This window comes from Protopterus annectens, chromosome 13.part0 (genome assembly GCF_019279795.1).
Source record: "Protopterus annectens isolate FY-2018-M chromosome 13.part0, PAN1.0, whole genome shotgun sequence".
Taxonomy (NCBI): Eukaryota; Metazoa; Chordata; order Ceratodontiformes; family Protopteridae; genus Protopterus; species Protopterus annectens.
The window spans coordinates 1,022,427,456-1,022,499,544 of record NC_056747.1 but is presented as its reverse complement, the minus strand read 5'-3'; the positions used below and the strand labels follow the sequence as shown (position 1 = coordinate 1,022,499,544).

The 72,089-nt window shown below is 41.2% G+C and overlaps 1 protein-coding gene across 1 annotated transcript; it reads right to left on the bottom strand.

Moving 5' to 3' along the window:
* Positions 1-35,268: 35,268 nt before the first annotated feature.
* NR1D1 (nuclear receptor subfamily 1 group D member 1) lies at positions 35,269-64,160 on the bottom strand. The gene is made up of 8 exons (XM_044055028.1): positions 63,778-64,160; positions 53,717-54,013; positions 52,619-52,707; positions 50,261-50,405; positions 49,261-49,931; positions 48,483-48,668; positions 43,631-43,841; positions 35,269-35,702 (listed from the first exon to the last, which is right to left on the bottom strand). Exons 1-8 carry the CDS (start codon positions 63,806-63,808, stop codon positions 35,506-35,508), a joined length of 1,827 nt encoding a protein of 608 aa, XP_043910963.1. The 5' UTR covers positions 63,809-64,160; the 3' UTR covers positions 35,269-35,505.
* Positions 64,161-72,089: the final 7,929 nt, after the last annotated feature.

The following is a 72,089-nucleotide window of genomic DNA, read 5'->3' as shown; positions in this document are numbered from 1 at the left end:
CTAGAAAATAGAAATAAAAGTCTAAACTGACTCTGCTATGAATAGTGAATAAAGTAACAGAGATAAAACACCTGGAAATGGGATTTTTAGAAAAAGGTAGGAGCAAACTACATAGAGAAATAGAACTTGTGAGAACAACACATGCAGAATAATGTTTTGTAGGAAGCAGGATTTAAATTGAGTTATGTAATGTTTGACTGACAATGACTGGATAGATTATAAATGATGTATAATGTTTGCAACTAAAAATATGCCAATATGGTTTGTTTTCATTTATATAAATGCATGATTGCCTATATCATAACTGATAATTTAATAAAGACGTTTCTTTCTTAAAAAAATTAAGGACAGCTGAGAGGTATGAATACATATCACGTGGATTCCTCCACCCAAATATCACCTACCTGACAGAATGATGAAACAATGTAAGCAGACTATGGATAAACTCATGGAGAAGGCCATACATATTTGGAAGCTAGACTCTTAAGATAAAATGCGACGGTAAACAAGCATGCAGATTTTTGGAGTTTCAGTCTATCCTTCCTTTAAATATACTCATTTTGATACCTAACTTAGTTTGTTCTACTGAATGGGAAAACTATTTTGAACAGTTGTATGTAATGTTAAAGCTAAACAGATGAAAACAGTATGTTTAAATAGACCAAGAAAGGCTTTCTTGACATAAGGTTCTACTTCCGCAGCATGGAGAATCTGTTATGGATATTAAGGAGGACAGGAGGAGATATTCACTAGGATAATGGATACGTTTAGTAGAATAAATAAAACAGCCTTCACATCTTGTGTGGTTAATATAAAAGGGAAAAACAAAAGCACAGAGCAAACTTTAACTGCTCATTTCATTGACTGAAGTGGATGCAAAAGCTAAGGTCAACAAGGGGCAGACTGGCTACAGCAATGAGAAGACTGGATATATTTGGAAAAAAAAAACTAACACACAGGAAGGGTGGGGTACACAAGAGGTTCTCCCGTTCGATTCCCGACTGGAGCACCTTCTGTGTGGAGTCTGCATGTCCACCCCGTGGTCAAGTGACATTAAAGACATGAAGGTAGGTCCGTGGGTGAATGGGCGTGCCTTCTTTGAAGGTTGGATGTCAGGCTGGCAACTCGGCACCGTAAAAATCCACTGCCAATCATTAGCGGACAACTGGGGAAAGCCGAAAGACTTTTTTAGTTCTTTGTGATCAAGACTGTGATCAAGACTCTTCTGCACATGATGTGTAAGTGAACAGCTTTCCAACTAGCATTTATACTGTATTGATTTGAAAACTGGAGATAAAAGCTTTTCTATCCTGCCAGCTAAAAGTTTTCCTGCCAAAGATAGGCCCTGACTTTTCTACCTCCAGATGACACCTTTTAATGATCATGTCAGTTAACAGTGGAATTGTGGCCTTCTTCAGTGACAGAGGGTGGCCAACATCAGAATACCCAATTACCAGATCAGAGGAAGCAGACATAGGCAAGACGACTGAAAATAGAGCCACATCTACTGTTTACAAAAAGGCAAACAGAAAGGATTATGAAAATGGCGCAAGGACAATTAAAAATGCGACTGTAAAAAACACATTAACTGACATTCAGACAGACCTGAAATTAAAGCCTTAATTATTAATTCATATAAGCAGCAGTAATATAAGTTGACAATGACAAGTTGACAATTTGAGTGACAATAATGCAAGCTTAAGAAAGGATTTCTACACAAAAGTTTGATTTGTTTTTTTTTTCATTTAAATACTAGATGTGGTTTGAATCTTTAAAATGTTGACAAACATTTGGAGGAAGGGGGGAAGTGTATGAAATGAAGTATAGCTCTGTGCTTACCTAAGGGATGTCCAGTTTACTGAAGAGAATAGGAAAACATGCAACATAATGTGGGTGAGGTAAGGCCCTAGACTGTCTAGATAGCCTGGATTATCTGGATCCTTTTAAAAGGGCAAAGAGCACCAGATCAAGACCCTTTAGGAGGAAATGTAACAAATGTAATGCTGACTACTTCAGAACTGTTTGTAAACTGTATAAAAAAGAAGTTCAAAATTCTATAATAGTTTGAAAGGGCTAATAACTGATAAGGGATGGCTACTAAAAGGAAATATCTATGAATAATATTGTAAAGAGCTGCACTGGTCTTCGTTCTGCAAAGAAAAGTATCAATATTATAAGAAAATAAGACGTGAATGTTAACATTACAGACTGTGAAACAGACTTTTTTAATGAAAAGGGTGAGATGAAAAGGAAATCTGAATAGTGTAAAATATCTAATTACTGGTAATCCATCCAGCCATAACTTCCCATTTTTACACATGGGGATGGGGTGTCACATCAACAGTGACCATCACGTAGAGCTAATGTTCACACCACTGGGTGGCTAGGCCTGCCATGCATCCTACCTACATATTTGCAATATTAAAGCAGTATGATGTGGGAGAGAGCTGAAAGGAAGAAGCGAACATTGTTTCACAGCTAAGTATTTGTAATATTAAAGTAATAGGATGGAGGGGGAATGCAGTAGAATTTGATTTCACACAAACTTTCTGAACATAGAAATGTTCACACAAGGAGGAAAAAGGTCACCCCTTTGCCCAGCTGCTGAATACGTCTTCTAAATGAAAGTTATGTATTCACTATAATGATGGATCCGTGTTGTATGTCTCCATTTGGTTCATCTTGTGGGACTTCGGATCCAACTAGGATCTGACACTGCCCAATTCCAAAGTTTTTAGCCCATCTTTTTTTTTTTTTAAGATTTTAGCCCATCTTGGCTCTGCCTCCCTTACCCATCACTCCCAACTCCTTCATCAACACTCCAGATCAAGTTTGCTCCATGATAGAACAACATGAAGCTAAAACATATTCAACTGAATACATCTCCCGCCATTGGAAAGAGCCCCCCACGGAAATGCGAGACTAAAAAGTTAAATGAACAACCTCTAGTGTCCAGTCATCACGGGGGGGACTCGCCATGTCAGGAAAAAGGTCGGGGGCAGGACGGTGGAGAGGTTGTACCAGATGTAGACAGACAACAAAGATCTGTTTTATGGTGAGTACATAACTTTCATATCTGATGTTGTCTGCTCTGTCTGCATTCAACCTGTGGGACAGAGTCCCCACGCACAATTCCTTGGATGGAACTAAGGAAGGATATTCTGCACCATATTGAAGCCAAAGGAAGCCCTGGACCTAGAATGAATGTCCAGCTTATAATGCTACACAAAGGAGCGGTGGCCCAGCCAAGTAGCAACAGCACAAATATTGTTCATAGGTACTTTAGAAAGAAAAGCTGTAGAGGAAGCTACAACCCTAGTTGAATGATCTTTGGGTTTCTGTTACAAGAAATTTACTCTTCAAGGAATATACAAACAAAATGCAATTTGACAACCGCCTGGACAAAGTTACTTTAGACACAGGACAGCCCAGTCTTGATTTTGAAAAGAAGGCAAACAGCTGGCTAGATTTCCTGAAAGACTTGGTACAGACAAGGTAAAATCTTAATTGCCTATGCACATCCAAACAATTCAAAAGATATTTGATTTTGTTGGAAAAATTGGGGAAAAAACACAGGAATATGACTGGAACTATTATGATTATTCTTGGAAGCTACCTTAGGCAGAAAAGAAGGGTTCCTACAAAGATAAATCCTGTCTTTATGGAACACCAAATAAAGGGGCAAAGAATCAAGTACTTGCAACTCTAAAACCTTTTTGGCAGATGTAATCGCCACCAAAAAAAAAAAAGTTTTCCAAGACAATAGTTTCAAATCTGAGGAGGCCGAAGGTTCAAAAGGAGGACCAGCTAGAACCTGGAGAACAAAATGGAAATCCCATTGAGGGACCATTGGAGAATGAAGCAGAAAAGCCTTGGATAGCCTGGTAGAGGCCAAGGGCATACGATCGCTACCGATATGAAAGTCAGAAATGGCCACTAACTGTACTCTGATAGTAGAAAAGCTGAAACCCGAGCAAAACAACTCAGGCAAAAAAATCCAATTCTAATTCAAAGGAAGCAGAGAAGGAGTCAAGTCCCTGAGCATCAGCCCAAAAAGCAAATCTCTTCCATTTACTAGTATATACTTTTCTAGTGGATTCCTTCTGAGAAAAGAGCAATATTTGAATGACTGCATGTGAAAGCTTTCGACTCCTGGCCATCAAGGGAACTGGACGAACCATGCGGTCACCTTGACAGACTGATGACTGGGTGAACTCAGACCTGGTGGGTGAGAAGTTCTGGAATGGGATCCAATACCCAAGAGGGGTATTGCAAAAAAAAGCCAAAGAAAGGCAATCCACTACCTGCTGAAGCCAAAAAGGGGTGATGAGGATCACTGTAGTGTGCTGCTTTCTGTAGAAACTTTACCTTCAGAGGAACTGGGGGATAAATATAAAGAAATCCTGGGGGCCAAGGAAGCATCAAAGCATCCCTAGGAAACTGCCCCATAGGGGGAACAATGGTGCAAATACCTGTCACACTTGCTGCTGGATGGGGAAGCAAACAGATTGCAACACAGAGTGCCCCAGCACCAAAGAATTCAAGCTGCCACAGTCAGGTTAGGCAATAAACTGCTCCTGCTGAGGCTGTCAGCTACAATATTGGACCTATCCAGAAAATGCATTACCACCAGAAACTACTGAGACCACCTACTGCCAAACTTTCATAGCCTCCCGAGAAAGAGAGTAAGAATGTGTTCCCACTGATTGTTGAGATACCAGACAAAAAACATACTGTCCATCTGTATCTCAATCACACCCCTAGGAAGGGGATCCTAAAAAAACCTCCAATGCAAGGACCTTTAAACCGTCCTCCCTTCAAAATTCCTCTCCACCCAGGAAGGAGGCTTCCATGGTGACCATGGCCGAGAGAGAAGAAATTTCAAATGGTCTCCTTGGATTACCAAGGGTGACTGTAACCACTGTCGAATTTGCTTGTGACACACTTTCATTAACCATACAGGGAAATCCAAAGGATGAGTCAGGAAGGACCACTGACTGGCCAGAGTCCATTGTAGGGACCTCATGGGATATCTGGCTAAAAGAACCAACCCTATTGACTCTGCCATATGACCCAGAAGCTTCATAACTGCATGTGCCAGTGGTTTCAGAGTTGCAAGCACAGAGACAGCCTGAAGACAAAAGCAGAAAACTCTGGAGCTTGGGAGTCTGGCAGGTGGATCCTGTCTAAATGGCACCCTATAAACTCTAGATCTTCTACAGGCTGAAGGCTTGATTTTGGATAGTTGACTGTAATGCCTAAGTTGTCACATAGTTGAATGAGTCCCTGGTCAAGATCAACAATGCCTTTGTGGGGGAGTGGTGAGGAGCCAATTGTCCAGGTATGGAAAGACTTCAAATCCCTGCAGCAGGAGCCAGGCTGTGACCACTGTCATGTACTTGGTAAACACCTGGGGGTATGGTGAGACCAAAAAGCAGGACCCTGAACTGATAATGATGGCCTCCCAGCCAGAAGCAAAGGAACCTCTGGGAACACCGATCTATTTTGATGTGATGGCAAGTGATCTTGAGGTCTATCGAGCACATCAAATCATCCTTCCTCATCCATCTGGAACATAATCATTTTGACAAACTGATTTAGTTTGCTTAAATCCAAAACTGGTCTGATGTCCTTTGATTTACTGCCTCCAGAGAACAGCAGTCAGACAACCCTCCAGGATCGCTGAAAGGGGCCACCAGAAAAAGTCCAGTGGAGGCCCTGATTCTGCAGACCACATCTGCCCTGCAGGCAACATCCATTATGACTCCCCCCCACCCTCAGGAGGAATGTCTTCAGAAGAGAACTCTAATTTTCCTGAAAAGGAGATGCATACCCCCCCCTTTCTGATTTCTAGAAAAGGATCACTGGGGGGTAGAAAAGCGAACTCCGACTGTGGACACTCTTCCCTTCTTGCTAGCTCCTTGTCAAAGTGTCCTTAATCTTGGGTCCATACAAGGAGGGCCCGTCAAAAGGGGAATTAATGAAGGACACTTTGAAGCAGTTTGCAAAATTGCACAATCGCATCCAGGTGTGGCATTACATTGTAATTCAGGAAACTGCCACTTTAGATGCTCCATCAGCTGCGATAAAAATGAGGCTACCAAGGAACAGAAAGGAGCCGAAGATGGCCAAGCCACCATCTCTGATTTGAAAGGTGGAAACTCAACCAGTCCCAAGGACCTCAGATCCAAAGGAGACAAGGAAGGAAACCAGAGTGAAGGAGCAGAAGGTCCTGGTTTTGGACCCAGACCCGAGGGTAAAGGCCTAACTGCATCTGTGTCTGCAAAATAGCCTGATCAGCTGTTCCCGATCAGAAGCTTTGATGCTAGTCACCAACCTTGATTACAAGATTGATAAAGCCACTGAGGATGGCTAGGAGGGTCTATGGGAAGAAGAGACTGCATGCTGTATTTGAGCCAAGGAGGCTCTGAGTTGGGGTGGAAACGAAGAAGACTCTAGTGATTGAAAAGTAGTAGGAGGAGAAAAGGGGAAAGCCATCCTACGTGAAGAAGAACCTTTGATCAGGAAGGGGCTTGGGACACTCAGTTCCCAAGAAGCTGGCTTGCCTGATTTAGGCACTGAAGGCAATCGATGCTGCAAGGGAGGCTGAAAACTGCGACCTTTTGAGCTAGGCAGCCCAAGGGTGCTGGACCAGAGGTAGAGGCCAAAGATGATCTCTTGCGCTCTTGTTTGGTGTGCTTAACAGTCTCACAGCCGGGACGTCTTGGACCCAGTCTTGGGATCCTGGGGAAAAGGTCTAAAAGAAGAAGCAGAAACAGAAACAGATGAGCTGGAGGCTAAAATCCCTTTCACCTTATACTCTGTCATTTAAGATGTGCATCCTGGGAGGGCAACTTGTGCCCACAGGAAATACCATTTATCCATCAGTAGTCCTACCAAAGCAAACACACTAAAGAAAAACAATGGCAAATGACCTACTGACTACAAGGAAAGGGCAGAAAGGAGGAAAAAAGAGTCAAATTACCTAAACTATCTTACACTACAAACTACTTAAACTTACTAGAAAAAATACAGATGTGCTTTAAGGGTAAGGGAAGAAAGGATCTCACCAGCCACTATGTCAAATCATAGAAAAAATGAACTAGTCAAGTGGAGCCAAAGACATAAGCTGTTGACATGTATGACGACAAACTAGATCTGGAGAGTTGATGGAGAAGCAGGGAGCTATGAGTAAGGAAGGCTGAGCCAAGACAGGCTAAAGACGTTTGAATTGGCCGATGTTGAATCCAATTTGGATATGAAGACCCACAGGTTGAATCTAGACGAAGCAGACAACACCCGATGCTGGGTTAACAAGTGCATGCTCCCTTCACTAATAGACATTTAGCCTTCCAATATTCTGAAGTTACACATGTTGGTTGAAAATGGTTAAGACGGCAATTATACTGAAACCTACACAAAGTTAAATGACCATAACAGAGTTAGTGGGGGGTAAAAAGAAGTTATGTACTCACCATAACATTCCATCATTTGTCTACAACCTGTGGGTCTTGGATCCACATCAGATGCAACACAGCCACATTTTCCCAGCTATGGATCGGAGCTCCAGACTCCTCCCCTTACCTATAATGCCCCCTTGTCTCCCTTCTCCCTTCAGATCGAGTTTGCTGCCTAAGAGGTATCAGACACCCGACCCAATATCACCTTATCATAACAAAGAATCTCCATGACACTCCTAGGCCTAGCCTGAGCCAAGGGCCACACAATTTATGCAAAGCTAAATGCAGACTGCACCAATGATAAGGTCAGGGGGAAGGAGGGGGAAAGGTTGAAGACAAATGAAGTACAACTGCTCAGATGGAACTTTATGGTGAGTACATAATGTCTTTATCTGAAGTAGTTTACTTTATCTGGTCTTTAACCCGTGGGACAGAGTCCCCAGCTACCAAAAACTCCTGGGTGGACCTCATGGAAGGATGTTCTGGAGCACCACAGAGCCAAAGGATGCTCTGTTCCTAGACACAACGTCCAGCTTGTAATGTGAAATAAAGGTATGAGATGAGGACCACGTGGGTGCCAATCAAATATCGTCTAGAGACATCCTACACCAGAAGGCAGTTGATGTAGCCATAGATCGGGTGGAATGTGCCTTCACTTGTCCTGGCAGAGACCTACCTTTCACAGCATAGGCTTGAGCAATGCATAGAGAAATCCAGCAAGAGATTGTTACCTTGGAAACTGGCTTGCCTAAGAAGGGTTTAGTATAAGACACAAAAAGCTGATCAGATTTACGAAAAGGTTTCGTCCTGTGTAAATAAAATCTCAATTGTCTATGGACATCAAGCAGATGCAGCTTGTATTCCCCTTTGTTCTGGAAGTTAGGGAAACAACTTGTAAACTGATTAATATTGGCTTCCAAGGAAACCTTAGGAAGGAAAGCTGGATTAGTGCGCAGCGACACTCTGTCTTTGTGAAAGATCATGTAAGGCACCTTAATAGAAAGAGCCTGAAGCTCTGACACTCTTCTGGCTGAGGTAATGGCCACCAAGAAAGCAGTTTTCCAGGTTAAAAATTGCAAATCAACTGAGGCTGCAGGTTCAGAGGGTGTAGAAACCAATGCCTGTAACACAAAGGTAAGATCCCACGGAGGCGTAGGGTCCTTAACCGGAGGTCTAAGAAGAAAAGCACCTTTAAGAAAGGTCTTACAAAGTCTGGAAGAAGCCAAGGAAGACAAAGACATATTCACCCCCACATGGAAATTAGACATAGCTGCCAGTTGCACTTTAACTGTAGAGGAACTAGCACCCTGCTGAAAGATGCTTGCCAGAAAATCTAAGGCTGCTGAAACAGGTGCCGTGAAAGGGTCCAAAGCCCGCTAAGTGGCTCATATGGAGAAATATCTCCATTTATGATACACCTTTCTGGTAGAGGATTTGTGAGCCGCTACCAAAATGAACTTTACAGGGGATGCAATCCAGGAGTCCTGATAATCATGGGAACCAGAGCAGCCAAGCAGTGAGATTCAGACTGTCCAGATCTGGGTGAGGGATCCCTGAGGGATGAGAAAGAAGATTTGGAACCGGATCCAACCTCCATGGAGGAACAACTAGATGAGACCACTGTGACGGGAACCAAACCGGGTGAGGCCAGAATGAGGCGATGAGGATCACAGTGCTCCCCAGCCTTTGAGCTTTCTGAAGAAACTTTGACATAAGAGGAAGTGGTGGATAAGTATAGAGGAGACCGGGAGGCCAAGCATGAACCAGTGTGTCTCTGGGGGCTTCAGAGTGAAAAACTCACTGCATTTCACATTGGAAGGAGATGCGAAGAGATCGCAGCAAGGCCGACCCCACTTTAGAAAGATCTGTTCCGCTACTGAAGAATTCAGAGACCACTCATAAGGCATCAGGATAGATCTGCTGAACCTGTCCGCTAGAATATTGGACTGCCCCAGAATGTGCATTGCTACTAGAAAGCGGCTGGTGGAGATCGCCCATTCCCACACTCATGGCTTCTCGACAGAGGGGAGAAGATATGGTTCCCCCTTGTTTGTTGATGTACCAGACCACTGACATATTGTCTGTCTGAATAGCAATCGTCCCTAGAGGAAGATGAGCATGAAGTGCCTGCAACACAAGAAGGACCACCCTCATCTCTAGAACGTTGATATGCAAATTGGTCTCGGAGGGGGGACCACGTCCTTGGACCGTCCTTTCTGAGCAGTGCCCCCACCACCCTAGCTGGGAGGCATCCTTGGTCCCCATGGTTTTGGGAAAGGCAGGGTGAAAGGAGCGTCCCCTGAGGAGGTCAGGGAATTGAATCCACCACTGAAGGGAGTCCTTGCATACTCTTGAAATTCTCACTGGAAAGGATAGAGAAAGGTCTAACAGGAACCACTGGACTGCAAGTGTCCACTGAAGAACTCTCATATGAAGGTGAGCCATCGGCAGGAGATTGATTGTGGTCGCCATGGAGCCCAATGCCCTTAGAACTGCTTTGGCTGTAGATACTTGAGCGCAAAGAATTTGTGACACATGTAATCTTAGACTGCGTATCCTGTCTGGGGTGAGGAAAACCCTCATTTGAAGAGTGTCCAAATGCACCCCAATAAAATCCAGAATCTGGAACAGAGCTAGAGAAGATTTGTTCAGATTGATGGTAATACCCAGTTTGCTTGCTAATCGAATGAAGTAATCCCTGCCTTGGCACAGTAGATGCTCTGAAGGGGCAGCAAAGAGCCAATCATCTAGGTACGGAAAGACCTGAATACCCTGAAGCCTCAGGTCAGCTGCTACAACCGCCATCACCTTGGTAAACACCCTGGGAGCTGTGGTGAGACCAAAGGGAAGGGCTCTGAATTGGTAGTGATTGGCTCCCATCCGGAAGCAAAGAAACCCCTGGGAGCACCTGCCCATTTTGATGTGGTAGTACACATCCTGGAGATCGATTGAGCACATCCATTCTTTGGCCTGCAAAAAGGGCAGGATAGATTGAAGAGTGACCATCCAGTATTTCGCCTTGGTTACTGACAGGTTCAATGTGGACAGATCCAAGATTGGTCTGAGGTCCCCCGTTTTCTTTGGTACTAAAAAGAACCTGGAATTGATGCTGGATCTGGACTGGTCTGGGGGGACTGGTTGGATGACTCATTTCTTCAGCAGCTTTCTAGCACTGCCTCCTCCCATTGCGTGGGTGGGACATCTGGGAGGAGCTTGTTCGGATAGGGATGCTCCTTGAACGGAATTACATATTGTCTGGATATGATTCGCAACACCCAGAGATCTGTTGTAATGGATTCCCATGCTTTCAGGTGTAGCGACAGGCGACCCCCAACTGCCTCCAGATATGAGCAGTTGGACAACCCCTCATGGCATCTGTCGTGACCCCCTCTGTCTCTGGGGGGGTGGAGAATCCTAAGCGTCCTGGGAAACCACCTGAGACTTCTGGAACCACATCTTCTTCATTCCACACTGATTCCTGGAAAAGGATCTTTGAGGAGTCGAGAAGAGTATCCCAAAAGAAGTGTCTTCCTGTCCTTCTCGCTCTGGACCAGTGTCTCTGTCACCAATTTCCCAAAGACGGAAGAACCATCATAAGGGGCATTGGAGAAAGAAGGGCTCTGAAAATTGACACAACCGGTGCCAGGCATGATGCCTGATGGCAACACCTGTTCTGGCCACCCTTGTGGCTCCCTCTGTGGCATGAGAGAGCAGTTGCATGAATGTGTTGGCAACTGCTTTGAGAGTAGCCATTCGGGTGGAGAATGTCTTTTTGTCCTCCGCCGACATGGACTCTGGAGTCGACTCCATGATTTCCTTCACTAGATCTCTCTGGAGTCGAATGATGTGTGCCGTATAGTTGAGCTCCCTCACCGTGAAGGTCACTGAAGTATATACTCACTTCCCAAAATGGTCCTTCGCTCTTGATTCTTGATCAGAAAGATGGACCGTGGAGCTCTCCTGCGTGAGCTCCTTCTTGGTGGTGGCCACCACCATCATCGCATCTACCGGGGACCCCTTGTTCCAATGTGTCCTGTCTGATGGAGGGGCTCAATACTTTGGGCACTTGGGAATGGGCTCAATGGTGTCCAGCTCCTTCCATGCCCTAGATGTTATCAGATCCATAAGTGGATCAGTAGGTGGGGACACCCAAGAGGTAGATGGGCCCAAGCCGAGTGCCTCCAGGAACACAGATTCATCTGAGGTTGGTTTTGGGGCCAACCACCCCCCCCCCTGCCAGAGGAGCTCCATGATGTTTCCAAAGGAGACATCCTTGGGGTGACCTTGGGAAACCTTCCCTTTCATCCAAGTCCATGTCTTCTGTGAGGGACTCTGGAGGAGAGTACAAGTGCCTCCTCTTATACATATGTTTGCAAAGTATCCCCTCAGGGGGACTCTCTGAGGAGGACTCACAAACCTCTCGTTGTTCCAGCACCAGAACTTCCTGGGGCACAGTGACTATGGGCTGTCCCTGAGATTGTAAGACGGTCAGAACCACACTCACAGCCCAGGGGGTCTGGACAGAGTCCGAGGTTAAGATGGTCACAGGCCTCAACACCACGAGAACCCTCTCCACCATGTTGAATGCTGACGGGGAATAACAGGGGAGTCGGAGCTGAGCCTCCAGGAGCCGAGATGCTGAATGGAATGCTCCGCTCTGAAGCACTTGCAGCAGAGAGATCCCACTCAGATCCAATCCCATCGGATCCGACAAGCTCTAGGCAACAGCCGGCATCAAGGTACATGGTACCATCGGCACCGACCCCTCGACTTCGAGGGTCCTCAGTACCAAAAACTCCGAAACCGCCGGTCCAATCTGAGAAGGAGTTATTGGTTGGAAAAAAGGTTGCAATGAGCCTCATCCGGAGGGAGAGGGCACCGGCAAGACCCCCATCTGTATCTAAGTGCGGATAAATGTCAGCATCATCTTGTCCATCTTCGTTTCACTAAGACTCTGGGTAGAGAGAGAGGATACCAGCGAAACTGGTCGGGACTGCCAGTAGGGAGAAGACCTAGCTGGGGACCAGCTACAAGTCTCCTCAGGCTCGTGGGAGAACCTGGGTGAGCGCAATCGAGGAGACCCAAGGTAGCAGACCCACCTGCAATGAGTGGTCAGGGGACCGCTTCCAAGACCTGTCTTTCTTACACTTATCCCCTTTCCTGGGCCTCTTGGTGGGAGTTTGAGTCCCTGAGGCCAGGGAAGAGGAAGTAGATGCAGCAGCCGCTGCTACCCCCGTGGGGAAGAAGGGACGGTAGTCCCTGAAGAGGGGAGCAAACCCTTTAGGATAAGTTTGTCCCTGCCCTAAGTGCCCTGGGGTTGAAGGCAGCACAAATAGGACAGGAGGACTTAAGGTTGTCTGTACCTAGGCAAACCATGCACAGAGTGTCGCCATCCATCGGAGATAGCTTACACTCTGTGAATTTTCTAAAGCCTGCCTTAGGGGCTTCTGCCATCCCCATATCAGGCCCAAACACACACGTGTGTGCTCTCTAGATAGGGAAAGAGAAAGAGAGGTGAAAGCTTTTTTTTTTTTTTTTGTCCGACAGAGAAGCAGGGAGGAAAGAAAAGATATAAAGAAGAAATAAGATAGAAACTCTAAAGTTTTGTTCACTTACATGACCTACTAGCTGGAGCTCGGAAACCACACTTGTAACCAAGAAAGCAGCAAATGAGATCTGAAGGGAGAAGGGAGGCAAGGGGGCATTATGGGTAAGGGGAGGAGTCTAGAGCTCAGATCCATAGCTGGAAAATGCGGCCGTGTCAGATTCGATGTGGATCTGAGACCCACAGATTGAAGACTAGATGAAGTAAACTACTTCAAATCAGATGTTAGATGGTAGTAAACTGAACAAAGGGAAATGAATCTGGGGGTAGGCTTAAATCTATACCTAGGATGAAGTGAAGGGGTGTGATGTACAGTAAAAGCACTGATTTAAGAAATCATGTGTAATGTGCCTTCGTACTTGATTGCTGATACTGCATTCCTAGTTGCAGTTAGAATCTCAGTATGTTAGCAACTGCTCACAAGACAACAAAAGAAACAAACTGGATAAAATAAGGCTCTGTAGCCCAAAATGGAACCTGTTCACGTAACTAGTCAGCATACAAAAGTCAGAAATGTTAGGCCAGTTAAAAAAGTTAATTATAAAACAAGCAAAACTCTGGAAAATTAATACACAGATAAGCACTTTCATCCCTTCGTAGGAACATCAGATTATAGTTCAGAAATTATGACATACAACTAGATTTTAAACACACAATCCAGACTCTACAATGATTTGTGATTCAGCTGTATGTATCTGCTGGTCTTCTCAGTTTTGATTTGCTTACACATTACTTTTTGAGTTACAGAACATGGCCTCAATTCTTTTGTGCAGAGGGCAGAAACTGCAGATTGCATGGAAAGTGTTGGCAATACCAATGAATTTGGGAGGTTCAGGTTAGCAGATTTTGAAAAACAGAGAACAACTCATTTAAAATATCTTGTATAATCTGATTTCAGGCTCATTCCAAGCTAAATGGAAGACTATACTATTTTGAGAGATTTGCGGAATTACAGGGTTTTACAAATAATTAAAGAGGAGAAATAGGAAGTTCAGTGCAGAAAGACAGTGACAAAGGTAATGAATTAGGGATTTAATGTTGTCAAGGTTTGGTGGCGCACATAATCCCTCTGAAGATGCATGAGAAGTGAAAGAAGCACAAATGTAAGGTAATGCAGAAAGCAAGATTATCCTAGAATACTAGAAGCAACTTCAAGATGGACAGAAAGTCAAGACTCAGCAGTTCCTATAAGAACTGTATTCAGATAACAGATGACATTAAAGCCAGGATTTGCTAAGGTTAAGTGGCTAGAAAGGTAAAGTTCTGTCAAAAAGGATTTGTTGGGTAAAACAAATCAAAGATAATAATGAGAGGAAAAAATGACTAGTGAGAAAGATAAAGAGTGTTTTTGTGAGAAGAGGTTGAAAGAAAGTTGGGGAGGGAATGGGGCAAATAATTTAAAAAATAAAATTACAGGCCAAAAATAGATGAAGGGTACTACAGACTCCTGGATAAGCCAGACTTTGATTTTTTGGTGTGAATGCTTTGTCAAACACTTCCATACCTCTTCAAGATAGGCAAGGATTTATGGGGGAGGGGATACAAGTTATTGGAGGTGTGAGGCATGTGGGATGTAGGAGAATGGATGCACATGTTTTGACCTGTCCCAAGTTAAATGGCTTTAAAGAAAAAAATAAATTCAGTAAAGAGGTGTGGGGATTGGGAAGAACGGTATGTTACAAGAATATCTGGGTTTTATTACACAGACTGCTTCCCCTTATTCCACTTGTCACTAGCTATATAAAAGAAAAAAAATGGCAGCTTATTAAATATATAAACTTTCACAGGACTAGTTCTGTTCAGTTCTGTGCCAGTGTTCCCAATTTTTTGAATATTTATGCACTTCCCATTACTTTATGTGGTCATATAAACTTCTGGAATCTTACACAAACTGGTGAGCAAAACATAGTGTGGGCTCCCTTAATTTCACCCTTAACACAAACAGCTTTCAATCTGTAGCGGAAAACTGTGACATTTTTCAGCATGAGCAGTGAAAAGCAATTTTTCTTATATTACATTTTTCTATATGTATTGTAATACCACATACTTCTATTTCTGCAGACAGGAAATTCTAGATATCAGCCCTAAATAAAACTTTCAAACACAAACCAAAGAAATTATGACTCGAGTGTTCCAGCAGGAAAACATACTTGCTCTGGAAGCAGACCTTTAAAGCTTTCACTCAGGTTGTTTTATGGCATGTTTGATCAGTATTATATACTGGTTCAAGAATTAAAAAAAAGGGGGGTGTTACTCCAGTCATCCCTTTTGACACATCACACAAACTTTGTCATGCTACATGCTGGTGGTAACCAACCCCTTTCATACCTTCCCTCCTGCCTGGTCAGCCTTTTAAGCACTTTCTTGCAAAGCTGCATAACTATTGATGTATTACTAAAATTAACTCTTCTTACAAGAAACCACACAATTCGCTGTCTCCCACATCTTTCATATGAATAACATATATACCACCTAGTACCCCATGGCATGTACAACAATCCACGATCCTGGCTCTGCCTATTGGTATCTCCAAACAAATATTTTTCCAATCCCAATCTCGTCATTATGGAGATCTGAAAGGCTTTCTGGCAAATATATTCAGCTTCTGATCCATTCATGTTACCATAATGCAGCATTAAATGTTTGGGATTCTGAACTTAAATCTATCTGCGAACCTCTGAAACAGAGGTTATAAATTATCCCTATAGCCACAGTCTTCCCTGAACTTCCGGTGCTTTCAGACCCAGCTGGCGTCCTCTCCCACAGTGGTATGTTATTTGTCTTGCTTTGTAATATACTAAAACTGTAAAAACAGCTTATTTTTTTTTTAGTGAAGGAACTCAGTATGCTTACTGTGATGTCTTTCACTATCTGATTGCATTATACTGCCTAAATACCTGTGCTGTTAGTTATATTACCTAACGAGCGTCTCCGTGTTTTCCAACACGTGCATCTGCTCAAGTGGAGCTTGTAAATGGCTACCACGCTAGTTCCACAACATCAGTGTGCATGTATCTGCTTGTAAAATACAAAGCTTATTATTATAACTGTGTACTAGACCTTAAATAGTTATCTGTTATTACGAGACAACTATTTTTACTCTGGCCTGGTTAATTTAATGTAGGAATAGCTCTTTCGCTGTAGCTGCTTGCTGAATTAAAACGCTGGGCTTGCTCGTAGCTCAGTGGTATTTCATTTCTTGTAGATTGTGTACTTGATGTATTTAGTGGATAATCCCATTTTACAGACTATTGTAGTTTTTTGAAGGAACTTGATTATTGTGACTATACTGGTTTCTAAAGTCTTAAACTAATGTCTAACGCTGACCTTGTTTGTTGGTTTTGTACGGTGATTTTTACATGTAACTAATGATAGTACTGAACGTTCCTAGCACCCTATTCTAACTTGCTTATGGTACCTACTGAACTAAAAGTGCTTGTTAGGCTTGTTTGTTTTGAGGCTATTTCCCTTTTAACCTGTATATCTTTCACCTCTTTCATCTTAATTACAGGAGCTTCCCCCAACACAAAGTTAAACTGATCCACACCAGCAAGGAGTATACTGGCAAAAGTTTCTCACAAGTGACTCCTCTGGTTTTAAATCACATTGAACGTCTCCCTGAAGGGAGTATTCCTATCAAAGGGCTATCCACCAAGATTGAACACCTATTACAAGGTTAATACCAGCAAATTTGATGTTAAATCCTATTACAATTGCTGTATGCCCTGGGTCTGAAACCATCTCTGGTTCTCTTTACTGAGTTTAAAAATTCCTGAAGTTAACCCAAAAATATAGCATTAATAGTAGCCTTAAGTGCATAAGCTTTACGTATAAATTGAAATTGGAAATTGGAAACTTACTTAAAAATTGGAACCTTCAAAAATAACAGAATAAGGCTATATATTCAGCCAAGAATACATGTTATGGTAACAGTAGGGGACTGCTTTAGCCTCGCTACGCTCGGGCTCACTTCGCTCCCCTCCCTGCCCCCATATCCCACCCGCCCCCACTACTTCTACATTTATAGCCATACAACCACTCCCACTAGCACTAGGTCCAATCACCTCTGCTTACTAAGTAATCCCTCACCCAATCTCTGGCAACTCCTCCAATCTTGCACCCACCCACCCCCGCCTTCTCCTCCACTTTCTCATTCCATAGCCTCCCATTTCTCTCTGTATCACCTGTAAGTGTATTTTTTAGGGCCCATTTCCATAAGTACATAGAGATGTGGCACTTTATTCTAGTACCATTTCTATTAACCTCTTATTATACAACCTTGTATGAAACCCAAAATCTTTTAGGGCTCTCAACTTCTACGGCTGAGACCAATACTATTGGAATTAAACTTACTAACTTTTATCATGTTAATGGTACTTGGGTGGACGCAACTTCTTGCTCGCTGCTACTATACCCAGTTACCTCAAAAAATATTAGCCCCAATCTGAAGTATACTTACAAAATTGTAGATAAATTCCTGAAACTTATCTCCAAATTTAGACTTAATCTGCTACCACATGGGGACATACACCCCAACCCTGGCCCTCCCAACACTGACCAGCATTCCTCCCTTTTCATGGACCTTAGTTCTAATCCTATTACTGCCCGCCCTACTAATTCTCTTCTTACCTGTCATCTGAACATCAGAAGCATCAACAACAAGGTACATGAACTTCATGCAGTCATGGCTGACCTTTTCCCAGAGATCTTGTGTCTAACTGAAACATGGTTAAAACCCACAACTACTGACAATGAAATACTAATCCCTGGATATAATATACATAGGAGAGACCGAATCTCTAGAAAAGGAGGTGGGGTAGCCATACTCTATAAATCCGATCTAATTGTATCTATCGATGTCATACAACCGCCTCAGATTAACAATGCAGAAATCCTTATTTCCAAGCTTCAAATTAACATTAAAAAATTTATCTATATAATTTGTGTGTATATTCTCCCAGGTAATAATATAGATACTCTCGAAGCCACCCTTCACTGGATATCAACTCACTTCCCTCAAGAGACCTTATTTCTCGGAGACTTTAATATATATTGGACTACCTGTTCCCCTTTAGCTCCCTCCACACACATTAATCTACACTCTTTCATGCAAATTATTAATACTCCCACCAGGATAGGCAAATCTAACCATAAAGAGAGTATACTTGACTGGGTGCTTATTAATAGTCATCCTGACCTTTATACATCTGGTTCCCTCCCTGACAGCCTAAGTGACCACCATCTCACCTACATAATTATGCACAAAATAGCCATTCCAAAGCAACCTATGCTAAGATCTGTCAGAAATAAAAAGAAATTTGACCCAACCAGACTTCAACTAAAATTAAATTCTTGTAACTGGGCAATACTAAAATATTTACCCATAGATGAAGCAGTGCAGTACTTCAACAAAAAATTCCTAGAAATTCTTAATTTTCATGCTCCCATTCGTTCAAAGAAAACTAAAACTGGAGATGTTCCTTGGCTTTCTAAAGAGACCAGGCAGAAAATTAATCTCAGAAATAAAGCTTGGTCTGTTTGGCGAACTACTAAACTCCCTCCTGACCAAATTAACTATAGACAACTTAGGAATGAAACCAAAAGACTAATCTTACTTGACAAAAGACAATACTATTGTAAACTGCAAACAGAACATCAAAACTGTCCACAAAAATTCTGGGCTGGACTAAATAATCTTCTTCACCCTGGTCGCTCTACTACCCCTGTCTCTGCTACACTCATCGATAAACCCTCTGACAAAGTCTCCAATAGCTTTAACCGCTTCTTCACCGAGACAATCCAAACCCTTTCTAATCAACTGCCACTCAGCTCCCATAGCCTAGACACTCCCACCTACAAAAATCTTCCCCTATTTACCTTTCAACCTGTAGCAACTTCGTTCATCTGCAAATTAATCAAAAAACTAAAACCCTCCACACTCTCAGCTGATCAACTCCCAGCTGAATACTTGCAAAAAACAGCAGATGCCATTGCCTACCCTGTGTCAATACTCATCAATCGCTCCTTAGCAGAGGCCAAAATCCCTGATATCTGGAAGATATCCTATGTAATCCCTCTCCACAAAGGTGGCACTTCCACAGAGCTCTCTAACTACAGGCCCATATCTATACTTTCCCCTCTAGCAAAGATAATGGAAAAATGTGTTCATAAACAGTTTATGCAACATCTTCTCGTCAACCATCTATTGGCTGATACCCAACATGGTTTCAGACCTCTCCATAGTACTACCTCAGCCCTTCTTGTCTTCTCTAATACCATAAACACCTATCGAAATAATAATAATATATCCTCTGCACTACTCTTGGATCTGTCCAAAGCCTTCGATATGGTGGATCATAAACTTCTAATTAACACACTGCATTCACTCTGTCTGGATACTATTGCCATACAATGGTTTAGTTCCTATCTAAATGGCAGAAAACAGGCAGTTTTATGGCAGACTAAACTCTCTACTTTACTACCCAATGCTCTGGGAGTCCCTCAAGGATCCATTTTAGGGCCACTGTTATTTTCTCACCAACTCTGCAGGGAGAACTTGGAACAAACTTCCCCGATATTACCTCTCTCTCCAATTTAAGTCAATTTAAAACTAAACTAAAACTACACCTGGGGTCAATACGTACTTGCCATTGTCTAAACCCAGGCTAGCTAACTCTCTATTTAACATAGTTCCCAAGCACCTGGCTATTTTCCTATGCTAATTTTTCTAACATTCTGTATAAATATGATGGAATAACTCATTTGGTTCTGGTTTGAATTGTATTTGATTATGTGTCTTTTAAAAGTTTTTGTCATGGCTGGAGCTTTTCTCCCTGGGCCTCCGCTGAAAATGGATATGTATCCAGTCGGATCTTCCCGGTTAACAAATGTAAAATAAAATAAAATAAATAAAAATAAGTGGTTCATTGGCCATCTTGTGGTGGAGAAATGGAACAAGATCAAAAGGTTCCATTTTCTACAACACTGATATTTTTGACTTGATCACCTGAAAGCCGCTGAAAGGTTCACAGGGTTACATGCCCCTAGACTACTTGGCCATAAACTACATGCCCTTAAACTACTTGGCAGAATGATCATAATCTCATAGAATCCTGGCATGGTTGGATACTTGGTTAAATTCTCAAAAAGGAAAAAATATTCTCTCAGAGGTAATTTTGCAGTTGCCTGTACATCTGCTTGAAGAGGTGGTATCACGATTAGCAAGTGGATATGACCCTTGGGTTATCCCTAGCCTCAAAGATCATTGCAAAGCTCCCCACAAGGTGTACACCTGGGGGGTGCTGGGAATCCTCTACAACTAAATCCTTTGTATCCGATTGAAAAACACCACATGGAGTTAATGTGCTTCCTCTTGCAATTATGCTTCTCCCTTTCGCTCTGCACAAACAGGCATTGGGAAGCTAAAGCACAGGAAAAAAACAAACTGCCTGTAAAGACTTCACTACTGTCTCAACTCTCCGCAGGGGCGAGAGTGGGGGTAGTTGTGTTTTGGGTGTGAAGCAACTACCAAAGAAGGCTCATTTGGAGATGCCTGCAACACCAACATTACACCCAACATGGAGAAATCCAGTAGAACAAAGCACATACTGCAGAAGGATCTGAGTGGGTGCAAACTACAGCTGTCAATGACTACTCAGTTTTCATTCTCACCATCTAGCCAACACAGAACCTGCCACCAAGACTCAGGAGCAAGCTTAGCCCCTCAGCCTTTGACACCAAGGAGGCCAATGCTCTAAACGGGATTGGAAACATCTATGTTAAAGCTGACTTTGACCCCCCCCCCCCCAACACAGGAGCTGTAGACTGAAAGGAAGTTCGGCTTCAAGAAATTCTGTAACCATGCCTCTCTGCTGAAGTGAAAGTAGATGAATCAATGGACTGATGCCATTAATCAAAACCCATAGTTGATTCTGAAGCATCTACCTGTCTCAACCCTGATACCTGCATGATGCTCATGTCTTACTGTTCAGACAGGAACAAAGGAGGAGACTCCAGAAAAATAGGGTATGGTGAGAGGGTCCCTTTCTCCACCATCAAAACAGAAGAGAAGGGGACCAATATCATTTCCACCTGCTCCTGTAAAAAGACCATCCTTTTTTTTAGCAACTCAAATCCACAATCACTTAATGGGAATATGCAACAGACTGATCTGACTTGATAGACATGGGGGACAAAGAGCTGTAGGAAGAAGACCTTCCTAATTCTGCCTCAGAGAAGGAATAAACTCTGTCCTCTACCTAATTCTCCAAGGTGGCTGACCTTTCACACTGATTTATAAACATCAGAATCCCCAGAATGAACACCAGACTCCTCCTGCACTTCGGGTTTCTTAGAGGGAACAGGGTTGGTTTTCGTGGAGGACCTATGCTCAAATTCCTTCCTGTTACTCTTTTCCATAGACTAAGGTTTAGAAAACTCAGGGATATGAACTTGGGACAACTGAGACAGGGAGGCTCTTTAGTAGTATAGGCATTCCTGGAGAGCAAACCAACAGCCAGTGTTTTTTTTTTTTTAAATCAAAAGCTTTACAGATCTTGCATTCAGAATCTAAATGATGTCCTTACATTCACTGCTACAGTATTCATTATTATATGGGATTCCCTGCCATGAAGCCCATTGTCTGGTCAGTTTACCAAAGTCCACCATTGCTTTAAGGTACACTGAACCTACACACTCCTCACGTAGCATAGGGCATAAAGGTGACGTTCAGGCGTACCATCCTCTGAACTTCTTTGCCACCAGTCTGAACACTGTTTTTAACCATCAGTCTGCCTCCATCTGTTTTTTTTTTTTTTTTTTTAGTGGAACTCTGGTGATTTCTCCTGTTTGCTGAAATCTTCACCGTTGCAGATAAGTACCCAGTTGGGGTTTTGTACTTTTACTCATTTTTTGTGCTATTTGGGGGGTTAATGTCATCTAAGAAGGGTAAATGCCAGCGTGGAAGACAGATTCCCCATAAAACCTGCCATGATATATGCCATTTCTGCCTAGAAGCCTCTCACGGCTATACGTCTTGTTCTATTTGTCAGGGATTTGTCCCAAAAACCCTTCGTAGTAGCCTTTCTTCCCTTTCACTGTATCTTGAGAACCAGCGTCTTAAGCTGCTTGCTAAGAATACTATGGATGGAACTTCCTGTCCCAAGAGTCAGCCATCAGGTAAGGTGAAAAAAGGTAAGACCGGAATCTTCTGCTGTCCAGCCTCTGCCAGGGGTTTCTCCCAAGGTTATTACAAACCTGGAGACTCGCCTGGTTGTGTTGTCGGATTCCTCTGCTGCTTCTGGGTTGGAGGCCGGTGAGGATCTGGCAGACAGCATGTCCAACGATGCAGGTGTCCATTTCGGGCATTCAGGGGGAACCACGGTTGTTTCCGAGTGGTCTAGGGGGTCCCGCAGTTTCCTCTTAGGGAAGAAGTTCCTACTACAGTTGTGGACTACTATCCTGACTCAGGGCCCTCTCAATTTTCTAGGATGGATGTCCCCTTAAAAAAGAAACAGAAAACTAGACATGTTTCTTCTGCTCCTAGGGACCCACAAATTGAGCGGCAGGTCTTTAATCAGGGTTATTTTATGGTCATTAAGGCATCCTCAAGGGGTTTCAGTTTGTGCTCCTCCTCGGTCTTCTTCTTCACCTAAAAGGCCCAGGGAATTAAATTCTTCTGAGGAAGAGTTGGATTCTGAAGAAGAATCCCTTACTTATTTTACACAGATTCCTTCTCCTTTAGACTATGGGTTTGAGGAGGTGGCAATTCTTATGAGTTCTCCAACTACTGTCCAATAGCCATACTTTTTCCCTTGTCAAAACTTCTTGAGAAATGTATTCACTCTCAAGTTATGCATTTCATGAGTACACAATCTTCTCTTCTCCACTCAACACGGCTTCCACCAACTCAACTACTGCTCTTCTCTCTTTTACAAATCAGGTTAGTCACAGAAATAATAATTATGTATCTGCTATCTTCTTAGGCCTCTCCAAAGCATTCAACATGGTCTCACACCCAAAACTAACAGATGCTCTAATCTCCCTATCCTTTGCCCCCTCTACTATCTCCTGGTTCAAAAGCTATCAGACAGACAGCAATCTGTCCAATGGCAAGAGGAAATATCCCCTCTACTTCCAACTTCCATAGGTGTACCTCAAGGCGCAATACTGGGCCCACTTATTTTCTCCATCTTCACAAATAACCTACATACCACCACCCAACAAGCCACACTTGTACAGTATGCAGACGACTTGACACATCTGCTCAGCCCCCATCTCTTACTACCCTACAGCAGCTGACCCAAGAATCCTTTTCCTCTGTTGAAGGTTGGATCACTGACATTCAACTCATTCTTAACCCCAACAAAACTAAATTACTCCTGTTTTCCCCTAATACATCGAGATCTACTCCCCTAACTTTCTCTATCACCTCTAGTAATGGCACTTATCTCTCCTTCAGCCCATACTAAACTCCTTGGGGTTGAAATAGATAAAAATCTTCTCTATGATGTACATATAGCCCAAACCATCCAAAAGGTTTACAAAAAATGGGAACCCTTTATAGACACAAGTATTTTCTCACAAAGCAAGTATCACCTTAGCCCAAACTCACCTACTGTCCACACTTATGTATGCAGCAACAATCTTAACCCATATTAGAAAAAACTATCTTGACAAAATTGAGTCATGTTACAACAAAACTGCCAAATTTGCTAACTTTGCCTTTAGAACCCATCACTGCCAGGCACTAAGAGATATTCAATGGCTTGAATTTCCCCAATTTCTCACCTACCAACAACTAACCAGTTCCCTTCAACATCCTGAAGTATCCTGACAAAACTCCAACACTAAAACTACTACTTCCCCACTACTCGTCCCCTCCATTCTTCTAATAAATCTCTCCTCTGTATCACTAGTGCCAACAACACTGCTGGGAAAGCTCTATATTCTCATACTATAGCTAAAACCTGGAATACCCCCCCCCCCCATACCTTCTGCCTCAACTATTACGCAATTTAAAAAATCACTTAAATCACATCTCAGGAACACTGGGATCTGCCCATATATAATATAACGACTTAATGTCTTAATCCACATTGCCTCAGTCCTAATCAACCTATTATTAACATAATACAAAATTATATTGCCTTAGACTTTGAGCTTATTAAGACTGTTAAACTCATCATTGCTATTGCGCATGTCTCTGTTTTGAACATTGTCTGTTTTTTTGTTATTATTGTGTCTAATTGTGGAGCTTTTTCCCCGGCCCTCCACTGAAAATAGGCCCAGTCCAGTTGGATTATCCCGGTTAACAAATGTAAAATAAATAAAATAAATCGCCCAGATACTCTTTCTGAGGAAATTTCCTTTGGGGGGGGGGGGGGCAATCTCTGGGATGATGGAATTTTTTAAGTGGGAGTGTGCTGAGGTTTCTGATATCCATAAGAGGTACTATGAGTTACTGCAGATGGAATCTCTTAAACCTGCAGCTATTCCGCCTGTCTTGCCTGCTTTACTAGATGCATTTTCTGTCTCTAAAGCACCCAATAATGTGCCCCCTGCTCCCAAAAAGTCTGACAGGTTTAATAGGGTGCCTGAGAACTGCTCCTTTTTGTTCAAATGTCCTGCTGCTGACCCCTCTGTGGTGTCTGTAGCCTCTCATAAGCCATCTCAATTACTTCCTTCATCCAAGTTACTGCCTTCAGACAAGGACAGCAGAACCATGGACAGGCTGGGTAAGAGGGTTTATACTTTTGCTACCCTAAGCTTTTGGGGCTATTAATTATCAGACACATATATCTAGGTATGTGTTGGCTCTTCTTTCTCAAGCTTGTCAGATTTTTTCTGATCCTCCAGACTCCAGTAAATCTTTCCTTGCTGCGAACTTCCTCTCAGCTAGTTTGTCATTCTGTCAGATGTAGTTATGACTCATTCTAGGGCTGCTGCATTTGGTTCAGTACTGAGGACGTATGCATGGATTAAGCCTTAACCTTTACCCGATATTAAGGCTAAGCTGCTGGATGCTCCTCTGGATACTAAAGTTTTGTTTGGGGAAGCAGCTGCGTTTAAATCTCTTCAGGACAAGGGGAAGGCCTTACAGGAGCTTAAACATGTCTGTTTCTCCTGTGCCTAAATTTCACAGAAACTACCTTTTTGAGCCAGCATTTGTTCGTAGGCAATCTTGCCCTCCTGTTAAAGGTAAAAAGGGTGGTAAACAGGCTCCTCCTGCCAAGGCCACTCTGTTGGGATTCTCAAACATTCCTTTCTTGACAAACCAGGTGCTTCCTTTTGGATGTTATCCCTTTAGACTTTTTCCTCTCTTGCTACCTCAGGCCTTTCTGGTGTATCTGGATCTCAAGGAGGCCTGTTTCCATATTCCGACATCCTCTTTTCATGAGGTTTTTGCTTTTCTCTGTTGTTTCCTGGCATTTTCAGTTCTGTGCTTTACCCTTTCTACTGCCCCAAGGGTGCTCACCAAACTTCTCACTCCTGTGACTGCTTTTGCAGGCTTCAAGGGATCCAAATTTTTCATTACTTAGACATCTTGCTGATTCAGGCAACCTCTCCAGAGGTCCTTTTGCTAAATCTTTGTTTTACCATTTTTCTTCTTCAAAGTCTGGGGTTCGCGATAAACTTCAGAAAGTCCTCCCTGACTCCTTCTCAGGATCATGTCTTTCTGGGTTGCAGGATTCAGATGATGCCAATGCTGGCATTCCTGCTGCCTCCAAAGACCATAACTCTCATTTCTTACTTTTAAACTCTTCTTCCCCTGGCCTCCATTACAGTCAGGGAGTTTCTGGGGTTCATGGCTTCCACCATTCTGATACCTCCTCTAGCCAGACTTCACATGACAAAGTTCCCGTGGTTTCTGAAGTTAATGTGGCTGAAACATGCACATTCTCTGGACTTTACAGCTCTTCTCCCCTATCTAAAGAGGGAACTTCTTTGGTGGATTCAGCAGTTGCCTCTGAATCCAGGTCTCCCTTTTCATCCTTCTCTTCCTCTCAGGATCGTTTCATAGATGCTTCAGATGTGGGAAAGGGAGCAACATTTCACTTCCTGAAGGTTCAGGGAGTGTGGTTACCTTGCCAGCAGAAGGAGCATGTCAATGTCAAAGAAATGAGAGCTGTTATGCAAGTTCTTCAGGCCTTTCATCCTCTTCTCTCCAGGGCCTCTCAAGGCATTTATGGACAATGTGGTGGTGCTACGGTAGCGTTGTTGCCTCACAGTAAGACGATGTCCAGTTCGATTCTCAGCTAGAGCATCTTCTGCGTGGAGACATGCGTGAATGGGCATACCTTCGTTGAAGGTTGTGCGTCAGGGCTGGTAACTCGGCACATAAAAATCAACTACCAATCATTAGCGGACCGGAGTTCCGCTGTGGCGACCCCTAACCGGGAAAAGCCAAAAGACACAACAACCACAGTTATGTGGTATATCAACAAACGGGGGAAACCAGATATCTTCTTTGCTGGCTGGCACTTCTGGTATGGGATCTGGCTGTCAAGTATCAAGTGAATCTTCAGGCAGTTTATATTCCTTCAGATCGGAACATTGTGGCAGACACAGAGCAGATCCTTCACTCAATCCCACGTATTGATGCTTCACAGGGATGTGTTGACATTGTTCACCAGTGGGGTACTCAAGTAGGTCTCTTTGCCTCCCCTGTGAACAACTTCCTCTTGTTTGTTCCAGAGTCCCAGGTCGTCTGGTATGGAAGGTGGACACCCTCTCATTTTCTTGGAAGAGGATGTTTCTTTATGCATTCCCTCCCCTTCCTATCATTCTGAGTCCTGTTCAAGATTCAACAGGATGCTCCCAAAATCTTGTACTTCTGAATCTAGCCAGGGCAATCCTCACAAGTTACCTCACAGGGTGGATCTCCTCACACAAGACGAGGAGTCTATCATCCACCCCCATCTGTCCATGCTTCAACTAACACTGTGGGTGATGGGGTTTTGATTCCTCGGAGACATCTTTTTTTTTGAGGTCAGGAAACCTACTACTAGAAAATCCTACTTATCTAATGGAATAGGTTTTCTATTTGATGTGTTTCTCGTGACCTGTGTGAAGATAGGTAAAGGTTGCCAGCCTAGCCAGATATATTTACAAATGACAGAATTTTGTAGATAATTCTTAATGTAAGCCACAGGCTTGTTCTCTTAAATGTGAAAAGACTGCATTTGATATTGAAATGCAAAAATGTAACCGTGCACTCTGCTGTAACAAAGCTGATAATTCAATTCTTTGATGTCAAAATTCTGAGCAGAGCTGTCTAGAGGGAGGCATCCTGCCTGTTTTGAGGCCAGAGTTAATGGCTAGAATTTGCATGTACAATTTATTTTATTGCCCTGGCTTCCTGACCAGCTGCAAGATCAATAGGGCTATTAACCTCCAAGTTTCGTTAGCCTGGGAACCAGAAAAATGATGTAATCTGAAATGAATCCGTGGTACTGTTTTATCAATTTAAGGAGAGAAAGAATGAGAGCATTAGTCTTGAGAACACCCAACTCGCCACTCTGCCTGTGTCTGTATGTAAGTAGGATTTTTAGAACTGTGTTTTCTCTTGGATATAGCTAAGAAATAGGAAGATTGGATATAGCTAAGAAATAGGAAGATTAGACTAAGTGTTTTTCTGTGTTGATGTTAGAACTTTTCTACTGTATTTCAAATATTGCTCTGTGATCGCTGAACTCTTGACATTAGCATTTTCTTGGAAGGGGATGTTTCTTTATGCATTCCCTCCGCTTACTCTCATTCCAAGAGTCCTGTTCAACATTCAACAGGATGCTCCCAATTTCATGTTGGGGACTCCCTTTTGGCCATGACAGCACTGGTTCCCTCTATTCCTGCATCTAGCCAAGAGCAATCATCACAAGTTGCCTCACAGGGTGGAACTACTCACACAAGACGCATTTCTCCTCCATCCCCACCTGTCCACACTTCAACGGACACTGTGGGTGATGAGTTTTGATCCCTCATAGACACCTTTTATTTCAGAGGACATGCTGCAGGAGGGTAGGAAATCCTACTTATCTAAATGGAAGAGGTTTTCTACTTGGTGTCTTTCTCATGACCTGGACCCTACTTACTGTGGATGTTCCTTTGGTCTCTCTATTTGTGTGTGTTATACTGGTTTGGCTTATTTTTCTATTAAGACCCACTTATCAGCTTCTTCTGCTTGTCTGCCTTTAACTCCCCCATTAGCTTCTAGATTTGAGACCAAGCAATTTCTTAAAGGCCTCCTTAATATTAGACCTCTCTGGAAGCCTATTCCTCCTCCCTGGGATCTTAAATTCATTCTGAAGAAACTGACTTGGGCTCCTTTTGAGCCTGCTGTTTCAGCTTCCTTGCAATATTGTTCTTTGAAGACTGTTCTTTTGTTAGCTTACTTCTGCCAGATGGATGTCGGAGTTGCAAGTAAGGCTTGTCCACCTTTTTTGATATTTCATGAGGACAGAGTGTCCTTGTGTACTAATCCTTTTATGCCGAAGGTGATTAAGGAAACGTCAGTCTATTAATTTGCCTACTTTTTCCCCCCTCTGCAATCTGACAGTGAGAGTGTGCTGCATACCTTAGACGTGCATAGGCACCTCAGATTGTATTTGGATAAGACTAAAGCCATCAGAAAATCTGATCAGTTTGTTTTTCATCCTAGGTCTTTAGGATTGGCTGCTTCCAATCAAACTATTTCTACTTGGATTTCAAAGGCTGTTCTTTGTTACACTTTTCATGGCAAGAGCCTTCTTCCTCATTCTACTACAGCTGTGGCTTCTTCTGGTGCTTTTTTCAAGGGTTAAGGCACAAATTCTATTCTTAAAGCACAAATTCTATTCTTGAAGCAGCTACCTGGACTTCTATGCATACATTTACCAAACATTACAAGTTGGATAGTACCTCCAGAGCTTGAGCTGGTTTTGCCAATTCCATTCTTCATGCCTTCTTAGAAGGCTCTACTACTGCTTCCTCCTCCCAAGTTTCTTCTTGAGCTTTGGCACTCTCCCATATAGTAATGAATACTGCAGAGGTGAATGTAATGACATAGTACAGTTGTGTAAAATCTTACCATAACGGTAGATGTCCCTGCCTTCACCACTGTAGTATTCACTCCCTCCCACTATCCCCCTAGTCTTTTCTTTTCCCCTTCCTGGATGTACAGGTGCTCTTTGGTTTTCCTTGGACTGCTGTTCCTACTGGGGCAATCAGTTCTGAGGATGGTATGCCTGAACGTCACCTTTATGCCCTACACTACCGTGAGGAGTGTGTAGGCGACATTCAACACACCTTAAAGCAACGGCAGACATTAGTAGACTAGCCGGACAGGCTTCATGGCACGGAATCCCATATAGTAATGAATACTGCAGCAGTGAAGGCAAGAACATCTACGGTTAGTGAGACTTTACACAACTGTACTTGCTACATCCAAACATAACACTCACGCAGGCCATTCAAACCAGTCTCTATAGTGCAGAGGAATAAAGCCTTGACTGCACCCCACATGAAGCAGGACTGACCAGTGAAGCGTCATGAAGGGACAATGGGCAGTCCTGCACATCCTAAGAGGAAAGCAGCTAGACCCGCTGCATTTGTGACACCCACAGAAATGCAGGTGTACTCCTGGCAGCATTAAAAGCCTTCTGTGTCAATAAAACAAGCTGTGAGCTACTTGGTCAGAAGGCTGCACACATATGGAAGCCTATATGCATACCCTGACAGCAGCGATAGGACAGCTTGCAGGCCGACAAGGGAGGGGTGGGAAAAGGACAGCCTGCAAGACCTGCAGACTGACCAAATCCCTTACACACAATTCTCATCTTTACTGGGGAAATAAACAGGCTTGATACCTCTCATACAGATGGAGGAATAAATGGGTCGACTCCATGCAGGATGACAAGCCACAGGGCTAATCCTGCTAGTGGACAAAATACACAAGACATTTTTGCCCTGGAACAGAAGTTTATGACCATGCAAATTACACAAACTCAGATAGCTTTCGTACAAACACTCAAGAAGCCCTCATATGACACAATGAAAAGCATAATCATCAAAATCTCCAAGCAGCACTTTCAAAACATGGTCAAAAACAATGGAAACCATGCACAGACCCAAAAACCTGTACACAATAATGGGAGATGGCCAGGTGTAACTATATGGCAAAGAAGGGTGGACCGAACAAGGAAGGGATAAAAAAAAAAAAAAACTATAACCCTTCTAAAATCTAACAAAACCAGGAAAAATATCGGACCTCAACTATGTTCAGAAATAATGTAATCTGTAACCAATCAGTACACTTGCATACGATCAAATCAGCTGTAGAAGAAAAAAAAAAAATCACTGAAAAAAGATGCGGTCTGCAACCTTTTCTATTTTTAAGTCATCTGAATAGCAACAGAAATCTGGTGGGGCAGGATGCCTTACAGATAAGGGGAAAGTTAAGCTTGGGAAAGCTTCCTGTGTTGAGTTGTGTGTGTGGCATTCTCAGTTTTAGACAGGACGGGCCAGACCATGTCAAATCAGGTGGCCGATTGGTTATCTTGACAGAAGGAAATAAGAAAAAGATAAGAATGCTTTGCTTGCTCTTAAAAATGCATGCAGAGCTCTTGGACTCTAACATCTGGAAGAAACAGAGATTTAAAAAGACTTGCACGAACCTACTATAAAAAGTGTCAAAATTGCTTACCACAGTAGACAAGATACCTGCCAAAACCTTTAGCAAAGCATAGTGCATTTTCTAACACATGTATTTTGCATTCATTTATGCATCAGACAGAGATTACAGCATCCTTGGAACAAGTGGCTTACAGCCAGTAACAGAGCCCTGAAGATATATATGTGGGACCAATCTGCCTGCAGAACTGCACAAACATGCATTAACATGGAAAAATGGACTTTGTTTCTGATTAATCCAGGCAAGACCCCTTCAGAGCTTTTCAACCTCAATCCACTGTTCATGGATTATAAACTTTATATGACCATCTAGCTAAAAGAAAAGAAACATGAAGACTGATCCATCTACATAAGGCTGGATTTACTCACATAGGAGTAGACCAGGGAATGTATTTGTATAATCATTTTTTTTTTTGGAGGAGAAAAAAACTCAATACAGTAATGAACTGTGACACTCTGGCCTCTAACAAATGTTTGTGGCAAAACCAGATCCTCATGGTTTCCAGTACAGTTGTACCAAGGAACATAAAGAATGGCTGAAATGCAATGCCTGATCTTGAAGAGGTTTCTTCCAAGATGAACCGCTTGCCAGATGCACTCTACCTCTTATGTGCTGGCAAATGAGCAATTCACAGCATGTGGCAGGCATCTCTCTGGGGGGTCCAGGTAGGCACCAAGAACCTCTCAGCCATAAATTTGCTGATGCTATAACATACCAATAGCCCTTGTCAAGCCATCTGAGAAGGAGGTCAACAGTATCAGACCGAAAAATTAATTGCCAACCATTTCTAACTTCAAAAGGAAAATGTGAAACTGTAGGCCCCAATTACTGGACGCTTCCCTGTTGAGCAACTGGCACACTAAATTCCTAACTTGCTGGTCTAACACTATCTTCCAGTATTAACGTGTTCTGGACCACCTTCAGACTGAATTGGTTAGGGATGTACTGGACCATATGAAGATATGTTGGAGCATGTGCCAGTTGGGCTGCAGCCAGATCTACTGAAAACTTCTATAAACTACTATATTCCTTGCTAGCCACAATGGCACATCCCATCCAAGACAGCATTTGTTAAATGGAAATCACAGCTCTCCAAACATTGCTGTAATCTAGTCAGTACTGTAGCCAAGATGGGGTGAAGCAGACAGGCTCCCTGGGCAGAAACTGTTAGGGGGCACCAATCGGTAGTGCAGTACCAGCAGTTGGGCAAGCAAATGCTGAAGGTCATTTTGTGGCCACTCACATGACTTACTGATAAGTAACCATAACAAAAAGCTTGCTTAAACTGTTTTATACCTTTTAAATGCAACTTTTTTCTTTTAGGTCCTCAATTTTGGATTGAGGTGGTGCCTTTCCAGGATGCCAGTTGACCTACCCAAGGCTCTGGCCCTAGTCACACAAGGGTCAAAGGAGAAATTATGGTCAGGAGCAAATTTAGCAAGGTCACTGCAGTTTCCTGACCAGGTCTATACATTTAACTTGCAAGCTTTGCATAGTCTCACTCTTTACTGTCTTACATGCGTTACACCTTAAGAGACTGCCAAGAATAAGATGTTAACAATTTTGCTATAGGACCTCTTGAAAAGGAGTCCAGGATCCCCTGGGAATTCTCATGCTTATTGAAGTTTTCATAAAACTCTTTTCATCTTACTTTAACAAATATTTGAAGATGCAGATGGAGCTTTGGGTACCCCTATGCATTCGGTTAGAGCACTGGAAACAGTCAAAGTGACGGAGACCGAAGTTCTAGGCTAGGAAGGGGCCAATACCAACTGCTCAACAAGGATGAAATGTCTTTAATAATGCCCAAAACTGTGCATTACCCATTAGACACAGACTGATTTTACAATGGAGTGGTCTCCTTAATTAGAAAGATATACATGGACCTGGGTGAATTCTTTTACTCAAAAAATATTCATGTTGTAGACTTAATGGGGCAGTTACTTCTGTAAGGACAGAAGCGTCTGTCAAAAATGTATAGGATTTCAGGTGGTGCTAATGTATCCTGGCTCAGTTTTCTGCAGAGTGGTTGGGGGAATGATTGCATATTCAGACTTCCTGTGTTCAAGTCTCACCACTGTACCCCTACACTGTTTGCTGACTTTATGGCTTAAAGGCATAGCTGGACTCTCGGTTACTAATGAAAGTTGGTTATGAAAAATCATTACACTGCCTAACCTGGCAAGGTTTTGTCTGGGAAGGATCACAGTTGCACTGTGGTATTTGTCATATTTGCATTAAGATTCTTAATTTCCTTCATCCAATTCAGCCTACCATCTCCCAGATTAAGATATTCACTTCTGTAACTGTGCACAAGGGTGGCAAGCCGAAATGTACATTTCATTCCCAAGTTCTAATATATATGTTATCCAATATCATTCCTGGATTCTTTATGCAAATGATGCCTGCATTCCTAACCAAACTCCAGCCAAGTTATTGATGCACTCTTTCTTGATCCAGCCAAAGTTCTGATACAATGACTCATGCTGCTGTACCCTCCTAGGATTCGGTCCATCAGAATTGCTCCCTTGCTCATCTATAAAAAGTCTGTCTGCTGCTTATGCTGAAGGGACTGTATCATAGGGTACAGCCCCAAGCTCAGTCTTGGGACCCTTTCTGCTATTAATACCCTATACTACTGTGGATTATTCAGTCTGATTAAATACACAAACCAAAAATGTACAAACATCTGTCATGCCTCTTTCCTTAGAAAGCCTGCCCAGCCTTCCTACTGGAGATACCTCAGATGAATAAAATGGCATAACAGCCCATTCATCACAAAACACTGTTTAGGTTTTTCCGTTTACACCCCTAATTCGGATACATGTCCCCCATTATCAAACTTGCACCAAACTCCATTGATACACTGTAAAACTTCTTGGGATTCAGATACAGTAACTCACTGCTCTGTTATACAGTAGCAGTTTGCATGACTAAATACACAAGGATGAAATGGCAAAGGCCACACCGCTGCTGTCACTGCTCTATTCCTCCCATAAACTCATGTTCCTTGTCATGTACACTTACAAGTTAAAGGTCCATCTACTGTAAAAGTGCTGCTACATCTGTACCAATCAATCCTCATGCATCAAATTACTGCACATCCCCTTTGGTCTTTCGGGGGGGGGGGGGTGGTGCTGAAGCAACTGCTCACCCTTACAACTACTGCCATTCATAAGCTCCCATTGTATACAAAATTCCTACCAACTTGGAATAGTTTGTAGTTGTGGCCATGGTGGTGCAGTGGTTAGTGGTCACCTCACAGCAAGAGGCTCTCAGGTTAGATTCTTGGCTGGAGTGCCTTGTGTGGAGTCTGCATGTCCATCCCACAGTCGAGTGGATTTAAAGACATGCAGGTAGGTAGTGCATGTGTTGGTGTGCCTTCTTTGAAGGCTGGGCACCGGGCTGGCAACTAGACACTGTAAAAATTCACAGCCAATCATTAGCAGACTGGAGTTCCGCTGTGGCGACCCCTAACCGGGAAAAGCCGAAAGACCGTTTGGAATAGTATGCAGTTAGTTCTTCCAGTGAGGCCTTGCTTCACGTTTCAAGCTCCACTGCTCAGTTTGGTGACTGTTAGTAAAACATACTTCAAGACTACTGAAGTACTCAATACTGAGAAACTGAATTTTCGTCAAATTCTTCCTCTAAATAAGGACATTAACAGTCATCGCCCTCCATGCTGATCATGTACTTTAGAAACATTTCAAAGTCAGATTACCACCATCTCATATGAATCTGCTAAAAGCAGTCCTGCCTGTAATCTATTTTGCTACATTCACCTTCATCTGGATTGCAACTATTCCACTCTCCTGTTCCATTGTCATCTTTTTCAAACTTCCAGTATATTCCCTCTTACGGTTCGACTTCTGTCCAGCCCACTATGATGTTCAGATCACGGACATGCTTAGCACTCAGATTACTTGCTGCAGTGATTAGTCATTTTTTTGTTTCATACTACTACTATTCACAGTTCTTTTCCCTTATCTGTTACTTCATTGTACATTGTTCATAATACGCTAAAAATAGTATTAGACAGTGATTTCACTTGAAAGATCTACCTGTTTTGTTGTATTTATAAATTTTTTTGCATTTCATTTTTTTTCTGTACTTGTTCTTGTGTGTGGAGTCTGCATGTCCTCCCCACAGTTGAGTGGCGTTCGAAAGACATGCGTAGAGTGGATGTGCCTTCGTTGAAGGTTGGGCATAGAGCTGGCACCTCAGCACCGTAAAAATCTACGGCCAATCATTAGCGGACCGGAGTTCGCTGTGGCGACCCCTAAATTGGGAAAAGCCGAAACAACAACTTGTTCTTGTATAACGAATACTTTTTTTCCTGACTATACATTTCAAGAGCATGTCCTGATGGAGCTTTTCTCCTAGAATTGCCATTTAAAATGGGCTCTTCCCAGCTGAACTTGGGTACCCACTAAAAATTCAAAATTAAGGGACCCTTCGATGTTTCCCTTACTTTCACAGTTCCAATTTCATCTCACGTAACCAGAATATACTTTTCAACTAAACCAAGCAAAACGTTTTAAGAGAAAATAATTACAGGAGGACCATTATTTATTTACATTTTTAAATATATTGCATCATACAATATCATGTTCTTTAGGATTTCTTATTCAGATTCAATATATACATATACACATATGCATACATATTTACAATATAATACATGTGTTTCACACTGGAACATTCCATTCATTAGAACATAAATAGACAAGTCTGTAGTGGCTCTTCAAATAGCACTGTCTTTAAAAGATGCTTCAAGCATCTATTCTGAAGGACAGAAGTTTTTCTGAATGCAAGTTATTTAAAGTGCGAAGGTCAGGCAGCTTCAATAACAGTTTGGTAAAACGTGAGGTTTCATTTGGATGGTTCTTCATGATAAGTGCTCGCAAAGCGCGTATCAATGTCTCCTGAAGCTGTTCCACAGAGTCAACATTTTTGATGCTGGAGCGATCTGCAGTACACAAGAATAAATAACTGTTTTAGTCCACAGGGTTCACAACTAATAAACATAAAACATGAAACAACAAATGGCTATTTGGTCACTTGTTACCTAAACAAAATGAATAGTAACATTTACCATTTTTCCATGCAAACATAATTCAAAATTACAGACCACAGGGGAATAAAGCATATCTTGACAAGCAAACAGGTGCAATGCAGAACCCTGGCCTGGGAAGGCCAGTCCACTGCAGAGAGACCAACCAGCCCTTGACAGTACTCTAGTCTAATGAAGGGCACATCTGCACCTAGAACCAACTTAATCTGCCCATCTAACTAGACAGGCAGGAAACCCACACAAACAGAAGAGAGCTTGTTAACTCCACAAAGGCACCACAACCCAGTGGAAAACTGAACAAGGTGCTATGAGCCATCAATGCAAAGTACATTCCCACAGACCCTTTTCAGCATCCTTGGAGTCAGAGGCAAAATTTATGCACATTACAAATTTTAGATACAGACTCGAGAGGGACAAGTATTAGAGTAAAACAAGTACCACAAAAAATGTAAAGGAGATGGGCCTTACAAAAAACAGTAAAGCATTGCATTGACAGCAAGTCTTTCAAAATCAGGGAACACTTCCACTGAACTCATTTGGAATCTGTCCCTTTGTCAGGTTTTCCTGACAGAGTTTTCTTACTAACTGCCTTCTCTACGAGAACTAATGTAAAAGGTACCGACAAAGGTGGTGCGTCAAGAATGTGTAACAGTAGTGTGGTTGTGGTAGGAATAGAAGTGGCACTTACAACATGCAATATCTCCCAAAATAATGTGGCTTTGCACAAAGGAATGGACAGCTGGGAGGCTTTGTATTCTGTTTCTAAAACAAGATAATGGAGCCAGTTGGTTGCATCACTTTTCTGGAGTACACAAAAGCACCTACAAACTAGATTTAAGGAAATGAACCTCACTATTTATATTCAGAGAAGCAACAGCAGAGATGCAGCTGGTACATGTAGACAGACTTCAAGGAGGTGTCTTATAAAGATTAAATCTAGTAACATGCATGTCCTAAATATACCACACTATCAATTCAGAAACCATGTCAAGAAACAAAAGTCACTCCTTGGCAAAGTCTGAGAAAGTTCTACGTGATCAGTGCTCAATCCTACCTAAGCAATAAAAATGCAACAACAACAAACAAAAAAAGAAACACAATGTTCCTATAAAAGAGTGTGACAAATACATGTTTTATGACATAGAAGATACATAGTAGCTAAAAGAACCTCCCACTAGTACTCAATGGTGACACATGTACATTTACATATTTTAAAAGCAAATCGGAAAATTCAAGAACCCAAGGTGGTCTCTGCTTGCTTAATGAAGGTGTTCATATTTAACCATAAGAAAATGTACAGGACATATTCATTAAAACTTACTAAGTGTACACAATCTGTATTAAAATTTCCATTTTTTGTGCTTTCTAGTCACTCAAAGATTACAGGAAGTGTAAAATGTAGTCTACACTTTCTGGTAACTTTTATGAATCCCCTCAATATTTTTAAGGCTGCAAGAAAATTTGTAGGAAAACTAAAATTAGGAGGAAGGTGTGAGCTATGCTTGGGTTGTTTACTTAGTGTAGGCGTCAATGAATCCCAGGGAAGATGTACCAAGATGACAGTGGTACCTTCAAGATTTCAGGCAAGATCCCTTAATATTCAGCACCAGTGTTTTTTCATTTAACAGGCTGTGCATGTAAAAAAAAAGTTACAGCATAATGTGGACGTGAAGGAAGTAATTTAGTTAAGCTTGGCACTAAAATGAAGTGCTACAATGTGAAACAAAAGATGTATTCAATAAAATTATATAAAACTACCAATAAAAATGAGTTATACTATCCAGTCTAGGATTTCTTATAGCAGCAACTTGGCTGAAAGATTCCTAGAATGTTATTTAACTGAAAACACACAATCCAAATAACTTTTCTTGAGGCACATGACAATAAGAAGCTTGACCTTTTATTAAACACACTGAACTAAAGAACAAAAACAATAAAAATTAACGAATAAAAAAATGGTTTTTAATATAAAGAATCAGAGGTTTTGAACATGAATTTCAGCCAGCAATTTAATTTTTTAATCAATTAAGCACTGATGTCATCAAGTAAGGAACAATAATGATTGGTTGATGAAGTAACACAGCAAAGGTATTTAAATGTAGAAATGGCTTAGCTTTAACAGTCTGATGAAGTATTCAAGAGAATGTGAAAGCGCTTAGTGGATGTTTTATTGTTTTTGTTCTTTAGTTCAGTGTGTTTAATAAAAGGTCAAGCTTCTTATTGTCGTGTTGTGCCTCAAGAAAGTTATTTGGATTTTGAAACTACATTTTGCTTGAGGCACTTTACCCTTTGTGGTTGATTCATTTTGAAAATGCACAATCATTTTACGTACACATACTTAAGCAAAAATGTGTGACAAAAGGCTTGCCTGGTGCGGAAGCCTTTGTTGGATGATATATAAGCAGAACAGCAGAAGAAAATGTCCTTTTTCAACTAAGGAATTAACCTACAGGCTACTGCTTTCAGTGATTAACTTTAGATCTTTCTATTATGGATGTGGCACTCAAGAACTGGATTATGGGACACCATCTCTCTTGGTAAATAAATGAGCTGGCACACACTTCAAGGGTAGAACACTAACACCATCAGCCAATTAAAATTTGTAGAAATAAAGAATGCAATGTAACACTGTTATAATTTCATATAAAAAATATACAAAACTACATGGAGGCAGAAAGTTGAGGAATCTAATTCAGACTAACTTAAATTTCATACAACACACTGCCTACTATGTACAGCATACAAGATAACTGCTTAGTGGACAATTAGTTTTTTTTTTTACAAATCTCCTAACTAGCCTCAGTCCCTAGATCGCTCTCTACCTACTTGACAATAAATATCACAAATACACAAACACCAAATTCAAATCTTGTTTCCTTCCATTCTTAGGATTATCCATTTAAAATTAGCTGAAGCAACTTGCTACACTTACCAAAGTATTTGGTATATTCAAAAGCTATTTATTTTGCCAACAAGTTACTAAAAGTCACAGTCTCTGCAAATTTTACATTACAATTAAAACTGCAGAGTTTATACAGATTGTCAAGCTAGTCATAAACACAAGTACCTACAGCTCTACCTTCACACCAACATGATCCCTCTGAGCAGCTTTCACAATAAGCTTGTTAGATTCAGTCATCTAATATGATCCAGAGCTTTGGGAAAACAGCAGCAGTGGTGTTCCCGACTTTGGGAATTATAGGCTCATCAACCAAAATATCCTAATTTGCAAGGTCATGGGAACATGATCAGACTTCTTAAACCAGGACATAAAAATATCCTACAAAAATATACCCACAAACAGTTTTGTCAATGGCAAATTACGTCTCCTCACTATGGTACACTTCTCCAAGAAGGCTTCAGGGGCAGCAGGCAGTCACCACTCAGCACAGCATGTCTGAACTAGGCCTTCAAAACACTGTACACCATACTGGCATTGCAAACAAGCTAAAAGAACTAAAAAGGAAGACCCTTAAGACGTACTGCAAAATTACTGAAGGACAGAACTCACACAGTTAGGGTAACAGGTGCCAATTCATAAAAAACTAAAAGTAACCACTGGAGTACAACAGGACTCAGCACTGGGACCCCACCTTTTATGTACTTTTCTAACACGGACTTGTGACTGAAGTGTCCACCATTTATACAGAATCACTTCAGGAAGAACTAGCCCTTGCAAACCAATGTTCTACAGACAAATGGTTCAACTAAATGCAAAAAAGTACAGCACTTTCACCTCTGGGAAACTAACCTCATTAGCAACTTACAGATAACAGAGTTCCCAATATACATGGGCATAGTAGTCCAGGATTTTAGCAATCAAGTGGACAATTCACTCACCATTCACCACCATGCTGCAAAAGCAATTAGGAAAGCATTCCATTTAGCATAACTAATTTCCAAACTATCTCTTCTATGTCAGAGAATTAGAGTACAGAAAGACAAAAAGACTAGTTAACAAATACAGTGCACCTTTTGGCATACATTTAGCCCAGAAATATCATGCAGCTAGAAAAGGCCCCAAAAGTTCATTATGGAAAAATGTACTGGCCTACTTGAAGCCGTATCCCCATACGTGTCCTTTACTGGAAAACTATGCCTGGCATTACAAGTCAAAGACCCCCAATCCTAATAGCTCTCATACCTACCCCTGCATAATTTAGAAGAGCGACTCCACTGACTGGATAGGCACCCTCAATTTCATCCCCATTACGACAAGTTTTTTTCCCCATTCTGAAAGTGTGTATTAGCACATCTTCCAGGTGTTACTTCGCAAGGTGCACATGACCTTCAGGCTTGCATGCCTTGTAATTCCTGTGATACTACACACATTTTCACGTTTCAATTTAAAATGAATCTTAATGTTTCCATAAAGCAGAAAAATCCTCTTTACCAAAGGGTAATCAGCAAAACGTCAATATATTGTAAATCAAACCTAGTACTAACATTTCTATAAGATTAAGAGTTCACACAGCCATTCAAACCCAACACTGCCAATTGCACATATTTAAAATGCTTCACCATATTTGGCAACAATGTAACAGTGTTTGTGGTCATCACTGCAAAGTCCAAGAAGCACAAGTGCATTATTCAAGCATTAACATTATGTAACACCATCAAGAAACACTGAAAGCTGTTCACTTCCTAATTAGTTAGTTCTTTAAAACATCGACTGCTTCATGGACAGTTACAATCTCGCATATTTTTTTTTTCATTCATTTCAAATTTAAGAAACAATTACCAAACACGTAGTCAAAACCTTAGTTTCTCCCTATGGTGAGCTGGAGTGTCTCTTGTCTCTGTGTGTGTGGGTCACCTTCATTTCACCTAAAGTTCATTTGCCAGACAGATATTTCAGGCAGCCCAATTGCCCAACAGTTAATTTGCCCGACAGTTCCATGTGCGCAACAGTTCATTTAACAATGAGAAAAAGGCAAATAAAAGTTTTTTGTCCTTTTCCCCCCACTGTAGTGCGATCCCGGAGTTAGAATATATAGTTAAGTGGGAGTGGGGGGCACAACCCCCCCCCACTTACTTTGGTTTTATACTGCTCACTAAAACAAATGCAGGTTCACCCCCCCCCCCCAAACTATATAGTCCAACTCCATGATCGCACTACAGTGGGGAAAAAGGACAAAAACATTTTAACATGCCTTTTTCTCAGCCAGGCAAATGCAGATGACCCGTGTATAATCTCTGTCAGGCAAATGCAGATGACCCGTGTATTCTCTTCTCTCTCTTATACACACACTATATATATATATATATATATATATATATATATATATATATATATATATATATATATATATATATAAATAAATAAAGGAGAGCCTCAACTAAGACTACTTAATTCAGATTCCCAAAATCAATACTCCCACAGATTCCCAAAAATCAATACTCCCATCCATCCATCCTCAACCTCTTTTCCCATTTTGCACATGGGGTCAGGGTGTCACTTCAGCAGTGACAATCTCGGCCAAGGTTTACACCTCCAGGTGGCTAGCCCTGCCATGGTATTTCATTCATACCACACACACACAGCCAACTTAGAGTGTCCAATCCACCTACTGCATGTGTATGGAATGTGGGAGGAAACCTAACACCATGAGGATACCCACGTGACCAGAGGGAGGACATGCGGACTTCACACTGAAAGAAAAGCAGAGTGCAGCAAAACTGAATAAAATATTTCTCACTGCTAAGTGACAGCTTCAGTAAAATTAAACTTAAAACATTTGTGCTGTTGAGGCAAGCCCCCCCCCCCCCCCCCCCGAGGCACAGGGCCTTGACTAGTGTATACATCTCTCTTTCCTGAGGCTGTATGACCACGGAATTGAAGTCCTTCAACATAGTGGCCTGTCCCTTGGGGAAGACTTGCTAAAGCATTTAGTTAGATAAAATACTTCTCCCTTCACTTTTATACCTTGAACCCTTACCGGTGCTAGTGAAGGTTTTCTATGGCAAGCATGAAAGCAGATGAGTACTGGTAGTCAAGGGAGACCAAAGTAGGTCCTTACTACTGCTTCCAGGCAAGCTTATTCCACTAATGGACAGTCTGGGTAGACTTTTGTCTTTCACTGCCTGCCGCAATCACACAATATCATAGGTGTAAACGGACTTGGAGCTTATTACAGAGTATACTTTTAAGGGCCGATGTTTGGATTTTTGTGGCGCACTTCAAAACCCCAGTGTCTGGAAACCACAAAAGACAATCTGCCTCAGGAAGATATAAAGGCCGTTTCAGATAGAGGGTACACATTCTTTCAGAGGAAGGCTAAAAACATTGTAAGAAAATGAATTTCCCTTCATTTTCTCCACCTTTGTTGGTTCCGATATGGACAACTGTCTTCTTACAATTACTCAAGTGCAATGCAAATTTGGCACCATCTTCAACATTAAGTAGGACAAAATTGGCAATGAATGTAGGTCTTCTGGTGCTGTACACCCTTCACCTCAAAGAAATCTCTTTCCTCCACTTTCAGAGCTCAAGCAACCATCAAAAATCTGGATGAAAGTGCTTCTCCACTGGACATATAACCTAACTCCCTCCTCACCTGCATCACTTCTTTGATCCTCTGTGCCCAACTGCTGCTTCCCTCTCATATCTACTACTAAAATTCATTCAATTTCTACTAAAATTAATTTAATTTCTACTCTAATATTCTTTAGATATTGTAAGAATCAACAGTACTATCTACCTTTTGTGATTACTCTGCATTTGTGAATTTGTTCATTTGTTTTTGTCAAATCTCTCATCTGGGCTGTGCCTGCACAATGATCTACAATGATGCACACATACCTACTGCATGTAATACACTATTTTATCAATCTGTCAAACACACCCAAGTCTTTACTAAATATCTTTAATACACTTTTTGTATTTGAAATGCAGAAATGGTTAGAAGTTACAGAAACGTTTATTAACTCAGACCATTCTACAGCTAAAGCTTCTCTGGCACAACTGGGGGACCAACTGCACTCAGAACTGACAAGACAAGTTAGAGAGAAGAGTGAAATACTAGACAGTTTTCCCCATTACCCAGTGAACACCTTGGCATACAAAGCGGACATGAGACTACCCATATTAGCAACTCTCACTACAATATGCTGCCTTTCAGTGCATATTTTCAGGTGTGTACCTAACAGGCAAAGGCCTGAAATCTTTTTTTTTGCCACTCCTTTAAGGCATCATTTCTACCTACAGACTTGCTCGGATATTGCTGGGGCAGGTCATGGATCCTAAAGGCTCAACCATATCTTCTTCTGTTTGGGTGGGTCTTTAAATAACATATCCACTTCCCTGACCTGCCTCCCATACTTGCTGCTCAAGTTAGACTGCAACTCCCTTCTATGAAACACTCCTCCCCTAGAGTAGCAGCAGTGATGATCCCCTCCCTCCCCACTTAGGACAGGCACTCCCATCCCTCCCTGCTGCCCAGTCACGTGAGCTGCTAGCTGAAACCAGATCGACTGGGCTGTAGTTCAGACTATCCCCCTACACCACCAGAGCAGGGAGAAAGTCTGTATCTAGACAAGAATGCAGCACAACTACAACTCAATAGCGATCTTGAAATGTGTTCCACATCTCTGTTCTACAGCCCCACCTCACATATTCGAGTTCCAAACTTTTAAGAACCACAAAATAATGCAACAAATGCATCTATTGCTACAGTTTTCTTTCAATCAGTCTTAAACACTAACCATTTTCAAACAGTGTTCTCCTCAGATTGTGCACAACTTTCACAGATGCAAGAGGCTTCATGTATACAACCCATGACAGGACCATTTAATACTAACAAATATCAAAATGCAAACCATACCTGCAGAAACCAGCACGACTGCAGTAAACAGTGCCAGTTCTTCCTCTGTCAAGCTCAGGTTGTTAAGCTTCTCACTAAAGTCAAACATGGAGTTCAGGAGATCGCCCATGCCCATCTGCCGCAATTCTTCCAAACTGTACTTTGTCCCACTGATAAACTTCACAGTCTGTTCTTTCACATTGAACAATGAAGCAAACCGCACCATAAGAACCTGAAATAATGGTAAAATGAGATTAACTAAACCATCTTCGACACATTAAAGAAATTGTTTCACTAAGCCAGCATTAATGTGAAAATTTTCTCTCATTCCAAGTTGTCTAAACATTAAAAACAAAAAAAAGCAAAGGGACATACCCAGTCATTAAAATGACCTACTTCCATTTTTGCTCGCTTTTCTGAAGTAATTAAACTTGCTGCAGTTTCCTTTTCTACTTAGTCCCTCAAAACTGCATGCTGCTGCTTCCATATGATCACTTAAACTCTTCCCTGTAAAACAGTATGCAAAACTTTCGGCTTCCACACTATCTGTAAACAGATCTAATGATCATATCTAAATCAAATGTTTAAAAATCTAAACTGAATAAAACAGAAACAAAAGTATAATTCACTCACTGTCATCTAAGAAAAAAAGGAACAAAGTCAAATGACTCTACAAATATCCTCCTTTCAGATGCATAAACAGCTTCCCATGTTGTAAAGTGTATATATTATGAAAACTCTTTACACCAAGCTATTGGCAAACTGCTGGCGGGAAAAATAAACAAGAGGATTCAAGAATGCTACAGCATGGCTGAAGCCAGTAAATCATTTAATAGCCATGGGTGTCACACAAGTAAACACATGCACCACTTATATCTGGTAAGAAGGTGATCCACCATGTGTAACTAGGACCGATTCTGCACACATTAGGACCACCTAGCAAGTATAAATATTTCTAGGCTGCTTGAGAACTCACCCCCTTTTCCATCATGCATACTTGGGTGAAGAGGAAAAGGGAGGCTGCAGACCACCTATATCAAGAATGGGAGCTGTGGACTTGTGTTTGGATATCCATGAAATGAAAATATAGTCAGGGAAGAAAATACAAACAGATTTATGCCTTGATGGTTAGGAAAGAAAACCAAAGGTCTTGGGTGCAAAATTTGACTGCAGCCATCTTAGAACCAATTCATCTTTTTAAGCCCAAGAATCACAGGTAGTTGCTATGCATGTGGGCTGGGAGCACAATTTTATAACAGCACCACAGTACTGTATGGGCAAGTAACTTGCTCGGTCACACAGTAGATAAATGGAGGTTCAGGGTTTCAAACTCTGGACTACAAGCATCAGCTTGTTTATAATTTTACTTCATTCACTATTTGTTAACCATGTAGGTGGGTTAGTCAGTTGACTTTCAGCCACAAAAGATGAAAACCTATACTGCTGCATTTGCTTAATATTAGACATCAATAAAAATAATTTAAAATTTTTCATAGAAAATTCAAATGGAAAAAATTTAAATCACTGAAAACATTTTATAAGGCAGACCAAGCTTGTACAAAAGGTAAACACAGAAAGTAGAATCTCTCGGAGTAATAGTATATGTAGAGGAGAATAATTTGCAGCGGTATACAGAATTTGAAAATATTGGGTTGTTCTGAGATGGATCACAATGGGTTTTTCCATAAAAGTGACGCAAGGGCACATGTACAAGAAAGATGTTCACCACTGTCCTGAAAGCACTTGCAATTCGGACTTTTAAGATGATCTTTCAGTCTAGTTTTGAAACCATCCAATACACCCTGCTTACCAAATTAAATAGGGAGAGGATGATATTGCTGGTTCCAGTTGAGATTTTACCTTTTTCAACTACTGCTGTTTTGAAACATGGCCTAAATCACAGTGGCTATTTCTCCGACTACCTCCCAGTGAAGGTTTTATTGCCTAAATGGCAACTTTATTTTCAGTAGAGGGCAGCAGCATCACAGGTTAGTGGTTTTAAATATAGCGATCAACAGGAAAGTAGTGCCATGCTTACAAAATATCTGCTACGAATTACAACTAAAATAACATTCCCATCAAAATTACACACAAGGATGGCATGTTACGGGTGTTTACAGGTGGATTTTGATAGCAACGTATCCAAAAAAGTGCAATTCAAACCTTTAAGACAAACATTTATACAACAACAACAAAGGAAGCAGTAGTTCTGGGACAATCCTTCACAAAATGCTCACCATTAAGGCAATGAAAATGGTGGCAACAGAAATAGCAAGGCCATAAAAAACACCCCTCATCTCCTCAGACACGAGCACAGATTATATCTGGATTACATGAGATCCATTTTATATCTGCCTGTGTGGACTTGTCTTTCACACTAGAGCCTCTGAAGCAGGAAACAGCCATGTTTACTGACTTTTGGCTAGCATACTAACAATGATGATTTACAGTACCTTGTGATAACAGAAAAATGCAGAGAAGTAAAGAAGTATACCCTCTTCCTTAGTACTTCTCTTTTGTATGCATCTGCCCACCTATACTCTACAAAAGTATTGTCAACTTGTATGAACTATAAAACTTGAAATTGGTAATAGTAATACCATAGAAAAAAAGATGCAAGAAAATGTGCATTGTTCTACATGGCATATGCAGCGAACAAGTTAAGAGAAAAATCTACAGCACGTTTTACTGAAATAAGTCAGAAAGGACCTACTTCTGAAAATCTTAGGAGCATTACACGAACTGTAACAAAGAACTATGGGACACTATAGTAAACAACCCATTATCCAACGTGGAACTGCAACAACCACTCAGATGATGCAATAAAGCTGAGCAACCCAGAGAAGCACGTTGAGTACATCACAGCTCAACTGTTATGAGTGGCACATAGACAGAGCCCCGACCAAGACATAGCACTAGTATTGGGCCATAGTTGCCAAGGGTGTAGTCCTGCACCCATGTTTCAAGTGTCCACCAGGAATCAAACATCTGCTTTTTATCTAGGCCTTAAACTGTGTGGCCATTGGAAAAAAATAAAAAGAACCTGGATGATCTCTCACTTTAACACGGACCCGACTGATCTGGGAAAAATGACTCTGGGAAGTAATATCTGCCCTTAAATATCCCTGACCTGTGCTGTGCTGGGTGATTTCAGAGACTGCCCTTTGAACAAGCTGAAAAGCAATGTGCTCAAAAGTGAAGTTATGGCCAAAGAACTGGGTACACAGTCATGCCGGAACCTCAAGTCATGGCCCATCTTAGGGTGGAAGCTAGGTGTGCTTCTGGACCCTTTATCCACTGAGGAGGTGAAAAATACTGCCATGAGCTTGAGCTTTAGTCAATGACACACCAAACACCAGCAGACTATTTTAACAATGCCATGCCTCCAGAACAACAAAAGTGCTACCTAGTACCATCCCCCAAACTATCAGTGATGCAAAGTGCAAAGCACTGCTGCATTGGGGTGGATCCCTACCTGAAAAATCCTGTGTGATACTAACAGGAGTGTAGAACAATTAAAAGGTAAGGAAAACCCTACAGCTTCTTCCTCTGCAAATGGATGGCGACATAATTAATCCAGTGGCACTTATAGCTTTATGTAATTAATCCAGTGGCACTTATAGCTTTATGTAATTAATCCAGTGGCACTTATAGCTTTATGTAATGTATTGCCTTGGACAGAAGCAGACAGTTCCACTGCAGGGAAGTAGTCAGAAGACCAGAGAGGCGCTTGCTAGGCACATGGCCGGCCTTAGGCATAGGCCAACTAGGCGGCCGCCTAGGGCGCCGGTCTAGCAGGGGCACTTTTCCAGTATTTATCTGGTGTAGGTAGACTAGGATGGGGGCACCAGGTGATGAGTTGGGGGGCGCCATGGAGCCCTTTTGCCTAGGGCACCAGTTGACCTAGGGCTGCTTAACATATGTAACTTTTTTACTGACATGCTGCAATTAGAAAGATGAACAAAACTTTGCAAAACAGAAATTAGTGCATTGTATTAAGTCAACATATGACAGTGTACACCAGCACTGGGTATGCGTGTCTTCATGCATGGAAGCTTCAGAGAAGAAATGCAAAACTTCTGACTGCTGAAGGAGTAACCCAAATGTCGACTCAACAAGGAGGACCTCCAATGTTAATTCTAAGCATTATACTGCAGGTTAAGAATCCAGGGATGGTGAAACTACAGACCGTCTTCTCCTCTGCAAACCTAATGTGCTCCTCAACATAAATTACTTGAGATCACTGTCAATACACTTTTGGGTGTTTTTGGTAACAATACTCAACAGGCTGGGTACTTTTTTTTTTTGCGGGGGGGGGGGGGGCATACCATCTTACTGATTTTGCCAGTAGGCCCTCAATAATCCAGTATTCTAAGAGGAAGAGGTTCAATGGCTGTATTCAGTAACAATGCAACAGAGATTTTAGCCTCATATTTCCAAACAATCCATTTCTAAACACTCTTCCAAGATACAAATAATCAATCAATTTCCATAGATGATTTTGTAAGGGGAAGAGGGACAAGGGATCACCTCTTCGGGACTGTGCATCTAATGGGACAATGGAGCAGCCTTCCAGGTATCAAGTCCAAGCCAGATGATGGAAGCAACAATATGTAGTATGTACAGCAAGCCCAGGCCCAATACGTAGTACATATGTATGCATGCAAGTCAAGCCCAAACTCATAGCAAATGGGTAATAACGGCATAACTGATAATGTCCCCCTGTGGCGAGAACAAGGGCCCAATACCAGTAACAGAATATTTCCCACGCCCATCACACTGCTCTACGCCAACAGCTCCCTACTCCCTGTGAGCAACATGACATGAAAATAAATTCAGGCCAGACAGACACCCTATCCGAAGCGATGCTTACCTCAAAAGTTCCTGCCTTGAGCAACGTAACTTGGTCATGCTGGCATAGGTCTCGGAATCCAGGAATATGTTTAGCGAATTCCACCACTTCTCGAACTGCAGGAGTGAAACTCAGTGAGAAATCCTCCCAAATTTCCTGTGCCGTTCTGCCACTTCCTGCATGAGGATTCATATTCATAGGACAGGCCTACAGACACAAAACACAATGTGCAAAATATATGAAATCATGAATTTACAATCCCTTCTCTAATGAAATTTTAACACCAACATATGCTTTGGCTAAAGAATATTATTAATACCTACTGGACTGGAAAACCATCCACAAAATCATAAACCATCATGTGTACCATTTCATGAGAGGAGATGGGGGCACCAGGAGAACACACACACACACACACACACACACACACACACTTTGGTAAGTTATGTTGGGTTCTGTTAGGACTACTGCAGGGATAAAGCAGCTTGTTTACGCAATGATTAGGTAGCTGCAACTAAACACTGCTCCTATAAGGAGACACCAGGTCACCAGAACAAAATACTCATCGACTACCCCCCTTCAACCCCTAATGCACAAGCTAATTTCTGTAAAATAAGTTGGCTTTCTTTTTCAAATGGCCAGAGTGATGACTGCCGAAATATTTACTACCAAATCAAAGAAAACAGAAAATCCTTTTGTTAAAAATGCAAAGTAATTACTGTACTAAGCTCTACTGCTGCTCTAGAATATACAAACTTATTACTAAAAGCTTGCCACATTTTAGCAGCAGGTCACGTACCAGAAGCACATCACGGGTGCTTTTCCAAGGACAGCCATTATTGGAATCTTCAACAGTCTGGCTCAGATTATACGTATTACTGGGGCACATCCTATGTCCATTACTTGTGTTCTGGTGACAATCTGTATTGAATCCATTGGTCTGTCCACTCTGAAAGGCCTGATGGCGACCTACTTTCATCCCACAAGTACCATTTTTATAATTCACATTGCTGTCATGGTAACACATGGCTTCAATCCCATTCACAAGATAACCACTGCCATAATGGCCATTTTCCCAATTGTCCACTTCAGCACAAGTGACCAGTGCATGATTTGATCTATTTGCCAACTTCTCATGAGCATAGATAAAGGTCTCTTTGTGAGCCCTGGCTATTGAGGTGATCACTTCCTCCATCTGAAAGTCTGGATTTGTATAGGGAGGTGGGGTAACTGGCATAGGACAATACTGATACTGCTGCTGAGGAGAAGGCGGCTGTGGGGAATGCTGTAGAGGTTGCTCTGATCGGGAAGGCATGCGGGTCTGGAGTGACTGCTGTCCTGAAAGTGGAGGAACAGCCTCTCCATTCAGCTGACTGTTGAGTTGGTTGTTAGCCATGTTGTTCATAGCACTCTGCATCTCTGCCAACATCCGCTGCTTCTCTCGCTTTGGAATCCGGCCAAAACGGACAGCTGTGGGAAGACAAAAACATTTGCAAAGAATTATATCCAATACGATACACTTTCTTCTACAGACCTGCCAAAAATATCAAAAAAACATCCTAAAGACAGTTTGATTTTAACAGAGTTCTGTTACATTTTCAATTGCAAATTATACAAAATATGTATTTTATGCGAATAAAGCCAAACAAGCTGAACTTACCAAAACACAAGTTAACCTAAATGTGCTCAGCATTTTAAACAGTTTATCATAATCAAAAAACAACAAATGACTTGCCACTACCACCAAAAATGTCCAAAAATCCAAAGACAAAAAAAATGTATTAAAAGGGGTACCTTACCATCTCTGGACATGCCAACAGAAAGGCATTTTTTGAAGCGACATTGTTGGCACCGGTTTCTGTTAATTCGCATAATGGAACAGTTCTCGTTCTTTAGGCACTTTTTGTACTGAATATTCTGCTGGATGCTTCTCCGAAAAAAACCCTATAGAACACAAGAAATTCAAGTGTTAACACAGTGCATAAAATATAAACAAACCAGAAAGACTTTACTAAAATTATCTACCCTTGCTTAATTTTGCAGGTCTGTACTTACTACAACAGGAAAGGATACAGGAAGACTGTTGAGCAAACCCACCTCCACAGAGCATCTAGCCAGACCTGATATAGTGGGGTTAATGTGTTCATCTAAACAACTCAGTCTCTGTCTGCTACAGACATTTCCAGTCCAACTGGCTAAAGTGATCATTCTACAATAGACATATTGCCATCTTTCCAAATGATTCTGAGCTCAGTCTCACCTCACCAAAAAACATGCCTACCAAGTAATCCCTAGAAGTGAATACTCTGCTATGAAGAAAGCTTTGTTACACTTTTGCTGCATTCTGACCAATTCTCACCGAAGCTAGTCACCTGGAGACCCGCTGTGGTGAAAAACTTGGGTACAGTCAATGCACAGAATTCCCTCACATCCATACAGTTGTCAGAACAAGTGACTGCTCGTTTCCCTCTGACTAGCAAACATCTTTTCTCTTGGTAACATTCTTTGCAAAAAAAAAAAAAAAAAAGTCTCCACTGGTACAAGACAAACAGAATTTCTCAAGCAACGCTCTTACAGTCAGGCATTGACTACACACTTGTAAATCAAAATCTGAAACAGTATTATTCATTGCCTGATTTATCGTTATTAACCTTAAAATTAAGATATTTCTCTTAAAACTGCAATTCTTTTCTGCTGTACTGCTGCACAATGCATTCAGAACACAAGGCATGGTGGTGGCAGTATCATGCTTTGGGGTCGCTTTTCTTCAGCTGGAACTGGGGGCTTTAGTCAAGGTGGAGGGAATTATGAACAGTTCCCAATACCAGTCACTTTTGGCCCAAAACCTTCAAGCATCTCCTAGAAAGCTGAAGATGAAGAGGAATTTCACCTTTCAACACAACGACCCCAAGCATACATCCAAAACAAAAGAATGGCTTCAACAGAAGAAAAAAAATTAAACTTTTGCAATGGCCCAGACCTAAATCCAATAGAAAATCTGTGGGGTGACCTGAAGAGGGCTGTACACGAGAGATGCCCTCGCAATCTGACAGATTTGGAGTGCTTTTCCAAGGAAGAACGGGCAAATATTGCCAAGTCAAGATGTGCCATGCTGATGGACTTGTACCCAAGACTGAATGTTGTAATTAAATCAAAATGTGCTTCAACAAAGTATTAGTTTAAGGGCGTGCACACTTATGCAACCAATGTATTGTACAGTTACTCCCCCCAACAGTTTTTTTCAATTGAATTTTATAGGCTATAGGTTACATTAAAGGTGGGAAAAGTTTTGAAATGATTTATTGTGGTCTCATTTTTTTAGATCACAAAATTTTTTTAACAGGGATGTGTAAACTTTTTATATCCATTGTGTGCGATGGAGATATATTACACACACACACACACACACACACACACACACACACACACACACACACACACACACACACACACACACACACACACACACACACACAGCATCCAACAGCTTGTTCCTCACCTACCTGGAGAAAACTGGGCAGGTTACATCAAGGAAAGACTAATGGTCACTAATTTTGGACGGGTGATTGGGACATTAGAAAACTTTTGCCTGTATCAGGACTTTTTCTCAAAAAAAAAAAAACAAAACAAATGCTTACATGTAAATACACAACTAATCTACAAGTACCTAAAAATAAATAATCAAAAATTAACCATTTCCTGGGGACTCCACAATGCAGAGGGATAAAGCACTAATTGTAGTCCCAAAATCCTGTGTTTGAATAGTGGGTCCAAGGGACTGAAGGACCTTACCAATGATAGATTAAGGTGAGCTGCAGACATGAGACAGTAAAGTCTCCTTCTGGTAGGCCTGGGATTATCAGCTGACAGCAGTAGAGTATAACCAACACTATTCATTCTTACACATGATAGGCCATTTGTCAACTGGCAACTGCCTCTTTCAAGACAGAAATACCCAACCATTGCCATACTGGTCGGGCAGGCATAAAAATGCCCTCGACCCCCAACAAAATATAATCACACACCCATCTACAGACCTGAAACCGTTAAGTATCCCTTACAGTACTCAAAACCTAAAACAGGTGAACTTCTGGAATGCTGTTAAGTGGGGATAGGTATTACTCTGTGTAGATCAAGTAGATAATATTCCTCCTCACCTTGCATCCTTCACAGGCATGAACCCCATAATGAAAGCCAGATGCAACATCTCCGCAAACTTTGCACAACAGGATCATTCCATTTAGCTCTGCAAAACAAAGACAGAAAGTTAATGAACACAGACCAAAGAAAGGGTTACATCAAAATGGACACAGACTTTAAAGAAATCCCAACTAAATGACATGCAGAATCCAGTTTTATGATCCATTCAGTACAATGTTACGTGATCGTGCCTCTTGAAACAAGTTAAAAAAGTTTTAAACAATCTATAAAACAACCCCCCCCCCCCCCACAAACTTGTTAAAAAAGCATACAGGATCTCAGTGGATTTGCCCTACATCAAAATTATTAAAGCATGCTAATCCAGTGTCATGGAGGTAGAACTTCTGTCTGTGATGCTAGTGACCAGACTTTGGTTAGCACCTTAATTTCCAGGGATGGAAAAATGAACACAAGGCTGACTGGCCATGGGCCTCCAACTCCTAACTTTACAACAGAAAGGCCTAGCTCATGGAGGGTACACTCAAAGCAGGCCAGGTAGACTAGAGCAAGTGGGAAGTAAGCAGACCTTGCCAAAGTTTGATCATCACTTCAACTGGATGCTTTCGGGAGGTGGGCGGCAAGAATGGTGCACTAAAGATCCTTATGGTGCCAAGGTGCTTCTGATAGCAAGCAAGCCCCACGAACACCACCACCAGAGAAAAGTAGCAATTGTAAAGGCAAGACAGTCAATACTCTTGGGGGGGGGGGGGGGCACCCAGGCAGGCTAGTGGGACATAACTGATGGTCAGGAGGGCTGTCGAGTCGTAGCAGTAAATGTTATGCAGGTGGAGAGTAGAGGGGTACACATCCGAACAAAAGCTAGACTGCATAAAAAAAAAATAAATGGAAAGGGACTCGATCCCCCCCCCCCCAATTAAAAAAAAAAAAAAAAAAAAAAAAAAAAAACACAACTGTGTGTATATATGTGTTATATATATATATATATATATATATATATATATATATATATATATATATATACACACACACACACACACACACACACACACACACACACACAAAAATGGACAGAGAGTAAGAAGAGGAAGAATTACTTGTAATGCTGTTGCTCTTGCTTGGAGACACTCTGTTCCCTTCATCAGATATCTGCAAGTTGACTGGTGAGCCTCCAGAGCTGCTGGAAGACGAGAAGCAATCTTCTCCTGATCCGGAACCACTGCCATAACTTCGGCATTCCTGTGAAAGTGAGCCATTTGGTGAGGGTGGCAAGGAAACGGAGTACAACTGTGATGCAGACTGCAAGCTACAGTTGGAATTTTCACTGTACAACGAGACTGGGCTTGTTCTGCTGGGAGACGATCCATTCAGTCCAATGTAAGTGATCACACCTCCTGAAACAAGTTAAAAGTTTGTAAAGCTAAAGTATAAAACAGCTTCCAAGTTGCTAAACAAACCTCCAAAATTATTAAAGTCACCTTTCCTTTTCCAACACTCACTCTAGCACAGATCTCAATTAATCCAGAGATGTAACTTTACCATACAGCCAAAAAAGTGCAGAAAAAAAAAAAAAAAAAAAAAAAACACCCTTTAAAGGCTTGCATTTTCCCCACGAGGCTGTGCAAATGAAGTCAGGGAGAGGAGCAGCCACCTCACAGCACACTCAGGCAGAAGACACAACCAGCCAGCCTGCTGAGGCCTTTACATGATCTGAGATCATGAGGAGGTGTAAAGGGGTTGGCTACAGAAACTCCTCTTGGCCCTCAAGCCACTGTTAAACATCCAAGTCAAGGAGGAAAAGGAGTCACAAAAGAGCTAAGGTACAGAAACAATGTCTTGCTGGCTGGGATCATAAAAATCAAGATCTTCATCTCCATCGTGTCAGGCATCATAAAAATCAAGACCTTGCATGGATCTCAACCGTGTCCTCCGACAGACACTGGACATGAGAGGCACTTTCAGATTTATTAACTAGAAAAAAATTTACCACCACCATCCCATCTTTCATATTTTGTCTCCGTATACTACAGGATTATATAACTGCGGAAGTTCAGCAGTGCAATACCCTAGGGCAACATATCCCTCTATTTAACAAACTTAAAACACTAAACTGTACCACATCTCAGAAGCATTTCTTGGTTTCTCAATCCCCTTTCCAATTGGCTAAATTAGAAAACAATATAAAACCTATCTTTACACTCCAGATTGCTTGGGGGGGGGGGGGGTATCTAGGCTGCATTTATGGATCCAGACTTCCAGAACATCATGCAAGGTATTACGCCTAAAACCTTTAGAAAACTAGGCCATTTCAGTTCTGGTAACCTATGCACACCACTCTTCACAGCAAACGTTACAAAAACACATGCATCTAGTCACTCCACAACATACACGCACAAGCATCAACATATGACACTTAGGACAGTAATTGCTGTTTACTGTTATTCAAGATATCTTCATCCACGTGCTAGCAGCATTCATGTGCCACTGATTTTACCATCACGTGGACAAGCATGGAAAAAACACATGTAAAGTAGCTGCAAGGTGCTCATCACATTTCTGCTTCTTCTGAAAGCTGTATTTAATTCAATTTCAAACATACAAACACAAACCCTTTGTTCAAGCTACAAATAGTTTTATTTGTTGGGCTCCAGCCAACAAAAACAGGTGGCATGATGTAGCCACTTGACAGACTGTACCACCCCGAATGCTCTTCAACCACAGATCTAGGGTAGTTTGAATAAATCAAACAGAATTGAACCAGATAAACTTCTAAAAATGTTTTTGATGAACACTAAACAAGGAAAATTAAAACATTTACTGTAAGTACAAAACATTACACTATATTATAGCACAATCTCAAAAAAACATGCATAAGCGAATATGTTTACATATTCCAACTTTAACATTTAACAGGAAAGTCCGACTTGGAACGAGCCAATTTTCAGTGGAGGACTGAGAAGAAATGCTCCAGAACCATGTCTTTGTAACAGTGCTGCAATATCCTAGGGCAACATATACCTCTATTTAACAAACTTAACACTAACCTGCATCAGATCTCATAAGCATTTCTTGGTTTCTCAATCCCCTTTCCAATTGACTAAATTAGAAAACAAATGATTTTTTTTTCTACCCAAAAACTCTGGAAAGCTGCATTTGGATAACTGACTCTACTGTACATTATTGAAATAGCCAATCAGTGAAACAAAACAGTGATACTTTAGTACTGCATTATATCTCAAGCCAACTATATTGTCTACAGATACAAACATTGCATACAATTTTGCTTTTCATGTGCTTCCATTTACAAGTGGCTCATTAAAGACACACAAAGAAACTGTTCCACTTTCCACATCTTTATGGGCCTTGAAGAAGCCTTCATTCTCATTTGTCTAACAGCCGATCCCCTTTAGGTCATAGTGAGGCATGCATAAACACACCTGTAGAAGCAAACCACAGCTAGGCGAGGTTGGTCTGTGTTTGAGGGGATGGCCAGAACTCAGCACACATTGACCAGCCTGTAGTGGGAAAGAAAATCCTGTCGGCATGCATCTATAAGGATACTCCGAAGTCGACTTTAAATGAATTGCATCAGAAGCCTGCATCGCAAATAACCTGGCAAATGTTTTAGAAAGCATGAATGAACTCTGCTTGAAATTACATGCATCCTGCTTATTGTTTTAATGCATCAAATAAACATCTGCATTTTCTTTACAAATTGTGAACTATGAATTCTCAAAAAATGTTACATTCTTTCATCACACACACTAACAGTCAACCTGGTTAAAGTGTTACACATCTGCAAATTAACTAAGAAAAATTATCTTCTACACTTCTAAGATACCCAAGCATGGAAAGGGATTGGGGTACACTTCAGAAAGAAATTCATATCACTTCAATGGAAACATGCTAGACTCTGTCCTTGTCAAACATTTAACCCTCCCATGTAGGAAAGGGGTTCTGTTAACAAACCGTTACATAGCTCATTCAAATCCTGCCTTCTTTTAAAACATTATTCCTCCTCCGCATGTACTGATCCCACACTTCCCATTATCTTCCTATGTAATTTGTTTCTCCCCTTTTCCTAAAGATTCCAATTTCATGTATTGCTCCACCCCTTTTCTAAAGATTCCAATTCCAGATATTTTATTGCATTGGTTTACCAGGAAAATCCACTGGGCCTAAGAAAGCCCATTTTCAGTGGGGACCCAAGGAGAAATGCTCCAACAAGTACATAGATACAGAAAAAGAGAGAGACATTAACTGGTACAGAACTAGAAACAGTGTAACACTGAGATTACAGCAAGAAATACAGAATATAAACATAAAAGCAGGAATGAAGCTGGTTTGATTACAGTAACGTATTAAAGCAGGAATTTAGTTGGTTGCCAAATGAATTCAGAGAGGTATAAACAGAGATATATTAATCAGTATTATTGTACTACTATCAACAAGTGATGAAAAAAATAAATATGGAGAAAGTATCACCAGTCACTAGTAGCAAAAAAAAGCATAGGAGTTCAGTTATAGAGCAGGTAAATTGCCAGGAAGAGTTGAGATGATTTTTCAGAATTTGTTTGAAGGTGGTGGTTGCTGCATGTCTTTCTTATAAGAGGAGAAAGTGAGCTCCATAGTATGGCGATGGTGAAAAAGTAGGAGAGCTGACCAGCAGGAAAGGTGGGCTTTTCTACTTTTAGACGTAGATGATTTTCAGATCTTAACTGCCTGCTGGGTTCAAGTAGAGAGTTGAAAACAATCTGTGGGTCTGCAGATTATTTTGCGTGCTGTAGTTAGCTGGGTGAATGAGAGATGGTGGGGGGGGGGGGGGGTTCCAACCAGTCTACTTCAGTGAATTACAGTGGTGGGACGAGAATCTGGCCTTGGTGGCAAATTTAGCTATTCTGCTGTAACACATATCAAGTTTGGATTTTGTAGAATTTTGGATATTAGTGAGGAGATCTAGGGAAGTGGTTTTCTTAGGGGTAAAATTGCTAGTTTTTTTTTTTTTTTTTATTTAGGGCAAGATAATTGTCAAGCATTCAAAATTCAGTAGAAGTGAGGGCATTCTGGGTGACATGCTGGAGCTCAGAGCTGGAATTTGCAGTGCATATTACTACTGTAGAGTCATCAGCATACTGGATTACTGAGCATTGTGGGAGAGTGGAGTGAATGTTGTTAATAAAGATGCTAAATAAGAGAGGACCAAGTATAGTACCTTGGGGTGGGTACCCCTGTGAAAGTACTGAAGAAGGGAGAGTAAGACTGTTGCCATTTGGAGAATTGCTGCCTATTGGAGAGATGGCTATTAAACTAGGGTAGGTGGATGGAAAATGTTATCAAAAGCTTTGAAGAGTTCGAGGAAAAATGAAGAGATTATTTTACAAGAATCCTGTGCCAGTTAACTGTATCAAGGAAGGATAGGAGGGCGGTAGTGGTGCTGTGTCCCGGTCTGAAACCATGCTGAGTGGGTGAAAGAATTTAATTTTCAAGCAGGTGATTGAGGAGTTTGGCATGGATGCATTTTTCCAGTACTTCAGAAAGGGGTGAGTTAACTGCTATGGGTCGAGGCCACCTTTGGGTAAGGGGAAAATGAATGTTTTTTTTTCCCCAGATGTCTGGGACAAGGGATTCTTTAAATCGATCTGTTAAAAGGAGTATGCTGATGGGATAAGCTACAGAGTTTGCAGCTAGCTCTCTCTGACTATCCTCGCTACTTCTAGTAAAGTTGGGCTTAGATTTTAATTTTCATTTTCTAGTAACTTGTTTTTTTTTTGGTAGCTATCATAATTAGACCCAGAAATTCCTTACTATGTAGACAATTCTGATTCTGTATCGTAGCTCAAAAAAATAATGTCCTTAGTTACACCAAAGTTACGCACCCAGCACCTCCAACAGAGGAGCCTGCAAGGAATTTTTAGTCTGCCAACTTATTACACTCCCATAAGATAATGTTCCCAGTTACCCCTTTCTTACCAATCACACCTTCAACATTTGCTGTCTTACCCGAGGAAAAATTCTACTTGGAGGTATAAAAAAAAAAAAAAAAACCTATGTAAACAATTCTAAACAAAGATCCTAAACCTTCTAAACTTTGCTGCATATTTATTTTACATTTTTTAACTGGGAAAGACCACTGGACACAGGTCCCTTTTCAGTGGCGGCCCGGGCAGAAAAGCTCCACATATAACCAATAAATAAGATCACTATTGGTACAAACTTTATATAATTTTGACAGACAGTGAAACAGTACATCATTATAAGAATCACATAGTATTTGGGATATGTGGGAGGTGTACACACATCCCCCAATGTTTCTTTGTGAATTACTTATCTAATCTCTCTTACCAATCCTTTCTAACCTCCTGTGACTGATTCTTATAGTTATCACGCAATATTTTATATGCTCTACTAATTACCCCTTTCTTAACAGCAGCTTCTGTTCTAGAAACTCTGATAACCGTCCTTGATAGAGACGGCAATCTTGAACCTGCAGTCCAAATAAGTTCTTGGTGTCATCCCATTTTATAACCTTTCCCCCCTAGCTATTTGCTCCCAGTACCTTAATTCCTTTGCAAGGTCTCTCCAATAAATTCCAGGCCCCTCCTGCCCATTGTCTGAATCCCCAACTACAATTATCCCTATGAGCAGAATCTCCTTTCTCCAGTCCTGTGTTGACTTGGTTCATAGCATACTTTCTGCTACTTTATGAGTACAATATTTTGCAGGATTACTGTTATTCTCTTTAATCCACGGTGGTGCAACCGTAGCATTGTTGCCTCACAGCGAGAGGTTCTCCCATTCGATTCTCGGCTGGAGTGTGGAGGACTGCCTTCTGTGTGGAGTCTGCATGTCCTCCCTGCAGTTGGGTGGGCGTTCGAAATACATGTGTAAATGGGCGTGCCTTCAGTAAAGACTGAATGTTGAGATGGCACCCCGGCGTTCGTGAAAATCTACTGCCAAACAATTAGCGGACCGGAGTTCCGCTGTGGCGACCCCTAACCAGGAAAGCCGAAAGACAAACAACTGTTATTCTCTTTAAAACGTCTGCATCCAAAATCCCACTCTCTCCTTGTTTCTTGAACCCCCCCCCCCCCCATTTCATCATCATCTCTATTCTGAATTATAGTTTTCTGTTTGTGCTCTGTATGGGAGCCTTATTGGTTTCTGCTCTGAAATACCCCTTTTAAATCGGGTATAATTCCAATCCTCCCTGTTCTACTGAAGCATAAGCATTCCAGTCCCCCACCCCTTTTTTTTTTTAAACACTTTGTTCACTTCATTAGTCCCAGTAGGCTAGCAGCCTCTTCAAAAAACTGGTGAGGGCATTGGTGAACAACTTCCACTCTTTTCCACAGCTGCTCTATGATTTTACATGCAATTACAAAATGTTAGTATGCAACCTAGCTGGGAGATGTACAGAAACAGTCATTTTATGTCAGATTCTTGCAAAACTGCTCTGCTTCCTCATGGATTAAAGTAGTTTAAGTTTAGTTTATTTTTATTTTAAAACAAATGCACTTGAGAATTAGCTTCCAAATCCATGTTAACCTACCATGAATAATACATTGCTGCCCCTCACCCTACAACAGTCTGTCTGAATTAACCACAATACAACTGCAGTGCAGGCAAGGGCAGCTGGCATTACAATGAGTACTGCCTATGGAAAAGGGTCAGAAACAGGAGCACTTTATTTCTCAAAACAAATAATCTTCAGATATTACACCCCATGCATATAATTGTAAAAATTATTTACACACTATATAACAATGGCAATACCCTTAATACTATTTATGAAGAAAATACGTAAAATTTAGCACTGGTCCTCATTTAAGGACAAGCAATGCGCTATAGTAGTAGGAGCCATGAAGCAGGAGCAGGTTTCTACCCCCATCATTTGAACAAGGCTGCAATCAATACCCAAACAGATTAATTTTCTTAATTCAATATTTTTGAATTAAATTCAGGTACACGTGTAACAAAAATAAAGCAGTTAAGAATCCGTCTGAACGCTTAAAACATGCACATCAGAATAAAATTGGTGGAAAACGTGCCCCCCCCCCCAAACACGTATGCGTTTGGATGATAAGTCTTGGGTTTTGTATTAGAACATTACCCCACCAGAAACGCAGTAGCAAGGACCGCCGAGCACTCTGCGTATTAATTTATTTTGCAAACTGTTTTGAATAAACTTGAGAAAACCATCCTCAGAGAAAGGAGTATGCTAAACATTGTATTTCAATACATAGCTTTTTCTCCTTTATTTGCTGGTACCGGGATTTCCAATTTCCATTGATCAAAAGCTTCTATGTATTACATGTTAAATAATTTGGCAGAACGTGTACTTACACAAATGGTATACCTATCCAAACAGATTTTTATCCATTATAAAACAACGATAGTATATGCTGCATTTATACAAAAGTATTACACTGAATTACAATCCTTTAAAGGGGGGGGGGGGGTGAACACAAAATGTTGCACGTACAAAATCTATTAGTCAGACTTAAAAATCCAATTCTGAAAAGGTGTGGGGTGCGAGTGGCGACCTTTCTGGAAGGTCTTTTTTACTGTATTTACTTAATAGTTCCACTGCCTCAAAATATTGCTTGTTGCGTTATCTCCAGAAAAAATGACTAAATAAAGGGGGTTTGCCCTCCATACAAAAGCAATTGCTGCCAACATTATAACCAAAGAAAAGTGGTAGTGCACGGTTAGGTGTATGGACTGCAAAACGGGAACTTGCGGATACTGCCCTTCTGACCCCGCTTCTTACCCTACAACCCAGTGGTTAAGTACAAAGTGACAAAGCAAGTCAGACACCCAAGGCCATGCGCGCTTTCGACGGTGCACTTATAAATGTAGAAAATGAGAAATGCATTTAATCCGTTTTACATATCGTATACTAAAAGCTGTAGTAGCTCTAAAGAGAATATAAAAAGCATGACGCCCATGTTAAAATAAAAACGGTCAGAAAGTGAATATTCACAATTGAAATTCACCATGTCACTGTATAATCTGCATGGCTCGTCACTCAGCCCTATCAATCATATATGCCACGCCCATTCATTGGAGAAAAGTGCGGCGGTGTAATGCTCTAATACAAAGCTCAGTCTCGTGTTCCATTCCAGCAGCAGTCTGCAAGAAAATATCAGCTTTAGTTTATCAACATCAAACGAGATTAAGCAACAAAGTGGGATACGCTAAGCCTCTCAATGTAAACTGTGCTCTCAAAAACCATGAGCATGGGCCCCAACAAGTTCTGATTACAATATAGCCTCGAGTTTCACGTTATTTAAGAACTGTAATTTTCAAATTCTGCCACAATGGCACAACTTTTAAGAAGGACAGAAGAAAATTAGATACGTCCCCGAGGTTGTCTACCATGTATCAGCATTTAATTAAAACCAAATCAAAAAAAAACTGCAAATCCGTCATTTAGGTACACACTGCACTAAACAAGCAGCACAACTCATGACGGCTGTCAAAGGATGTCCCAGACACAGGAAGAGTCAAAAACTGACAGATCGCTACCATAATATTTTATTCGCAGCCACAAGTCAAACATTGCGCAATACTAGTGTCTAAAATGTTGGGAGTATACCATCCAACCTCACTGAGAAGAACATTCCTCATTTTTGTCTCTTAAAAAGTTACTCACACAGAAAATATATGTCACACATGTGGTACTAGGATTTTTTTGTAACCAGCGTATGTGATTACTTCATTTAATATGATTCAGCGAATTTAATATAGCATATTTAACCATTCTGTGAGTAATAACTCTCAACCTTCCATCTCCAAAATAAGGAACACACTAGCCGTCATACTGTGAACACCTACTAACGGCTTAAAACCAACGTCAACTAAATAGGATGGTTTTACTTATAATATTTTTAAATGAATTAATACGATTCATCTATAATTACCATGCGTACCGGTTAAAATCCTAGCACTGAACGTGACAGATCATTTTAAATGTGGAACTTGATGAACATGAACTTTCCTCGTAAGGAGGTACACTTGAGAGGTATGCGCGAGCTGAATAATCGTTACAATGAGCACCACATTTTAGCAATATGATCCATGCCACGACTAGGTGACGTTTCTCATTTTAGCGAGGGAAGATTGCTATGTGTTACAGCCTAGTAGTTATCTTTACTGACAGTTTACGTAAAAGGGAAAAAACAAACAGCATCTCACCCGATTCCACCTACCATTTAACACACTTGAACTGCACAGAAACCGGCGATGTCACTAGGTATCACGTTGCGTTGTTCCACGTGCGCCTATGACTCGTGTCTACCCAACGAGACAAGGCGTTCAACAACCCTCGAGGGAGGACTGGACTCCTCCCCCTTACTGTCTGAACATCCCGCCCAAACACGCGGCTCTACTCTTAAAGTTGCCTGCCAAGATCAGTTCTAAGAGTCACAAAGTAATTTAAATAAGAGTTATAGCTAGCCTTTAATATCACAGCAAATGTTTTGTTAAACGTCAAAATATGCATTTCCCAACGGACTCACTTCCCGTCAAATTGTATGCCTTTAAAGTAGTAGTGAATAAGGAGTGGCGAGACGGCCTATGCGACAATATGCAAATATCACGTCCTTAAAGTCAACCAATCGACAGTCTGCGGTAAGCATGAATGAAAACACAATGCACATGGCTAGACTGGGAATGCCATGTGAGCCTATACAGCTGCTTGAGCAGGACGGGCTGGAAAAATTACACCTGACTCAAAGTAGGTCAGACAGCAACCCACCCTTATGAATAATTGGGAGAAAAACTTCTGCTATAATTTAGAAGGGCAGACATTACAGAGCATATGAACCTTTACATTGTAAACTATTTCAAAATCAGCCATGTATTTTTTACTGCATATACAGACGTACAAACATACAGTGTCACCAGACCCTGATCCCTCCTTAATTAAAAAAAAATTCTAATAATCAGTGCATGAGGAGTTGCACGCAACCGATTACTACAGGGATTGCCCCCTCAATGTCAACGAGATGCTGGTGACCTTACCGATCCCATACATCAAAAAATGTTTCATACAAGAGACAAACAACCGTTGCGTATTAAATTCAGTCTCCATTAAGAAATGCTTGTCTCCATGAGTACAGTACAGCTGACATAAATCACAACATATTTTTCTTACCTGTATTGTTGTTGGTATCTATCGTTGTCATGCTTCAAAGTGTCAACCACTCTCATATACAACACTCTTATTTAATAGCAACACCTTGATCTTTTAACCTCCGCTGGAATTTATTCGGCTCGATCTTTTCCGTGCTACTCTAATATGCAATCGTTTAGCTGTAGTAAACAATTCTCATCCACAATTTAAAGACCTTTCCAACACACTACTGCTCTTGACATTCACAACAGACAAATGTAACAACTGCCTCTGACGTGCTCTGTGAACTGCAATTCGCTTAGCTGCCAGGTTCTGTCTTTTTTTGCTATTTTATTCCCCTTGGAAGTGACAGGGTACGCATGCGCCACCCTCCTTAGCAGCTGCACGCGGCTTTGGGGGAGGGCCACGTGTTTCCTGGGAGCGCCTCGTGTCCCAGTGACACACTTTCTAAAGACAGCGCTTAAGAGGCAATGCGCGTGCGTGGCCGCCCACGGGTATGTTTTTTTCCCTTCGTATCTGAAACTGCAGAAACATTCTGCAGTCTGTAGTTTATGTGTTAATGCAGCTGTTGGAAACACATTACCCAGTCTTATAATTTATATGGCGTCTGCTGCATAATATTTTGCACTACGAACCTGCTGTTTATTTAAAGAGGAGATAGTCTACATCCATACCTCAGGCCTGTCCAGGTTTCCGCAGAACGTCCACATATTTGCCTCATATTTTAGGTATACTCCTCTTAAAATGTGTTTTCTGGCAAACTACAGACTATTGAAGTCACTAAATAATTATATAAATTTGAGTTTCAGACTTCATGGCCTTCAGAAAATGCAAGGTAACACAAAACTTGCTGTTAAACCAACACTGGAAGATTATAAGAGCACTATTTAAATATTTGCCCAGATTTCATGAGTTAGGAGTTGAGAGGTATATTATAGCCACATCCCACTTACTGATTTTTTCCTCCAAATCCGTCCTCTCCTAAGCAAATAAATACTTAACAGAAGTATGTTAATTAGTGTTTCATTAAGCAAGTAATCAGTGCAGCGCAGGTTCTTGCTAAAAGTTTTTTTCCCCCTAGAGGAACTCAACTCAAGACGTAATTAAGAAGTAATGCTGGTCAAGCAACTAATGGTGCAAATTCAGATGCATTTTATATAGCACATCAGAACAACTTTGGTTTTCATAGGATCATATAAGAATGCAAAGTTAACTACCCACCCTATAAATTACCGTTTTAAGCTTAACTATGCTTCCTAGAAATATTACAAAAGTATTGGTCCCTTAGGTTTTGTGCTGGGTGTGCAAACACAGGCATGAGCAGCTGATACCTTCTGAAACATATTTGGCTGTTCAGCGTATCAAATTTATGTTGTAGGCTAGGGTTAGGTCCCTGGATCAAGTGTTTCTGATGCTATGTTTGTGGCTGTACAACAGATCTATTAAGGCTGGATAGATCAGAGGAAGCTTTCTAGGCCATGTATAGGTCGCATCTGAGCAGCAGTCTATAGGAGACAAAGTGTAAGGGCAAGGGTTTGAGATGATCTGCATATAACTTACTTTATAAAACACGTACTTTTTATGTGAGGATTTTACTGCAGACACATGATGGTCAAAGGCCAAGTTGTTCTCTACATGCATTCCCAAATTTCTGACGATTGCGTCTACTGTAGAATCTACTCGCATACCTCTCAACCTCTTACTGCAAGAAATCTGGATAAAGCCCTAAAAATGGGGACAAAGGCCCCAAAATAGGGTATCACTCTTACAAACTTAGCTGATAGATTAACAGGTTTTGCATTAGCATAAATTTCCTGAATGGTTTGAAGTCTGAAAATCAAAATCCTTATTTTCTGATTTCAGCCCTCAATGATTTGCAAATGATTTTCCAGAAAACTGCAATTTTATGAAAACAGACCAAAAATATGATGCAAAAATCTGGACAGTTGAGAGGTATGGTCTACTGTTAGGGGTATATTATCAGTGTAATAATTTGAAGGGGTGGCTGTCTTACCATAGGATGTTATTATGCACTTCTTGGCAATGAGTTTAAGGACTGATTCTTAGTCTGTGTCAGGCCTTCTTGGAAGGGTATATGTGTCTTGGGGGATTCAGTAACTGCACCTAACTTGCAATAGTCTATGAACTTGGTCAGACAGATGCTTTTGATGTTTGCCTTGACTTCAGAAAAGTAGATGCCGAACAGGAGTGGCCCCACCTTCTTGAATCCTGTCCGTGAGCTAGTTGACTATCCAGCAGGTGATGTAGAAGTTAATATCTAATTCAGTGAGCTTGTTTACAGTGCCTAAGTGGGGTATTGTGTGCAATGCTTTTGCCAGGTTGAGATAGGCAGGGTGCACCATCTTACCATCGTCCATTGCTTTGTTGACCTTCTTGAAGAAGTCCACCAGGTGTCGTAGGCATGACCTGCCCTTGATAAAACTAAACTGAAATGGATGTAGTTAGTGTCTTTAGGTTTTCTATGTCATCATTTAACGTATCCTTGATTATTCTTTCCATGATTTTACATACTAGACTAGTCATGTTTATGGCTTGATGGTTCCCTGGGTCCCTGCCCTTATACAGTGGAATAACCATTGCAGTCCTCCATTCATTCATTCTATTTCTGACTTCCCACATCTCTTACTTCACTTGCTTTACTATTCTCTACAAGTTCTAATTTCCCTTTTTCTCTCTCTTTTTCTGACTCTTTGGCCATTCTATCCTATAAAATCCTTGTCTCCTGTACTTACCTTCACCAACCAACGTTCCACTGATAGGTTCTCACTCTGGCCCTGCCTTCCTTGGCTCTACCCGCTCCGTTCGCCCAGCGGGCTCACTCCGCTCCCCTACCCTGCCCCCAATTCCCACCCGCCCCAGTACCTCTACATTTATACCTTCATAACCGCACCCACTAGACTACCTAGCAAATAAGTTCCACTTCCTTGTCAACTCCTACTCTCCTACCCCACCCAAAACAATAATCACTCAATACAACTACAAAACTTAACCTGGCCAATTAGTCTCCATTTCTCAGCCAACACCCACTCCCAACCCCCACCCATACCCAACCATTATTCAAATCTCCACTCCATTATAATAATTAAAGACCTAGCTACACCCCTATACATACTACCCCCTTACACCCATATATAACTCAGCAACTACATACCATCTCACAACTGTCATCTTTAACATTCATCATCATTATGATCTCCAAACCCTCATCCCTACTCACTCTGCTGTTACTTCTCCTCAATATATCCTACATCCACTACCTCACCCAGCCCAATCATACTAAACACTCACAATGCTTTCATGTAACCAATCATCTCAACTCACCTCCCTTAAATTCACACACCTTAATATCTCCTCACTTATATGAAATCAGTAACCATCTACTCTTTCCTTATAATCTTATCACCCTTCATAAATATTCTTCCATCAGAGCATCTAATAAACCCTACATCATCATAATTAAGCCTAACCCATACTCTAAACAATCCAAATACCTTTCCAACCCAATCTTATATCTAATTACTACACTATTATCAGGAGATATTCACCCTAATCCTGGACCCTCCACATCATCCACTACATATAAGTCCATACTATTCACCTCTCTAAATTTCCACAGCATAGTGAACAAAGTCCAAAACCTCCATGCCTGGCTTAACCATAACAAACCTGACTTCCTATCCATCTCTGAAACTTGGTTAAAACCCCACATAAAAGACTCTGAAATAACACACACCATTAAACTATTCAATCATAAGAAAAGACAGAACCCATAAAAAAGGAGGTGGAGTTGCTCTCCTATACTCATCTTCCTTATCAGTTACTCCATATAACAAACCTATTCCCCACTTCAATAATGCTGAAATACTCCTAGCATTATTTCAGGTTAATATACACAAACACATATGCATAGCCTCCCTCTACATCTCCCCTAGTGACAATATCACTACACTTCAGGACATCCTCTTCTGGCTCTCCACTAACATTTCTAATGAAATAATAATCCTGGGAGACATGAATATCAATTGGGCCTCCATTCAGGCTCCCACAAACCCACTTAACATCAACCTTTATAACTTCTCACAGCTTATTAACTCCACAACCCACCCATCAAAAAACCTATCCAGTGGTAGCATTTTAGACTGGATTTTAGCCTCCCACCCTCATTATTTCTCTGACAATGGTACCCTTCCAGACCTTCTTAGTGACACCCTACCCACATTCACATATCAACTCCCTTCTCTCATACACCAAACACATAATTATATTACTACTCACAACCAAAAAAAATTTCAACCCCATAATCTTCATTGACTCCCTTAAAACAATAAATTGGAACATCCTAAAAACTCTACCTTTAGATAATGCTGTTGCCCACTTTAACTCAACCTTCTTAAAACTTCTTGACTTCCATGCTCCTTTACGGACTAAGAGAATAAAAACCAAAACTGTCCCTTGGCTAACCAAAAATACTCTAGTAACCATGAAATGCAGAGATAAAGTCTGGGCACTTTACCAAAAAAATATGTCTCCCCTACATCAAAATGAATACAAAACACTTAGAAATAAAGTAAAAAAACTTATGATCACTGACCGACAAAACTACTTCTCCATACTCCAAAACAGCAACAAAACAAACCCACAGAAATTCTGGAAAGGAGTCACTACCCTTATCAGTCCTGGCAAAACAGAAAACCCCAGGCCAAACCCTAATGCTCCTGACATAGACTTAGCTACACAATGTAACTATTTTTTCATTAATTCTATTTCTAAATTAACCTCAACATTCTCTAACAACATCACTCCCTCCACCTCTCCCTCACCTTCCTCTTCTAACACTTTTACCTCTACTCCGACAACTTCACTCTCTTCTTCTCCACCACCACGATCCTGTAATACCCTCTCTTCCCCTCCCTCTCCTTTTTCTCTAAAACCTATACCCATATCCACCATAAACAAACTCCTTCAGAAACTTAAGCCATGCTCCAATGCCCCAGACAACATCCCATCACACTTTCTTAGTATAGCTGCAGAAGCCATTGCCTACCCCATTAGTATACTAATCAACCGCTCTATCCAAGAATGCATAGTACCCCAAATCTGGAAAAAGGCTTTTATCACACTCTTACATAAAGGTGGTAATAATAACAACACTACTAATTTCCGTCCCATAGCTATCTTATCTCCCATTTCTAAACTCCTAGAAAAATGTATCCAACTACAACTCCTACCATATCTCTTAGACAATCACCTATTAACTCCAACACAGCACGGTTTTAGACCTGGTCATAGCACTATGACAGCCTTCCTCTCCTTCCTGGAAACCATAAATAAAGCCCGAGACTCTGGACACATTGTCTCTACCCTCCTACTTGACCTCTCTAAAGCCTTTGACACTATCTCTCACAAACTTCTTCTAACTAAACTCTCTCAGCTCAACCTATCTTCTTCCGCTTTGAACTGGTTCTCCAGTTACTTATCTAATAGATATCAATCAGACAAATGGAAAAAGGCCACCTCATCTTTCCTTGCTACCCCAACTGCAGTTCCCCAAGGTTCCATACTAGGTCCTCTCCTCTTCAATATATTTATAAATGACTTCCGTAATTCTATCCCTTTCTCAAATATCATTCAATATGCAGATGATTCAACTATTATCTGCTCTGCAACATCCCTCCCTATGCTGCAAAAGCTAACACAAGAAGCATTCTCAATCACAGAACAATGGATGAAAAAAAAATCACCTAGCACTAAATGCCTCTAAAACCAAATTAATGGTATTCACTCCCTCCAAAATCACCTCTATCAATACAAACACTTTTTCTATCACTAGTCATAACAACACATCTCTGGAATTGGTGTCTGAGACAAAATTACTTGGGGTCCAAATTGATAATAAGCTTAAATTCAACTCCCATCTACAACTAAATATAAAAAAAACTCATAAAAAATTAGGCATGCTCTACCGACAAAATCGTTACCTCACACCATCCACTAAAATCACTCTCGCTACCTCATTTCTTATCCCCTCCCTTCTCTATGGAGCCCCACTCTTAACTAACCTTCAATGTTCCCTTAAAACACAACTTTCCTCATGCTACAACAAAATTGCCAAATTCGCTACTAGCCACAAATCATCTAGCCACCACTGTTCTTCTCTCCACAAACTAAAATGGCTAGAACTATCCAATCACCTCACCTACACTTAACTGACTCTTGCACATAAACTCATTTTCAACCCCTTACTGTGTCCATCCCTATCCTCTGCCTTTAAAATGCACCTACCTAACAGAGTACTAAGATCTAACAACCAAAACCTAATAGAAATATACAAACCAACCCGTCCATCTGGATAAAATCTCCTATCCTATGGTCTAGCTCGTCTCTGGAACTCTCTACCGCCATCCATTCGTACCATCTCCAACCACTTTACACTCAAAAAATCTCTTCACTCTCACCTATCATCCCAGTGGGAATGCTCCTGTTCTCACCTATCATCCCAGTGGGAATGCTCCTGTTCTCATCCATCATAATCTATACCAGCAAACTTTTTCTCCTCCTTTCTGGCAATCTCCTATACTGCCTCTCCTAACTCATGCATTCTCTGCTAGTACTAACTAAACATTCTCTCAAAACTGTATCATAATGTCTTATTTTCATGCTTCCTAAAAGTTAATGACCTCTCAGTACTTATATTATAACGTTTCTTTTCTAAGTATGAATTTTCTGTAACAATCATCACCAGTCTGCACTATTTATAACATCATGCTCTAAGCTGTAACACTTGTAATTATTGTATTTTAATCAAAAACTTATTTGCAACCATGTTTCTAGAACTACATTAATCGTAATGTCATACACTAAGCTGTATCACTTGTAAATATTGTATTTTAACCAAAAACCTAATTGTAACCTGGTTTCTAGAACTACATTACTTGTAATGTCATACTCTAAGCTGTATCACTTGTAAACATTGTAATTTTAATGTATAACCTATTGTAACCTTGTTAATGGAGCTTTTCTCCCCACGACTCCATTGAAAACGGGCTCATCTTGGCCCAATGGACTATCCTGGTAAACCAACTGGAAATAAATAAATAAATTCATCACAAAGATTGTTTGGTGGGTGTAGTTAAATGGTGAGTCTGATAGTTCGTGTTTTGTGCTATTAAGGAAGTATCCCAGGATATTATCAGAGCCTATCGATGCAGTGTCTTGGAGAGTGCCTTAGGTCCTGTTCTCTAGTGATAGCTGGTGGAGTTATGATTGTGGGTACTTCCTGAGGGTTGCTGGGGGACAGGGTGGTAAAACTGGAGCTACATTTTTTGGAAAGTAGACTTGCTATATCTTCTGGCTTATTACAGGTATCTCTAGTTACAATTAATTCAGTACGTTGTGTATTTCTGTGCTGTTTCAACCTGTGTTAGTTAGATTTTACTACTTGGTTTATTTTGAGTGCCTATTCTTTTCCTGTCTCATGTGGAAACTGAGTGATTTCACTGTAATTTTATGTCATGCCACCATGTTGCTCAGTTCTTTTGGCATGCATTACTGAGTAGCAACAAATAGCTGGAAAAGTGTACTGGCAATGAATTATTCTGCATTACCTCCCTCCATACCTACTCTTCCCAACTACAGTACCCAGTAGTCAGCAGCTCTCAGATTGTTTTTTGCTGACACTTATCAGTTACCTGTTCTACCCACTCTGTTCGCCCTGCGGGCTCATTCCGCTCCCCTACCCTAGCCCCAATTTCCACACACCTCCAGTACACTTACCTTTATTCTAACCTTTTATCTCCTCCCCTTCCCCTAAGCCAATCCAATTTTCTATCCCTCCCAGCATTTATCAATTAAGTAAACCCTCTCCATCTCTATCCCTTTCTACCCTGCACTCTCAACCTTACTCCTCTCCTTTTCACTAAATACTCCACTATTTCTCCAGCTTCCTGCTCCACATTTCATTTCCTACAATTAATAATGACTCCTCCACTACCACAAACTTCCCTCTTCTCCTCTATAAGCATTCTCCTTCTAATAACTATTTTCAATGCAACCTCCTATTCCTATTACAAACTACCCCCATCCTTTTCTCCCCCCACCTCCTCCACTCTCCCCATCCCCACCCCATCAATTCACACTTTCACAATATACCCCCCTCTCTACTTCAACCTAACCCTTTTTACTATTTTAAACGAAAATTCCTAACTATTTCATTAAAGCCTCTTATAAATGAAGTAAAATTGTCAGTCCCACTACTTACAAACTGCAAACCAAAGGTCCTGCTCCATTCTTCCTCTAATTGGCTGGCCCTAGCT

Bases quoted from the DNA above. Each gene is read 5' to 3' on its own strand.
- NR1D1 (XM_044055028.1), bottom strand. From the start codon at position 63,808: ATGACAACGATAGATACCAACAACAATACAG. The intron at 48,669-49,260 runs GTACGTGACCTG...TTGTGTCTGTAG, and splicing joins GCACCCGTGATGTGCTTCTG to GCCTGTCCTATGAATATGAA. The intron at 35,703-43,630 runs GTATGGTTTGCA...TGTGTACTGCAG, and splicing joins AGTCGTGCTGGTTTCTGCAG to ATCGCTCCAGCATCAAAAAT.